Here is a 72,089-nt window from a genome sequence, read left to right on the forward strand (position 1 = left end):
CACTTGTGGGGACGAGCACGAGTGTTAAGTGGAAACTAATTTGACAATAAACTATTTGTAAAAAAAAATAAATTAAAAAAATTTAAAAAAAAGAAAGAAAAAAAAAAAAGAACACATAAAGGGTGCCTGGGTATCACAATCAAGCTTCTGGCTCTTTGTTTTGGCTCAGGTCATGATCTCAAGGTTGGTGAGTTGGAGCCCCACATCAGGTTCCATGCTGACAGCGGGCAGCCTGCTTGGGATTCTCTCTCTCCATCTCTCTGCCCACCCCCCTGTTCGGGCTCTCTCTCTCTCTCTCAAAATAACTAAAGTTAAAAAAAAATAATAAAATGAGCACATAGTGAAGATTTTAGTAACTCAAATTAAATGAGGAAACTGGTAAGAAGTTACAAATGCTTCCAAGGAGGATCCAAAGGACAGATATTTTTATAGATGTAGAATATTGAAAGGAATTTGCAAACATATGCAAAACTGACTTGTAATGCAGTTGGGAAAGGAAACAAATTGAACCTCCACATGACAGAATTTGTTTGCATACCTAAAGACACAAATTATTTTGCATTGTTATCTACAAATCACAAAGTTGCAAAATAGCTGAAAGGCAAAGAAAGTCACAGAATCCCTATAGGATCAGATAAACTGAAAGGGTGCATTATAAAGACTGCAATTTTCCACGGGAAACACTTTTATTTCAATGTCATGAATATTTCTTATAAATATTGAGCATATTTATTGCCTTTACACATTGACTAGTATTTTCAGCTTTATTAAGATGTAACTGACAAAATTATATATAGTTACCGTTTACAACATTATGTTTTGAGATATATATATACTTAGATATAGATATATAGTGAAATTATCTCTACAACCTATTTAACATATCCATCATCTCACTTAATTATCATTTTTCTTCCTGTCTCTGTCCCTCCTTTCTTTTCTTTCCTTTCCTCTTTTCCTCTTTCTTCATCCCTAGCTTGCTTGCTTTCCTTCCTGCCTGCCTGCTTTCTTTCTTTCTTTCTTTCTTTCTTTCTTTCTTTCTTTCTTTCTTTCTTTCTTTCTTTCTTTCTTTCTCTCTCTTCGTTCCTTCATTCCTTCATTCGTTTGTTCATTCGTTCACTCATTCTTTCCTTCCATTCCTTCTTTCTTCCATTCCTTCTTCCTTCCTTCCTTCCTTCCTTCCTTCCTTCCTTCCTTCCTTCCTTCCTTCCTTCCTTCCTTCCTTCCTTCCTCTCTCTCTCTCTCTCTCTCTCTCGTTCTTTCTTTCTTTCTTTTTTTCTATTCTTTCTTGTCAGAGGCTTAGGATTTGCCCTTTTAGTAAGTTTTAAACAGACAGCACATAGTTACCATGTGATACACTAGATGTCTAGAACTTACTCATTGTGTGTAACTGAAACATCTTATTTGTTTACAAACGGTCCCCCAGTTTCCTTTCTCCCAGATCCTGGCAAGCACCATTCTAAACACTGCTTCTATTGAGTGTGACTATTTTAGATTCCACATATAAGTGAGATCATGAAGTATTTGTCTTTCTGGGTCTGACTTGTTTCACTTAGCATAATGTCTTCTAGCATAATGCTGGGGCAATTGGCAGGATTTCTTCTTTTTTAAAAGCTAAATAATATTCCATCACACGCACGCACACACACACACACACACACACACCACTTTTTCTTTATTGGCATTTAAGTCATTTCCATATCTTGCCTACTGTGAGTAATGCTGTAATGAGCAAGAGAGTGGCACTTATCTCTTCAAATTACTAATTTTATTTCTTTGGAAATGTACCCAGAAATTAAATTGCTGGATTGTACAGTCGTCCTACTTTTTAGTGTTTTGAGGAACCTCCATATTATTTCCTATAATGGCTCCATGAATTTACATTTTCACCCACAGTGTAGGATTCCGTTTTCTCCACATTCTTGCCAATGTCAGTGATATCTCATTGTGGTTCAGATTTGCATTTCACTGATGATTAGTGACATTGTGTACCTTTTCACATATCTGTTGGCCATTTGTATGTATTCTTTTGAGAAATGTCTGTTCAGATCCTCTGCCCATTTTTTAATTGGATTGTTTTGTTTTGTTTGTTTGTTTTGCTGTTGAGCTGTATGAGTTCACTGTATATTTTACGTATAACCCCCCTACCAGGTACATGGTTTCTAAACATTTTCTCTCATTCAGTAGGTTGCCATTTCATTCCGTTGATTGTTTCCTTTCTTTTTAGTTTAATACAATCACACTTGTTTTCTTTTTTCTTTTGCCTGCACTTTTGGTGTCATATTCAACAAATCATTGAAAAGACTAATATCAAGGATTTTTTTCCTGTTTTCTCCCAGTAGTTTTATGATTTCAGGTCTTACCTTTAAGTCTTTAATTGATTTTTTTGTTGATTTTTTGTATAGGGTGTGATACTTAGGGTATTCTTCTCGGACTCCCATAATAAATATACTGGTTTTGTTTGGTAGTTCTAGAAGTCCCTTGACCGATCTTCATTCTTTTTTTTTTTTCAGTTTTTTCTCCTTTTGCTTGATCTTTCTTCCACTTGATCTGGTCTGTAGCTTCTACTAAATTTTCAATTCAAGTATTGTATTCTTTAGCTCTATTATTTCTATTTGGTACTTTTAAAGTACTTTCTATCTCTTCTTGAAAATTCTCACTTTATTCATGCAATACTGTCCTGACCTCAGTGAGCATCTGCATAACTGTCATTTTGAATTTCTGTTGGATTAATTACATGTCTCTATTTCATTAGGGCCAGTTTCTGGAGAGTTGTCTTATTCTTTTATTTGGAACCTATGTCCTTATTTCTTCATTTTCCTGGTGTTTGTGCATGAGATAAAACAGTTACCTCCCTTTCCTCACAAATTGGCTTCAAACAGGAGAAAAACTTAACTACACAGCCTGGCCAGATATTTTGGTACCACTCAAACCTTTGTGTTTGTCTAAATGTCCAACATTGTTCTTAGTAGCCTCCAAGAACCTAGAGCAAGTCAAGTCCCATCAGTGCCCCAAGACAGGCAACACACAAGCCAATCCTTCAAGTTGCACCCAGAAAGCTTGAGATGCTAAGTATGTTGTAAAATCCTTGTCTTCTAGGGAGAATCTGGGAACTGGAGTTCAGTTCACCTGTTCAGTCTTCACTAAGCTGGGACAGAAACCACACTCTTTCAAACCATTGCTTTGTTCTCTGTAGCCCCCAGGGGCCTAATGAATCCTAAGCCTGTCAGTATTATAGGTAGTCAATTAGAAGCCGATCTATTTTTAAATTTCTTTTTCATTATTAACATTTATTCCATGACTTGGTCTTTTTTACTCTATATATTTTAAAATAATTGTGATCATGCTACGTAGGAACTGGTTATACCACCTTTTCAATTAACATTTTTGCTTGTGTCCCATTTTTTTAAGTTTCTTTATTTATTTTGAGACTGAGAGAGTGACTGAGGGAGTAGCGGAGAGAAAGGGGGAGAGAGGAAATCCCAAGCAGACTCTGAGCTGTCAGTGTGGAGCCCAATGTGGGACTTGAACCCACAAACCATGAGATTAAACCTGAGCCAAATCAAGAGTCAGACGCTTAACTGACTGAGCCATCCAGGTGCCCCTATGTTTCATATTTATAATGAATATTATACTTATATGATAATTATTGTGTTTACCCATGAAGATAAACATTTTTCATGTATCCATTTAAATGTGTCCTTTTTTTTGGCATTGTGAATTGTTTATTCTTTCTTTACTCATCTCTTCAAGGTCTTTTCGTTTTGTTTTGTTTTGTTTTTAATTTCAGGAGTAGAAATATAGGATTTCATTCATATGTGGAATTTAGATGAACATAGAGGAACGGAATGAAAAATAATGTAAAAACAGAGGGAGGGAAACCATAAGATACTCTTAAATACAGAGAGCAAACAGGGTTGCTGGTGGGGTGTTGGGTAGGGGGATGGGCTAAACGAGTGATGGGCATTAAGGAGGGCACTTGTTGGGATGAGCACTGGGTGTTATATATAAGTGAAGCTGGTCTTTGAAGTGCAACTAGAAAAGTTAGGGGACTAGATGTCTCTCCTTCCAGAGCAAAGATGGAGGCTTGGTTTATTGCTGGAGGGATTTGGAAGGAAAGAGTCTTGGGAAGTCCCTTTAAGCTCATGCAAAATTGTCACTTTGTTCTCTGTAATCTCGTGAATGTTGGCCCTGCCAGCTTCCAGAAATATGAGAGTTGTAAGCCAGAGCTTTGAGTAGCAGTTGGAAAAGTTAGGGCACTAAGTATATGGTGTAAACCCTTTGCTCCTCAGATAGGAACTGAGAATTAAGTGCTCTCTCCTAATTGTATGAAGCTATGTCAGGGGTGGGATTTATAGCAAGAGTGAATCTCAGCTTCTTCTAACAGTCAGTCAATGTGTGTAGTTTTTCACTTGCCCAGTATACCAGAGCCCCACGGCTAGCGTCTGAATTTCTTACTAAGGGAACTGATCTTTAGGTAGTTGTTAAATCAGTGGTCTGTGAGGAGAAGGGGTGTGTGAAGCTTTCTATTTCGGCATTGTTGATGTCCATACCTTAACTTGGTTTATGGTCATACTTTCATGTCCACATTTGACTGTTTTAAAACATATTCTCAAAATGAGAATAGAAATATTCCTTATAGTTTTTAAAAACTAAATAATTTAAAATCTGAATAATAATGAATAAAGGAGGCTTTTTTCCCTTTTTGTTCATAAAATATATATTGTCGTTTGATATTAGGAAAGGCCATACACACATATTAGGCAAAAATTATAAGATGAACACATATTCAGATCACATTAATATATGAAAAATGCAAAGTATATGAAAAGTATTATTTTATGCAAATATTCAGCAATTATGTGGCCACAGGGTATGGTTCTTAAAATTAGGAAAAGCCCTATCAGTCTTGAAGGCATCACTTCTGGGATGGTGCTTCTGAGGTTTTTTTTTTTTTTTTCCTCATACATGGTAAAACATTAACTTCTTAGATGAAGCTTAGACTCATTATGTTTCTCCACTTGGCTCTATTAATACTCTCACTTTACTATCCTGTGTAATAAAACAGCTGCTGTAAAACATAAGATAATATCTGAAGGAAATAAAAAGATATTTGAGATAAGGTTTTAGTTAGCTTTGCAAAATGGTATTCATCAGATATTTGTACTGTTATAAGCTCAGCTTTTCATTCTCTTTGGTTGATTTAATTATTTGGGATAAAATGTCAAGATAGTAAATAACTCCTTTATTTGAAATTTTTTTTCTTTTTTTCCCCCTTACAGTGCATTACTTCATATACCATTATCTCATCGTGGGGTCCAGAATGATGGCTGAAAACAGTGCATATTAACTTATGAAGAAGTATTTCTTCAGAATTGGAAAAGCACTATCAATTGAGATTATAGCTGGCTTTTAGAAAGTAGGAAAAAATATCAGTTTTTAAAAAGAGTTCTATGAGTTCCCAGAAAGCTAAGCATGTGTACCCTATAGTTTATAAACACAGAGCCCTAAAGCCATTTTACTGACTTGAATGACAATAAAATTTACTAGAGGCTGAATGTGACTGTTCATTCTTTTGCAAGATAAAAGAAACTGCTGTACCACCAATTAAAGAGATATGGGCCTCAGACTCAATAAACCTTGGACGATCTGAGTACCTGAAAAGATAAATACAAATACAAGTGGGAGCTGGATTAACTGAAGCAGAAAGTCTTGCTTGATAGTTTGGTTGAAAAAGAAATCCTTTAAAAGCAAGTAAGTGGGGAAACAGAAAGGGATTAGTAATAGCAACCAAAACAAAAAAAAACCCTTCAAAGAAAGCATAGTCATTTTCACCACAGGTCTCAGAAAACTACATCATTCTGAATTCCCCAATTATGCCCCCACGCTGCTCTTTGGTGAAGAAAAGTAGAAAAGCAATACCCTAGGTTTTATTGCTTCAAATGACCCAGCTCATCATGAGGTGATCTACCACTGTGTTAAATATGTGTTATATCTTGTCACAAACTGACCCTTCAGAGCACATTTAAAAGAGTTTCTAACGCTGTACTTCAAAACACATGTTCACTTGTACATATTAATGTATTCAGTTCAAATAAAAATATGCTGTTTGCAAGGGTTTTAGGAATGTTGTGCTCAATTAACACAGAGAAACACAAAAATGCATTTAAAAATAATTTCCCATCTGGGGCACCTGGGTGACTCAGTCAGTTAAGCATCCGACTTCGGCTTAAGTCATGGTCTCATGGTTCTTGAGTTCAAGCCCAGCTTGGGGCTCTGTGCTATGTCTTCCTCTCTCTGCTCCTTCCCCACTCATGCTCTGTCTCTCTCCCCTTCAAAAATAAATAAACAGTAAAAAAATAAAAAAATAAATAAATAATTTCCCACCTGACAAAAAAACAAATACATACCTGAAAATACTTAAGTAAGATTATAAAGTTTACATTTCATTTTATTATTTTTTAATTTCAAAATGTAAGATGTTTGCCTTATAAAAATGAGAACTGAATTGAATCTTGTTATGACCAGGGAAATGGATGACCCAGAAATGTGGCTACAACACAGTTAAATATTGCAAATGAATAGCCAGGATTGCTGGTAGGAAAATGATGCTGTACATTCAAAAGATCCTCTACTACTTTGTTGTAACTTTTAGTGAAAGTAATGTCTGTGACAATATGGTGATCATATTGTAATATAACAAGATTAGGGCAGCTGGGCTTTTTAACTGTCAAGAATTCTTCGATTGTTATTTATATTTAGTTTCTATCATAAATGATACCTGGAACACTCCCTTGTTGTTTTATTATATCTTTGCATCCATCAGGATATATAGATCTCTGTAGTTGAGGAATTCCACCAATCTCACTTGTGCTCTGTCTCTCTCTCAAAAATTAATATTTTTTTAAATAATACAAGTGAACTCAGTGCACTGAAAAGAACAGGATCTATTTTAGTAATATGAGGAAGAAATCCACAGATAGATGTGTATATTAATTCAATCATATAATTTGTCATTTTATTTTATTATTTTTATTTTTTAATGTTTTATTTAATTTTGAGAGAGAGAGAGAGAGAGAGAGAAAGCATGAGCAGGGGAGGGTCAGAGGGAGAGGGAGATACAGAATCCGAAGCAGGCTCCAGGCTCTGAGCTAGCTGTCAGCACAGAGCCCGTCACAGGCTTGAACCCACAAACCGCGAGATCATGACCTGAGCCGAAGTCAGAAGCTTAACCGACTGAGCCACCCAGGAACCCCTATAATTTGTCATTTAAAAAAATTGTTTGAAAATTGATCACATTGCAAGGTCCTTTTAAAAAGAGTTTTTATATAATTTCTATTTCTTGTTGAAATTTCCTATTTTTTTCATTCATTCATTCATTGCAAGCACACTTTTCTTCACCTCATGAACATTGTTATAATAGTTGCTTAAAAATCCTTGTTTGCTAATTCCAACATCTGGCTCATCTGGAGGTAGGCCTACACTGATTTTTTTCTTTTGAAAAATAGGTTACATTTTTCTGAGTCTTTGTTTGTAGAACAAAATACAATGTGATGTATTGTGTCCTATTCATTGTGATCTTACACTATGGAGACGCTATCTAAGAACTCTTGTTATTTTCCTCTGCATAGTGCTGATTTTTGTGGTGGTTATTGTGTTAGCAAGCTGCAAAGTCCTTGTGTGGAAGCTCAAATCTCAGTTCAATTCTTTATTTCCTGAAGGTTTACTCTTTGCTATCTATCCCACAGGCGGGGTTCAAGGGTCAGCAGGGATATAGACAAAGTTTATACACAGAATTGGATTCTTCCCACAGTTGCAGGAGACTGTGAGTCCTTCAAACTGTTTTCCAAGTCTTCCAGGCAAGAAGAATGGGTTTTTGCACTAATGGTCATAGTAAAACAAGCTTCATTGTCAAAAAGTAACTTATGAGACCTGACATAACAGTGCTAACAAATCTATAGTTTAATACAGGACCAGGCAACACCATTATTAAAAAAAAAAAAAAAAAAAAAGCTTGATAGCAAAGGATTCAAACTCTGGAGAGGTCTGGTGGGAGCTCAAACCATTCTCTCTCTATAAGAACACAAATTCTCTGTGATATCAAGACCCACCAACATGTGTATAAAAGTCTTCAGAAGAAGAGGGCACAAACTGGAGTCTCAGTTGGGGTTTTTATACCTGCCGGTCACATAGGCATATTGTAGTGTAATAGCAAGGCATTTGTTATCAGGAGCAATCACAATCACACATATACACACGCAACACAATCTAATCAGATACAGTAATGATATATTTAATTTTATCCCATAACCATAGGATAGAAAATAAAAAAGATAAACATATCAAATTATAGACCATGTTTTATAGGGTTTTACATTATCAAAATGAAATATTTTGCAAATATATCTTAGAGATCAATTTGTCCATGTTCTTTGAATATTGACATATTTTAATGCACAGTAAAAATACAGTGAAAGTATATTTTTAAAAAAGAAATCAACAGCTACTATTCTAAAATACAGTCTTTCTATATGTTGATTAATAAAAAGGCATTTTATGGAAAGTCACAGTAGTGTTATTGATATAGTTAGCATAGTTTCATAAATATTGCACACTTACAATCATTCATTCTAATATCTCATTGATCAAAACAAACAAGTCAAAGACCAATACCACAAATTAATGGTAAAGAATAAAAAACAAAAGAAAACTATATAATTATTTTTCTGCATTTGAATTCACAGGGCATGATTTTCCTATAAAATGGTTAGTAGCCATTTTTCATCAAGTGAGTATAGTTTTATGATCAATTATTTGCCATCATAATTCTTTTTATTAAATTATATTTATATCTATGTCTCAGTAAACATACCATGTGCAATAACAGTGGCAGATAAATAGGGTTCAATTGTTTAAAAATTCTCACAGAACCCAAAATGATGGTGCTTCCGTATCTACTGTTATTTGAAAGAAAATAATACAATACAACAATGGCAGTAAAATAAGGATATGTAGCATAGCCATGTGGTCTTACAGTGAAGGGACCAGAGAGGTCAGAGGCAGGATTCTGTTCTCCTCAATCTGGAAGGGCTGTGGCAGAAAGCACTTTCTTCTATAAAGAACCACCAACCTGTGCATAGAACTTCAGAACCAGGGAGCCCAGCATGGAGGCTCAGCTGGGTTCCTTTATGTTTTGCTGTTTTACACATAAATCTGCTACAAAGCAGCTTCAAGGACAGAGTCTCTGGGGTAGGGGTGGAGGGCAGCTCAAGGAGACTACATGAAAATAAAGTATCACTGTTATTAATATAATGGTAAAAAATGATTGGGAACTATCCCTAAATGAATAACTCACCTATGTTGGCCCATTCTTCGAAGTTTCAAAGTCCTTCCAGAATCTTCCTGCTTTTTCACTTTCCAGGGTTTCTGGGCAGTTGTATTTTGTGCAGAGTTTACAGTTGTTACCTGAGGAAAGGTCAGCTTGCTCAGATCTCAGTCAAATGCAAGCAGAACTCCTTATTCAAACTAACATATCAGCGAGCAGTAATACATGGAATAGAACATTGATTCTGATAACCCACAGCACTAATTTTTTCAGATGCTATTTTCTAACATTGTTTATTGATTACTATAGTGCATATTTTAGCTTTCTACATTGATAAGGAGAATGTTTTATTTTTTTCATTAAGAAGAACATTTTTAAAAATTAGTCTCCAACCATATCATATTTCAATCTAGTTAACTTTCCTACTTATTTAAGATATACTAAAAAACAAATTATACTGGCTGTATTACTAAGACATTAATTCTCACCATCAAATATCTTATGTACCACATCACTGTATTATATAATAATAGCCAGTGTCTGTTAATGAAGTTGTGATAGTTAGTGTCCTGAGCAATTCCTATGTATTGTCCCATTTAATCCTTAACTGTCTGATAAGTAGATTGTTTGTTATTACTACTTTATATGTGAGAAAACTGAAGCAATATGGTTAAGTGACTTTTCTGACATCTCGGATGTAGTAAGCATCAGAGTAACAATGGAATCCCAAAGATTGGGCATTGGCTACTTAAAAACAACAATAACTCCCAAACAAAAACAAAAGTATTAACTTCTGCAGTTAACATCTTTCTTTAGGAATGAATCATGATAGAAAGAAATGTGCATTTCTCACCAAGGACATGTATAAGCTCACAAGTTGTTATATATTTGCCATTCACAGAAGGTGTTCATGATACTAAATCATAATATCTGTAAACTATTACCATTATTGGATTTATGTTTTGGGTAAAACTGTTGACATGTTCAAAGGTTACAAACATCAATAATCATGTTACAAGAAGATAGCTAGTGGTTGGGTAGCAACACTTACACGTGGCCATGGATAATGGTAAAGGGTCACAGACACAATATAAAACCCTTGCAACATAGCATGAGTTGGCTGCTAGATAGTAAAGGGCAAAAATAAGATGCGATAATGAAAACAAAGAAGTTGAGTGTCCAACGTAACCCTTGCCATGTCAACACCTCATGAACAGATTGCCTTCCTTAGACTAGGTTCCAGGAATTGTCTGCCATTCCTGCTCATGTATTTGAACAATGGAAAGAAATTCAACCTATGCAATTTTCACAAAACGTTTGGTTTTTAGAAGTTGATGGCTACCAATATTTGAGAAAAGAGAAACAGCATGCCAGGTCTCATGGGCTACAAAGAAAATAGAAGTTGACTATAACAGGTAGATAAAATATAGAATCACACTTGGAAGTAGATATTATTCATTTAAATGTGATTTGTAAGTATAACGATGATGTAGGAAAAAGCTGAAGTTAGGCAACTACTGTTAAAATTCAGTCTCTTAACATATAGGATATCAGTACAATATATTGATTAGAATGGGAATAAGACATCATAATGTTTAAAATTGCTTAGAAGGACAAGAATGATATTCACTCGTACAGTGAGAGCACTTCCACATGCTGTTATTGAAGAAAGGTTTATTATTTGGCCAAAGATATTAATGCATTTGCAAAGAGGGAAATACTCTGGACTGAGCTTTGTTATATTCAGTTGAGACCCATATTTGGACTGTTTTTTGTCCTATATAACTGTTTTATAAACCTTCAATAATCATTTAAAGATGATATAAAGGAGAACTAAAAAGTTACAACTGGCAGATTTAAATAATTCTTCTGGGGGGCTCCATACATTGCCTTCCTAAATAATGATATATTTTCATTTCAGGCCCTCAGGAAAGTCCTAGAAAAGCAAGAATTTCTCTGTAAGGAATGAGAACTCATTTAATATTTTTTAAAGAGGCAAATGAGTCAAAAACTATCCATTTTCATCTTATATAATTCATATCATCATTTCAAATCTATCACTACAGAGAAATAAAGTAAAAAAAATCTAATTTGGGATAAATTGATTTTTTAATTAAAGGTAGTAATTTCCTAATTTTTTTTTTAAATTAAAGGTAGTGGTTTCCTAATTTCAGATCCTTAATGAGAGGAAAAGTGAACCAGAATATATCAGGCATAAAAATTAAGAGTAGGCAATAGGGCAATTGTGTGATGTACTGGGACAAGTTACACAAACAATACTGCCCACGTACATTACAAAGGTATAGCTGGTTATGATCGTGTGTCTTTAAAAGTGATGACTCATGGGACACCTAGGTGGCTCAGTTGGCTAAGCATCTGACTTTGGCTTAGGTCATGATCTCCCAGGTGGTGGGTTTCAAGCCCCACGTTGGGCTCTGTGCTGACAGTTCAGAGCCTGAAGCCTGATGCGGATTCTGTGTCTCCCTCTCTCTTTGCCCCTCCCTAGCTCTCTCTCTGTCTCTCTGTGTCTCTCAAAAGTGAATAAATGTTAAAATTTTTCTTAAGAAATGAAGTTAAACAAACTGAGAAAATATAAATTTGGGAATTATATGAACATTTATTAGAATGTTCTTTGAAATTTATAAGAATGCACTTTGAAATTTATAAGAATACTTGTTTTATTTTCTGTAATGTTAAAAAATTAACATTGTGAATTAATGACATTTATTCACTATAACTCAAGTGGGGAAATGATTTCCTATCAGGGTAAATCTAAATACCCTGTACTGTGTTTTACCTTGTTTTGACTTTGCGGTAATAAAAAATGGCTGAAAATGATCTCTCTCCCCTTGGAGAATGCTGTGAAGTTGTTTCATATTCATCTAGGATATAGTCAATTCCTCTAATATGTAGGCTTATTTTCAAAATCATAACTATTTTTATTAAATATTTAGGCTATCTAAGTATTTTCACATCTTTAAAAAATATATTAAAAATGAAATTAGTGCTCCAAAAGATGTTTTGCTTCAATATATTAATTTTACTCTGAGAATGAGTCAAGATAAATAAATGCTATGGAAGATGCTTTTGTTAGAAAACAATGCATCTTCGCTGGTTTACTTTCCTTCAGAGTAGTTGACAGATATTGTTGGGAATAGACCTCTATGATCTATCTAGAGAAAAAACTGTGAAATTGATCCATAGTCAAGAAAATTCTTCTATGATGACGAAATGTTGACAACTCTGCATGTAGAATAGGTTGGAAGCTGCTTGGTGAATTGTACTTTTGGTATAGCAACATTATATGAATCTAATTGAGAAGCATCTAAAATAAATAAATCTTCAGATCATGATTGTTTTCTTTAAGATCAAAACTTAGCTTGTTTGAATAATTCAGGCATTTATTTTCCATGACTGAGTACATTTCATAATATTTAAATTCCTTGGTTCATCAGAGACACCATTATAAGCACTAGTTTGCTTGTGGAATTAAGATCATTATCTCAAGGGATCTTAAGAGGCATTCCAGGCTCTACATGGCCCTCACTGGGGCTTTTAAAAAATTTATTCTACACTAGTATATGAAATAATATGTTTACTGATTATTCACATCCAAACACTGCAATGGGCTCAGAGAGGATTAGAAATGAAGACTACATATTTACCCATAATAAACTTGTATAGTGTTTTTAAAGAATGTACAATAAGGAGAAAACAATACACTAAATATTATTTCATAAAATTACAAAAAAGCAACATCTATTGTTGAAACCATGAGGAAACTTGAGCTGAAGTTCAGAAAGGAAGGCAAAACCCAGAAATATAGGTATAGTGTTGGGCATCGAAACCATGTGAGAGTGTGGATTGCCATGGTAAAGAATGTGAAGAGAAAAACATATAAGAAAGAAAATAAAAACCCCTAGGGTCTGTTTAAATTAAGAAAGGAAGACCCAAGGAGTACATGTAAATGGAAGAAATTGTAAAGAACTGATAAACAGAAAGTCTTGAACAGTATAAAGTCATGGAAGCCAAAGAAGAATATTTGAAAGAGGAAATAAAAGCCACAAAGTTTTAATGCTACATAGACTTCTAGATGAATGGAATCTGGATATGGGCACTTCGGTAATTTGAAAGAATATAAGAAAATTCAACTTCTTTGAACATGATTGGAAAACATGCAAAACACCAAGTATTATTTAGGAATGAGGAAGTAGACACATAAGAGACATTGATGAATATTACTTCTGAATTAACTATTGCCTATCCCTTTGACAGGGTGTAATTTAAGATAAGGACAATAACACCAACATAGCAGATTTATTGGGAGACTTAAATGGGAGATTGAGAAAACAAGAGAAATATGTGAGATGCTTGATAAATCCCAATGCATCTCTTTGCTAGAGAGTGACACACCTGTCATTAACAGCGACATTTTAAAAAAGCCTTTGTAAAAAATAGTAGGTCTTTGTGTTCAAAACCTCAAGGGTATTTTCTGGTTCTCTGAGAATATTTTCATGTTATAAAATCTAGTAATCTGTGATTTCCCAAAGGTAATAATACTTTGTGTGTTCTTATTGATGCTTATACATGTACTTATAGTTTTAAATTTTTTTGAAGAGGATACTTAAATAAGCTTGTAATTATGAGAGGGAGAATTTGAAGTTCAAGGAGAGGAAAGAAATAAAAAAATAACACTATGTATCTCTAAAGGGCAAGAGAGCACTGGGATTAGTAAGAATTCATTTTGTGAACTGACCAGCAAGTAGTGACTCCATTCTATATGGGTAGAGACAGAAAAAATGTTTTTTCCAAAAATGCCTTAAATTTTTTTTCCCATATGGCTTCTTATTTCTCTGCCATTTCTCAAGTCTTTGTCCTTATCACATCATTGTTTTCTACTACTCTCAGCAGATATTCTTGTCTCTTACATCTCTCAGAACAAAGTTTCCTGCTTGCGTTAGTTAGTTAATACTCTATAACAAAACAGCCACAAAATACAGTGGCAACAGCAATAAGTATTCCTTCTCATGCTCTTAGATCTACAAGTCATTGTCATGGCTCTTAGGATTAACTGAAATGGCTTTGCTTTAGTATGTTTATGTACAATTCAGGAAGGACTACTCTGTTCCATATGTCTTATTTAGGAGTCTAGGCTGGAGGTTCAGGGAATACCTTTGTGCTATGGTTTTCCTATCACAGAGATCAGAAGGTCCAAGATGAACCCACAGAAGCATATAATGTGTCTTAAAGTCTATACTTGGGTTTTGCAGTGTTATTTTCAGCCATTTCAATTGACCAAAGCAGGTCTCATGGCTAAATCTCAAATCAGTGAGCTTAGAAGTATACCACACCCACAGTGGAAAGTAGAGGGACATGAATATTTGCCAAACAATTATCTAACAAGCAAAGTCTACCTTCTTCTTCACAAACAACCCATATGTTCTCTTGCATGCAAAATACATGTACTCTTTTTCTTTGTTTTCTTGTTTTCCATGTAGTCCTTTTCTAAGACCACTGATAGACTTATCTGTTATAGTGGGATCAGCCTTTAAGACAAGAATCTTAACATCTGCATCCTGTCCAGGTGTAGATCTTCTTGATCTCAAGACTTAGGAACCAAAGAGACAGCATTTACTCTCCATAGCAATTTACAATGGTGAAACAAACAAGGATAGCCATAATAAATGTGTTCATTCCACAAGAAGGATAAAAGGCGGAGGTAGTTAATAGTCCACAGGAATTTTAAATTCCTCCTAGGCAAACCTTGGCAGATGCCCTACCCTGAGGATAAAGGATATTCCTTGAGTCAACCCCAGATTTGCTCCCTGAAAGTGGCTACCTATCCTCCATTGGTTTCTTCCTCTCTTGCTACTACCCTCTGGGAGGTCTCCCTTTATCTACAATACTCTTTAGCTACTTTTGAAGCACTACTTCTTGGTGGCTGAGCACCTGTCTCAGGTTGCTTCTTGTGTATAGAAAGTTGGTGGCTCTGAGGTATTTTTTCCTTGAAGTATACTGTCCCATTTGTTCCAGACTGGTAGTGATTTTATTAATATAGTTTTCTGTGGATTTCTGATGTTTTTGACATCAGTGACCTCCCAACTGTCAAAAGGCAGAACCACAAGTTTTTGGATTGTTGGGTTGTTTTTTTTTTTTTTTTTTTAATGTTTATTTATTTTAGAGAGAGAGAGAAAGGATGAGCAGGGGAGGGGCAGAGAGAGGAAGACTGAGGATCCAAAGCTCTGCTGATGGCAGAGAGCCTGAAGTGAGGCTCAAACTCAGGAACTATGAGATCATGACCTGAGCCAAAGTAGATGCTTAACCATTTGAGCCACCCAGGGCCCCTAGCATTGTTGGTTTTTACTTGTTTAGGCAAGCTACTCTTTCTTTAGACATAATTATAGTCATTATAATTCTTTTTTACCTCTCAGGGTCTATAGGACCACACTTTGTACATTCCAGTGGCACTTTGTCTGCTCAAAGAAAGAACTAGAAAGAAGTCACTTTAATTTACTTAGAGATATTAACAAAGAGTGTTACATTCTTACGTAGTGCTCAGGATTTTGTCTTTCCTGAAGCTTTGCTGTGACGGCTAGGACTTTCTGGTTTTCCTATATACCCTCCAGGTTCTGATTTCAAACTGTGCAGCTCTTTTCTGGACCCATTTCCCTTTCCCTGTCCCCCCATTGTATTTTATCAAATGCAACTAGTAGCACTTAGCTCACGCTACTCAAAACTTTCTTGCCAATACTACAATTACATTAGATATTTGTTCGATCTTCCAAGTTACCACAGACAAAAGTTTTATCAAAAATTTTTGCCATTACATATCATGGCTCATTATCCAGCCTTCAGTAGTAAGTGTTCCTCAGTCTCAAAGCCAATGTGGACCATGCTGAGTGTTTGATAATGCAACATCCCTGTGCTAAATATCAATTAGTTTATTACTCGGCTACTGTACATAACAAAACTTCCCAAAATGTAGTGGCATGAAACAATAACTATTCTCAGTGAGAATTCTCACATATTCTAAAAACGATTTCCACAGCTATTCAGGTTGGTTGGAGGACTCTGCTGTATCTATTTTATTTAGCAGCTCAGTCTAGAGGAGCAGAAGCTAAAAATCAATCCTCACATCAATAAGGTATATGTAAATAGGCTGCCTACAGTGAGGCAGGAAATGTATTTGCTGAACAATAATGCAAGCATTTCATGCCGCCTCACTTATTTTCCTGTTCTCAGATCCTTAGCCATTTCCTTCGTTCAGCTCTCAGAGTGGGATGGGTGCCTTGCATCTTTACTCTGATTATGTTCTCATTCTGCCATTTCAAGGATACCACTACCATCATGTCACCTTTGTAACAGTTTCATTACCTTTTCTGGCAGCAATTTGAGACTTGCCATTTATTTTAAGTATTTTTTTGTTTAGTTAAAAGTTCTCCTTTGACACCAGGTCTCCTCTGATTAATTCTGACTCTTGAAACCTAACCTGCCCATCCCCATCTCTCTGTCAAAGATACACACACAAAAACACAGACATACAGACATTATGTACAACACTATTAGTTTGCTTTAGTTAGGGGCCATATTTTATTTTTGTTTTGTAGAAATCCAAAGCCGTGTACGGTGAATGTCACATAATAGTCAATAAATGTTAAATGAATGAATGAGAATTGAATCAGAAAGTGGGCTGTCTTTGTGGTTGAAAACATGGGATATAAGTGGGGAAAACTTTTCTACCCACTTTCACAGCCAAAATGGTCTCATCTCTTTTTAATGTTTTTGCCATTTAGCAGGTTTACTCTGGTTTGATTTACTTATTTTAATCAGCTGTGAGCCAGCGTGCTTTATCGCCAAGCCTATTAAGCTCGCTTGAGAGATCTGACTAAAGGGCTACGAGCTTTTATGAGTCAAGGTTGTATATGTGGCATGGGCAGAAATGCTTGAACTCTGTGTTACCTGATTGGCTGTAGTCTCTGTGAAGGTTGGGTGAAGTCTGTGTTTTTGATCCTTTTATCCAGCACTTAATAGTAAACCCTAAATGAGTGAGCAAATGAATGAATGCATATTCCTGGCTTATATCCTGCTTTCACACAATATGATTTTTAGATGAGTGACCTCTACACCTGGGTGGGATTATGGTGTGTACTTTTCACTTAGGCCTAAAATACAGACATAAAACATTAGGTTCTCTTTAAAATTATGCTCACCATAAGATTACTAAATAGGAAGTAATTTATAAAGTTAACCAAAATTGAAAATAGGTTATAATTTTTCTTAAAAAATGCTTTTTAAACCAATATTTTTAACCCACTTTTACTGCACTGAAATACAGTTTTCTGCAGTATTGACAATACCAACTGTCGTTCTAATAATAAGCTAGGGCCAAAACTTTATTAGCATTTTGAAATAAAAATGAGAAACCAAAAGGAAAAGAAAAAACAACAGCCATATTTCTCTTTAATCTTGTACAGATGAAGGTTGAAAGGAGAACCTTTAGTCTACTTACCGGACAAATTAATCACAGTCTCCTTTGCAATGAACATTTTTTTGCCCATTATTGGTTTACACTAAAATATAGAAAAGCAATAGAATATCAGGATACTCCCCACTGAAGTAAACATAATTTTTCTCTATTCAATTTCTAGGTACAAAACTGCTGATGTTCTTCCATAGATGTTTGCTTATCAGAGGAAGTCAGAATCAGAAAACGGAAAGCTGATTGAAAATTCTCAAGTAAAATAACTGCAAGATATTTTCATAAATCACATTACCTGATCAAAATCATTGCATATAAAAAGCATTAAGAAATCTCTATTGTAACTCAAGTCACATTCCTAAAAGACTTTCCCCAAATTTCTTTCAAAGATTTTTCTTAGGGACTCCTGGGTGGCTTAGTCAGTGAAGAAGCTGACTTTGACTCTTGATTTTGGCTAAGACCATGATTTCATGGTTCATGAGTTTGAGCCACACGTTGGGCTTTATGGTGGCAGCATGAGCTTGCTTGGGATCCTCTGTCTCCCTCTCTCTCTCTCTTTTTTTTCTTTCTCTCTCTCAAAATAAATAAATAAACTTAAAAAAAGAAGTTTTTACCTACACACACACACACACACACACACACACACAGTTTATGTAATGGAGAGACTATTTCAAGATTTGGACATAGATTAGTGCAAACTGGGGTTGAGAGTTATCTCTCATATAGAGAATGGATAATTAATTTATGTCAGAAAATGCAATTCAGTTTTTACTTACAAAAGAGAATTTCATGAAGTAATATTTTGAGCTGCATTTTTAAAGGAGGTGAGAAATAAAAAATGCAGGTGAAAATATTCATGATTGTCAATAAAAATTTTTCTGCAATATCAAAAGAACACTCAGGGAGCCTGGGTAGCTCAGTTGTTTAAGCATCCAACTATTGATTTCAACTCAGGTGATAATCTCACAGTTCATGAGTTCAAGCCCTGTGTTGGGCTCCACACTGACAGCACAGAGCCTGCTTGGGACTCTCCCACCCGCCACTCTCTCTCTGCACCTACCCCACTTTTGCTCTCTGTCTCTCTCTCTTTCTCAAAATAAATAAACTTTAAAAAGTACAGAGGCTAAAAATAAATATTAAGTTACTACAAAATAACTTATTCATAATTCCATCCAATTAAGGGAATGTACACATACTACTATTGAGTTTAAAGTATTCATCTTAGTAAATATCCTAAATTGTCTTAAAATCTAAACTATGAAAAACTTGGAATCAAGTCTTCAAAGAGAATGAGTTCAAAGATCCACTTGGCTTCCTGGAAGTGAAAAATCTCACTGAAAACAGAAACTAGTGGGAAGAGAACTAATTTCTGTAGATAGCCTGCTATATACTAGGTATACAGGGATTTTTTGCGAATTACTTGATTTCATACGTACAACAGATGAAACGAGCTCAGTTATCCCCAATTTATAAATGAGAAAGCTGAGGCTCAGAATTTAAAGCTTAGAAGATCCAAGCCCTCATGTATAATAAGTAACAGAGGCATGATTGAACCAAAGAATTCTATGACTCCACAGCTTTCCTTTTTAGCAACATATTGTCTCCTTGATATTAACATATTTTACCCTACGGGTATCTCATTGCAATAGGAACATTAAGAAATGTTACCCATAACATGGCTCAGTTGCTTATGTATCTGACTTTGGCTCAGGTCATGATCTCATGGTTTGTGGATTTGAGCCCTGCGTCGGGCTCTGCGCTGACAGCTTGGAGCCTGGAGTCTGCTTCAGATTCTGTGTCTCCCTCTCTGCCCCTCCCCAACTCATACTTTTTCTCTCTGTCTCTCTTTCTCTCTCTCAAAAAATGAATACATATTGGGGTGCCTAGGTGGTTCAGTTGGCTAAGCATCCAACTTCAGCTCAGGTCATGATGGCACGGTTTGTGGGTTTGAGCCCTACATTAGGATTTCTGCTTTCAGCACAGAGCCTGGTTGGGATCTTCTGTCCCCTTCTTTCTCTGCTCCTCCCCCACTCTCTCTATCCCTCTCAAAAATAAATAAACATTAAAAAGGTGAATAAATATTTTAAAAAGTTGTAAATGTTAACCATAAAAGGAACTTAAGTTTCTTTAGTAGATTTGTTGAACAACTAATTACATATGTGTTGTAGACATCAAGGCATGAGAGCTTTTAGAAAGAACCAGAAACACACCTAGACATATAAATATAAAAAGGTATTTGGGAATATTTATATGTATATAGTAGTTAATATAAAACATTTCAAATATAAAGCCCTCAGAAGTCAGACAAATGGCTGGGCCTAAGAGATAATAATACATATGGCAGGAGAAAGATTGCTTAGATAAGCAGTATTCAAAGAGCTCAGCTTTCTGAAATGATAGAGCAAAAGTAGAGAAGGAAACGTTATCAGAGCTAGACAATGGCAAGAAGTTCTTCCACAAAAAGAAGCTTTATTTACTAAGCCACTTAATTTTTCATCATTTGCTTAAAATTTTAAGGTGACTGGTTGCAATTGCTGCTCCCAGGCCCTGGAGAGTGTAGATTTGTAGTGAGGAAGTAATCAGAGTATCTGTTTCCCTTTTCTTTCAGACTGAAGGCAAACGCAGATACTCTATCTCGCTGCCCTCATGGTGAAGAGCTCTGCAGACTGATGAAACGCATTTCAAGTCCACCTCTGTGCAATGACGTCCTGTTCTACCACCCAGGCTTTAGACATATGTGTGGGTGGCATGAAAAAACCACCAAGAACTAGAACCTTAGGGCATTCCCATCTTGATATCGCTGTGTTTCTGTGTGTTCTTATCATTTCAGTTCTCAAAAAAAGTCCCCTCATATTCTCACTACTTTGGTCTTCTCTTTGTGTTAATATGCTTCCAAATACATCCTTCTAGTCTTTGGATTCAGATATCAGCTCTATGTTAACGAATCACAAAATTAAATTGCTTAAGCATGAAAAATGTATTTCTATATACATACTGGATATTCTTATCTCAAACTCAGCATGTGTCAAATATGATCCAAAATTTCAAGCTCACAGCATACTAGCTATGTGAAATCATATTACCTAACTTCCTTGTACCGCAATTTCCACATCTCTAACCTTAGAATGAAACAGACCTTCCTTATAGGAAGGGCTGTTTGAAAAGCAAGTAGGTTGTTACATATAATGAATATGCTTAAAACAGTGATTGGCGTATGATAAATATTCAATAAATTTTATCATTATTAACCTCCATATGTGTTCTTTTTTGCCTCTATTCACCCTGTTTTAAACATGGTAAACTGGCCAAGCTGTCATAAAAGCAATTTAGTCAATTTACACATGAAAACATTAATATCTCACTTAACTCAACATGTGATAAGAAGTGGATGCCATTCTAGAGTTGCTTCTGTCTATCAAGTGACTTTTCGATCTAGTCCCTAAGTGGTTCAGTCATCTCAAGATCTTCATTGTCATCAGGTGAAGGGAAGATCCAGACAGTTGCACACCACTTGAATTATTTTCCCCAGAAGGAGCACACATCATTTCTGTTCATAGCTCATACTGAGAAATTCTTCCACACAAATAAACATTATTTACTAAACCACTTTATGTATCATTATTTGCTTGAAAATTTGATCTTACTTTGTGGTAACAGGAGGCATGGGCAATATGGGAACACACATAGTTTTTGGTGAGCAAATACTAAATGTCTGTATTCCAACTAAGACATCACCATTCGCTCAGAGAGCCACGATGGAAATCTTCAACTTATTGCCGACTTTTCCCTTTCCCTCTTCATCTATACACTTGCTTCAAGTAACTCCTTTCATTTCTTTCCCTTTAATATCTCTTCGATGAGCTTCTTCATCTCCACTACTGCTTCTGCTCCAGTGAATATAGTATTTTACATCGTATTTTATCTGATCTGTCTGACTCCGGCTGTCTGCAGTAAAATCTATCCTCCTCAGTACTTCCATCCAGGGTTACCATTATAAAGCTATGACTACAGATTTCTTTGTATAAAAGAGCTCTGTTTTCTTACATTTCCTGTGATTGGAACAGACTACTTCTGGACTTTGGTAATTTCATAAGGGAGAAAACACTGTGTGATTTTGTACCAGCAATCAAATGCCCTGGCCTGAAAGTGATACCTCTTGATTTCCACTCAAAACTCATTGGTCAAGACAGGCTTTAAAAGCCCTTAACAATCTAAAAATCCTTACTGTTCTGGCCTATTTTCTGTTCGCTTTTATTATGACCTCTGCATCTTAGGTTTTTTCTCATTTATTTCAACAAATATTTATTGTACACATATATCAGGGATCATATACTTCCATATAGAGGCTCATATTTTCATGCTTTTCTCATGTTCTTGTCTCCTCACATAACATATTTCCTTTCTTCTCTAAGACCAGAAAAAAAACTTTAAGGTATGATCTAAATTTACCCAGGCAGGAGTACCCAAATAATCCATTCTATACCCACCTGAAGCTACATTAATCCCATAGCCTGTTGTTCACCTCTTGGTACACTGTTAATACCTGAATTACTACAGCTCTTGATTAGTCTATCCTACATTATAGACTATTAGTCCCTTAAGGATAAGATACTGGTGTAACTATTCTTTGTATCTCCATAACTTGGATACCACAAAATTTGGTATCCGCACAACGGAATATTGCTCAGCCATAAAATGGAATGAAGCTCTGATATATGAGACAACATGGCTGAATCTTAAAACATGTTATATAAATATTTTACTATAATAAAATTAAATTGATAAAAGAAAAGCAGCACCTTTGAAGCCCAGTTATTGCTAGCTTGGAAGTTATATTTGGGGTCTCAACCTACAATCCATTCCTATCGCTTCCCAATAATTCAGTAAGAAATTACATTCATTATAATGCATTATTTTCTGCATACATTAACTTGATTGTGTTTCATCTTTGCTACTAGACCCTAACTGATGTAACAATTTGTGCCTGGTAATAAGTCTCAAGGAAATGGGTTCCTGATATTGAGTATATGACCTGGTTGTGTTTGAAGACAATGAGAATCCTCCTTAACGTGAGAGTTACAGAACACTGTCATTCCATCATATGCTATATCAAAGCAATAAATTAAATGATTATCTTCTGTCTCCTGGGAGAAAGTGTTTATTGAAGGAAAGTATTTCGTGATATTATTAGCTGCTACGATATACCCTTACAACAAAAATGAAGACTTCATGAATTTGGGGGTGAGTGAACTACTTTACCTGTGCTAAAGAATATAGAATAGGAAAAAGACAAGCCTGGGTTCCAAAGTCCTACTCAAGACACTGTCCCAGCTTCAGGAAAATTTTATAAGTACCTTAGAGAATTATAATCTCTTAGGCAGTGAAGGCATAGCCTAATACCCTTAATAACCAGTGTATTAATCAGAATGAGCTAAGCTGTTGCTGTGTTAACAAACACTGCCCCCAAAATCTAGGTAACTCAAAGCAAAGATAGTTTAAATGCCATACCCATTGCTGGAGCGTGGAAAGTTCTCTTCATAATCTCTAAGGGACTCAGATTCTTGATGTAAATACTTCTTTTTCTTTAATTTTTATTTTAACATTTATTTATTTTTGAGAGACAGAGGATGAATGGGGAAGGGGCAGAGAGAATGGGGCACACAGAATCCTAAGCAGGCTCCAGGCTCTGAACTGTCAGCACAGAGCCTGATGCAGAGCTCAAACTCATGAACTGTGAGATTGTGACTTGAGCTGAAGTCAGACACTTAACCAACTGAGCCATCTAGGGCCCCTTGATGAAATACCTTCTTGAACATAATGGCTATGTTGGTTGTAAATGAAAAGTGTGGAATGTCTCATACCAGAAATTAAATGCTCTGTCCTGGAAGTTATACACGTAAGTCAACTCACAACTGATTGGGTATAAATAATAATATAGTTCTACCCAATCCCAAGGGGATCAAGAAGTGCAATCTTAGGGCATGCCTAGAGAAGCAAAAACTATATTTGGTGAGTAGTGGTAATAATTACAACAACTGTGCAGAAACTCTGATGCTTTTGATTGCTACATTAAGGTACTGAAAAGGGTATTTACAGTCTTGACATATGTCTGATAAGAAAACTAATATATTTGTTGGAAAATAACTCCTCAAAGATTAGAATGGAAGCATATGTGTGGATTTAGTTGACTCTGAAATCCTAGAATGCCCAGAGAACATCCCTTTCCCACAGAGTAACTTTTTCTCCCCTAATGAGGCTAATTTTGAGTTGCCTAAGACCTTGGGGGAATGTTGTTTGCAGTGGTTACCTCAAGGAGACTCCTATTCTCTAGCCTTACCATTACTTCCAACAATATGTACATCTGTAGAGAGAGATCTTAGGATGATGTGGGGATAAAGTTAACTCATGATAGTCCATTAAAGATTTTGCTAATGCATATTAACATGGATATGAGGAATGTGTGTGGAATCAATCACAAATATACTATATTGAGTGTGATAAGAATACAATTTTAGTCATGGATAAATATATTTATAAGGCTGCACTTAAAAGAGAATCTAAGTATTATTTCTGAGGCATTTGAGAATCTGTTTTGTTGGTTGGTTTCTTAAATATGGACCTAAATATGGTTTTTGCCAAATTGTCAAAAGTCCAAAATTCCCATGCATAGCATAGAAGGAATCCTAACACCTCAAGGAGTTAGCAATGTTGGAGTGCCGTAATCATGAATGATTCATTTATATAGCCACTATGACTCCTAAGAAAGCCCAAAGGAGAGTCTTTTCACCAAGTCATTGAAAAATACATCGGTAAGGAAAGACATAGCATATTGTTTGCTGTTCTTTGTAGTATGATAATGAAGGTTGTGGTTGTATTCATATGGGTTATGATTTTAATGAGTATCATGGGATCTCAGAATTCATGGGATTCTGAGGGGCCAAGTGGAAACATTTAATATAGAGAAGCAAGGGCATCATGATTTTCATAATAGGTAACAGCAACAGTAATCAGAATTGCTGACTAATCGTTTATGGAATACCAAAGATTAATGGGGCAGTCCATTAGTAATCTTAGTAAGAACTAAGTTCTTACTTTAATTTTTATATACTTGTGACTACAGTCTATATAACTACAAGTTTTATACTACATTTAATATGAAGAATATATTATTTATAACTGGACACACTTTAGAATATTAAGGAAAAGTAAAATTAACATTCTAGAAGTCTCTGAACCCATTGCATCTACCTCTATGCCACTGGTAACCCTCCTTAGTCCACATTTGTGCATGCCCCACACATGGAGTTCCCAATGAGCAGCTGACAGAGAAACAGAGGGGAAAAAAGAAACTTGTTTACACATGGTATTTTATTATATGCTAGAAAGTGGTTAAAAATGTGCCTGAAATACTGTTATAGTCTACTGGCTGGAAAGGAGAGTGAGAAAGATTCTGCATTTGGTGAAAATTCAAATTATACACATGTCACACTGCATGAAAAAAGAACTGGCTGCAAGTATGGCTTAACAGTTATTCAAAAATAATGGGCAATAGTTTGGCCAGGTGGTCAGGGAACTGGAAAAAGAAAATTATAAAGTAGTAAGGTTACAAAGAGGTTTGGGGAAAAGATATGTTCACGAGCTTCTCAAAATAGACCCAGAACAAGAGGATGTTTGTGTGTTATGTGCTTCTCTTAGTAGGAGAAACGCTCAGGGATCTGAGGCAAAAAAATGGTCATGCTGATAGGGATAAAGATCATGAAGGAGTGCGTGTGGACAGTTTTCTTCTTACTAGGGCTTAGCAGAATATGCCACTTGCAGGGTCAAAGGCCAGCAGCAGAGAATAATACCGAGACATCCACATGGCAATATATCCTAGGGCAGCAGTTAGTTAAATTGGGGCAAGTCAAATATGAAAGGTTTTCTTATTTGAAGAAACAGCTCTTCTGGTCTATTCTTCTCTGCCTGCCATGTTTCTTCCAACAATGTGGTTATAAGCTTACAGAATGCCTTATTCAACATCAGACTATTCTACTTCTTAATGAATGTGCTTATTTTCCAGCCAAAGTAGTGAGGCAACTGGTTTATACTCATAGAAATCATCAATCTTACTCTATCTCCTAGAAGTATCTGGTTAATTGGCTCTTAAAGATTGCTATTGTGCTAGTTTGAAGGAGCCCTTTAGAAGTATGGCATCCATCTGCTTCAGATTCAATGCATCCCTCTCTCTCTGCCCCTCCCTGTCTCTCTCTTGCTCAAAAATAAACATTAAAAATTAAAAAAAATAGAAGTATAGCATCCAAGAGGAGATAGATGTTTATAGATATCAGTGACCAATATATATGAGGCTGGGCTAATCTCACACGGTCAAAACACATGGAACTGGAATCACTAGGTAAATTAGAAGTAGCATTTCTTATATTATAACCTAATGACTAACTCACAATGTATGATCTACTTTTCCTTGCATCACAGAGTTCTATTGGTTTAGAATTTTTAGGTAAATGCTTTCACCAAATAAAACAATTGTCCTTGAACTTGTCATTGAGATTGCCACCTGGTCATTTTGGGGTTTTATGGTCTTTGATCAATACCCCAAAAAGGAGAATAATATTATGTTATATGAAATGTCTGATTGTCAAGGGCAAATTGGCTACTTTTAACACAGTAGGGGGCAGGAGGAGTATTTGATGTACTGCCATATCTGGTAGTGTTAGTTAATAAAAGACTGGAGTGACCACACCTATGTAGGAACGTCAAGACTTAGATCCTTTAGGAGTAATGATTTGGGCCTCCCCAACAGATAAAGGATCCCAAAGAGTAGAAGCAGTGACTGTGAAGAAAGGAAATACAGAACGAGTAGGAGAAAACAACAACTTGAAAACCTTATCATTACCTTGTGTGAATGTAGAGACTAAAGTAGCTACCAGTATACCCTTCCTTTATGCCTTTTTATGGATCAAATTTCTTGTTTCTCTCTCCCTTTGTCCAAATATCTTAAATAGGATATATTAGTTCTACTTTTATCCCCTAGTTAAATGTAATAGCAATTATGGTGGGGTTTTAACTGAATTAGAGGAGAAGCAAATATGCAGAATATGTCTTTTCAACAAAATCTGGATACTTCTTTATTTGCACAAAGGATGTTTACATTTATTAGGAAGGTGCCTTTTGTTACCAACTATTGTCATTTAAAAATTTAAGGATGGAAGCAGGTTACTGACTAGCAATTTTTGGATTGTAGTAGATACTCGATATTAATTTGATAATGATCCATTCTAACTGTCTTCTAGAAAAATTCCTATATAGAAGGAGCTCAAATGCTTAGAAATTACTCTTCTAATCTTCCTTGAATCTAGAATATTAAAAATGAGTTAGGTACCACAAATCAGATAGACTTGGAGCAAAACTTGCATTTGGGTTAAACTCTGAGGGAGAAAGGACAAAGGCCTGTCTGAGGTGTCCATTTGCACACAAGGATGACAGCGGAGCTAGTGTGGAGCAGTAGCAGTGACTCCCTGATGCTAAATGTAGCTTTCTTACCAATTATAGAAACAACAGTGGCTTTCTTGACAGCCCAGTTCTAGAGCATATTTTTGGTAAAAGTTGCTGAGAGATCAAGCTACATAGTGTTTTCAGCCCCTCCCAAAATTCTGTAAGCATTTAATCTTCAATAACTCTTTTTGCTAATATAAAATCATAGTGATTCTTTTTTTTTAACTTTGAATCATATCATAAACTGATGTTTAACATTGCAGTAATTATAACCCAGCAGAAAGATGTATAGAATTAATTATGTTGTAAATTAAAAAAAAAGTTTTCTTTATATATAACCTTATAATGAAATTTAAAAATTGCTGACATTGTCAGGGTACCTGGGTGGCTCAGTTGGTAAAATGTCTGACTTCAGCTCCGGTCATGATCTCAAGATTCATGGGTTCGAGCTCTGTGTTGGGCTCTGCTGACAGCTCCAAGCCTGGAGCCTGCTTCAGATTCTGTGTGTGTGTGTCTCTCTCTCCGCTCTTCCCCTGCTTGCATTCTCTCTCTCTCTCTCTCCCTCTCTCTCTCTCAAAAATAAACAGTAAAAAAAAATTTTTAAGTTGCTGACATAGTTTATTTTTTATGTCTAACAGAAAATTCACAGAAAAATGAATAAAATAATGATTCACGGGGTGAGAGCTAACATTTTTTGTGTGTTGCCTCTATGCCAAGCATGAAACTAGACATATCAATACTATGAGATAGAAATAATTGTCCCTGTTATATAGATAAGAAATCTCAAAGTCAAAGAACTTAAATAGAGTTTAAAAGTCACATAGCAAGAGAGTTAGACTTATTACAACTTAGGTCTATTGATCTTTCAAGTCTATGTTTTTCCCTGGCAACACTTTTTTTTCCCCTTTCTTCCACTCCCACTATCTGCCATTACTATGTTTAAACCTACAGAATAGAAATTGTGAACCCATAAAACAGATCTGGCAGAGTCAGGCTTTTTACTTTTAGTTTCTACCATCCAATGATCTCGTTATATCCACCTGCATTTTAAGATACCTCAATAAAACCAGACAGAAAATATATGCATAGTAAAAACAAAATGACTTTTCTACCTGACAATGTTTACAAAGCTTATGGGGATGTACAGTACTTCAGAAAGTTTGTATAAATTTATCCTTATAATATGGAGTAGAATTTCAATGCCTTGCATGACAGATTATGGATATAATTTATTTCTATGAACACCTAGAGATATATTTTCTGTCCTTTTTTTCCTAGTTTGGGAGAAATTGAGTGAAGTGATTCTGTCTCAGAGGGTTTTGACAAGCAAGAAATACCTTTATTCAGCCTCTGGCTGGTTAGAGTCCACTTTCCATTGCTCTCTGAGTCAGACCCTTTTCATCCATTGACATCCTGATCTTCCCTATTCACACCTTGGTGTCAGACTAAGCGACATTATCACTTTTACTGAATCCAGCTTTCGTTTGTCTGCTTCTGAGATTTTACTAGGACTTTTTATCCTTCCTGTATGTCTCATCCACTTTTTTCCTGCCCATCCAAACAATATCCATACTATAGAAAAGCTAACATGATTCCTCGATCTAAAAATCTGAAGAGTTCCTATTGGTCATTTATTTGACAATGACTTATACACACTGTCTTTAAAGTGTTCACTTCTAAAGGAATATAGGTCTTCCATGGTAAAGCAAAACAAACAAACAAACAAACAACTTTCAAACTGGTTAAGATTGGACGTTTTATTCTCTCTCCACCATTTTAGGAATTAAATGATCAAATAAAGTTTAGAAAAATCTAATATATAATGAAAAGCATTCCAAGACATTTTTTCTGGACATCCCTGTCATCACCACTATGCAACATTAAGCAACCCTAGAGAGCTCAGATTTAATAAATCAGTATTCATGATAAATTTGAAGTTTTTCAACTCTGGCATTTCCAACCCCAATCATTAAGAGACATGTAACATGTGTCCTAGTAAGAAAAACAAAAGGAATTAAGAGGAATAATGCCAACAAAACAATATCACTTGTCTTAGTTCAAGTACAATTATTATTTTAAAAATAAAACAGAACAGACTTTCTCAGCCCATTCTCTGTTAACCTGATAATAATCCTTTCTAATGAGAACATTATCTGAGTTTTTTTGTTTTTAACACTAGCATGAGTAATGTGTAAGTTGCATCACTCAGTTACTCAACAGATCATTCTTACCTAGGAAGCATTATGTATTTTATATTTTTCCATGGAGGAAAGTTAATATTTAGTTATATTATGGAATAAGATAATTTCAGAGAAGCAAAGGACATTAGAGGATATCGATTTCAGGAGCTCATCAAAACTAACTTTGAAGTAAAACCATCATCAATATTTGGTGAGCACCTACCGTTCTTGACTAGACCCTATGGGAAATTGCAAAGGAAATAGGAGAGTTTTTGTCCTCCAGGTGATACTTCTTGAAAAATATTTAATTCATAATCAGATCTTTCAGGTTCTTATCTTGCTACACTTCTTAGGTTGTAATAAAAATGATTTGAAAGCCATTTTAATGTGGTTGTTATATTATTTATCATTTATCAGGATTCAAAGGCTGTAATGTATGAAAAGTCTTAAATATAAGGTTATATTTTAAAGTATGCTTCATTCAAATGAACATGGATTTTACATCCTTTCTAATAACATTAATAATATATATTTTCAAATAGAACAACCACTTTAAAAGAGGTCTTTCTACCTTACTTGTCAATCATAAAAGCACAGCCTAAAAAATAAAAATAAATAAATAAAGCATAGCCTTTTCTTATGTGTTATGAATGTGTAATACTATTGAATTAATAACAAATACTTAAAATCAGTTCAGGAATTTATAAAAAATAGAGTGTATGGGATGCCTTGGTGGTTCAGTCCGTTAAGAGTCTGACTTCAGCTCAGGTGATGATCTCATAATTCATGAGTCTGAGACTTGCATTAGGCTCTCTGCTGTCAGTGCAGAGCTCACTTTGGATCTTCTCTCTCTTTCTCTCTCTGACTCTACTCCATGCTCTCTTTCTCTCAAAATTAAATGAATATTTTTAAAAAATACAGTGCTAATTCTAAAAATCATCTATCATCAATGCAGTGGCTATCTGTATTTTAGAAACATGTACGTCATTATATTGAAGTCAACCTCATACTCGGACAACAATAAACTGATGAAGCGAAAATTATTTTATTTATTCAAATATATATGCATATTATGCATACATGTGTGTATGTGCATGTGTGCATATGTGTGTGTATTTATATTTCAGTTTTCTGACTCTTTGCTATCACAATGCTGATTATATAACACTCTAATATTATATTTATTTGTCTGTGTTTTTCTCTAATCTATAAGCATTTTCAGAAGGGTGACCATCCTTGAATTATTAATTCATATCATCAGTTCTTAGCTTGACAAGCAGTACCAACCAGCCACTCTGTTTGTTGATAGGTTTTCATGTTATAATACATTTTTATGCTTTATTATATGGATACAATTTAACTATAGCTGTCACACGTCAAATATTTCATTCTAAGTTAATAATTTAAATTTAATTATATAATTTTACTCTTAAATTTTAATATTAAAATATATGATTAAAATGAGTATATGAAACTATTATTGAGGCAATATAGTAACTAAATTGACAAGACTCTATGGTAGTAAAATTAGTGCAATAAAATCATAATTATTACATAACAAAAAACAAATAATAGATAAAAATGTAAGTAATGAGTGGGGCACCTGGGTGGCTCAGTCTGTTAAGCATACAACTTCGGCTCAGGTGATGATCTCATGGTTCGTGGGTTTGAGCCCCACATTGGGGCCTGTGCTGACAGCTAGCTCAGAGCCCGGAGCCTGCTTAGGATTCTGTGTCTCCCTCTCTCTCTGGCTCTCCTTTGCTCACGCTCTGTCTTTCTCTGTCTCTCAAAACTAAATAAAGGCTGAAAAATGTAAGCATTGAGAATGCAAAAGGAACAACATTATGTAGAGAATAATTTCAGGTTCCAAGTGCAAAGAACAGTAATAGATGCCACGCCTTCAAAGAGGATAAGGGGAAGTGACGCTTCAAGTAGGGAGGTCATAAGAGTAAAAATAAAAATACAACTGAAAGGAAAGATCCTGATGAATCTGAATTCAAGTAAACTGTTGACCAAGGAATGAGACTACCACAAATCTCTATGCAAATGAGCAGAGAATCTTAGCTGGGGTTTTAAAAATAGCATATTGAAACAAGATTAAATTATATGAGAGGGTTAAAGATGAAATCACAAGGACCAACCACACATGTTTCCATCCACTAAAGGTAAGAGAGTATGTGAGCTTAGTAGAATCTTTAGTGCTTCTTCTTCAGGAATAGCGATGCTCCTCCATTCCTTTTCCTGCTGAACTCTGTGGAGGGCTTGCTATAAACTATCCAGGTTAGAAAGGAGCAACCTCTTTAGCAAAGATAGTTTCTCCCTGTATGGAACATCTCCAGGGGCAATACTCTACAATTAAGATGTTAATGATTTATCAATTTCAACTTTCTTTTGGATAAATTCATGTTCATTTTCTCTCATCTGTAATCTACAAGAAAATGTTCTAGACAAATAATCTCACCATGAATCTGTGCTTTCATGTATTCATTAATTTATTATTTTACTCCACAAATATTAAGTGTCTGACCTGTGTCAAATTGCTGGGGTAGCCATTTACCTCCTTGAAAGACACTGAGAGACCTTCCTTAGGAGTTTCTATCTTTTTCATTCATTTGGCGTAAAATAGTTGTTTTAAAATTTGCATAGGGTTACAGAGTTAAAAGCATCACTGTATAATCTGGTGTTCTTAATCAAACTGAGAGGTATTTAAGCAGATAATACGACTGATTTTCTTATGGGAATGCCAAAGCTCCTAAATGAATTCCCTATTTCCCCCCTTAAGTTGTTCTTCCTAATGTTTTATGTATTCAATACTATGTCATCGTATTTACTGCATTTTTCAAGCAAAAACCACAAGCCACTTATGTCTATTCCATTTCTTATCCCTAGTCTACTGGCAGTAAGGAATTACCAGTAGTTACTTTTCCCCTCATCACTTGTTTCTTTAGCCTCATTGTTTGTTAACAGAGTAGCTTCAACTTTTTTCTGTACAGTTCAGCCCAGTCCAGTCCCTGGCCATAGAGGAGGTGCTTACTGATTAATTAATGCTCTGGTTTTTGCCTTTTGTATTTTTCCACAGTGATATATTAATACATTTATGCAAAGATATTCTAGTGCAATGGTTATGAGAGTGTCATAATACCATTATATGTGATCCCCGCAGCCACTTATGTATCAGGAGGTAACAGCAAACTTACCTAGGGCAATTGTTGGGGGCTCAAATGTGTTAATGCATATACAGCATTTTCCTTAGTACCTGACATAGGCTAAATGAGCTAAAAGAGCCAACATCTTTATGACACTCTCTAAAATGTCCATTTCTCTTTTCTCATCTGGAAATTGCTCACTTATCCTTAAAGTCTGAGCTCAGTTGTTAACCGTCTTCATGAGGCCTTTGCTAAACCTCTTAGGGAAGTGTCCCATTTTACTCATGTGAGTATTGCCACTTTTTTTGCATTATTGAAATTCTTGCATTATTGAAATTATGTGCTCAGATATCTATTTCCTCCACTAGACTCTGAACCTTTCTGAAAGGAGCAATGTTGTCAGAATCACTTTTGTATTCCAAGGACCTAATAAGGATTTTGGAATGTTAAATGACAGAATAACATCAGATAAAGTGACTACCTAATATTATAATACTAGCACATGGCAAAAAAGTTCTTAATTCTCTAAATAAAATATAAAACTGAAAGTGACAAAGGCTACCTTTTGAAAGAAACTCAACCTGCATCCGTGTTACTAAAATGCCTCCTTAAAATCATCAGCCCCAGAAGTCAGTGGGAACAGAAGCAATTTCAGTTCCAAACTGAAAAACTCTTGGTGCTGTCTCCAGTAAGGTGCATTCTACCCTGAAAGTGCTTCCTTTTGTCAGCAACCTGTGTACTCTTTCTTTCCCCGAGCTGCTTGCATCGCCCTGCACTTAGCTCTTGGCTCATGCTGAAGCTGACTCCATCAACATGCCCAGTTTTCTTTTTGATTGAATGAATAGTTACTTGGCTTACCAGAACACGCTGACCTGCCCACCACAGAGGTTGATTCTGCCAGGGCTTGCCTCAGCTGCACCTGATTCACAATGAAAATAAAAATCACAAGCACAAAGTGGTAGCTCCATTTCCCTATACATTCTCATTACTCTTCATGTCCAAAGACAAAACGTCATCCACGAGCCAGAAATAATAAACTATCTCTTGTTCTCTCTGTATAACTCTCCTCTTTGCCTTCTAGATCCTCCTTTGGCTAATTAATGATTCCATTTTCTGCACAATGTGGTTGCCTATTTGTGATCCAGCTGTTTCAAAATGCTGGGGACTAGGAACTTGTGATTTTCACAAATCAACTGGAGTATATACTCTGTGGAGGATTACAGAAGTGATCATAATACTTATAATCTATAATCACCTATTACTTGTCACACTGTCATTTCTATTGTTATAGTAATTTTTACTACAATCCTTTAAGGTTACTTTTGCCAGATGACAATCAGGGAGTCAGAGAAATAATTCTATGTCTCAAGGCGTATAATGAGGCTGGTGTAAAGGGAGGATATATGCCCTGGTAGTTTCATTTCTGTGTCCTTGGTTTTCCCCCTATATTGTACTCTTTACAACATCAGGACTCCTGTCAAAACAAACCAGTTCTATGACATCAGAAGAGTGACTCTAACCAGAGAGCATCCATATTGCAGATATATCCTCTGGAAAATATCCTTGGAATATTTTAATGCTTCAATAAAATAATGGATATCTGAGAATAATCTATCATGGAACTTTATATAATATATTTTCTATTTCTTTTTTTTTTTTTAATGTTTTATTTACTTCTGAGAGAGAGAGAGAGAGAAAGAGATACAGCGTGAGTAGGGGAGGGTCAGAGACAGAGGGAGACACAGAATCCAAAGACAGGCTCCAGGCTCTGAGCTAGCTGTCAGCACAGACCCCGTTGCGGGGCTTGAACCCACAAACCGTGAGATCATGACCTAAGCCGAAGTCGGACGCTTAACCGACTGAGCCACCCAGGAGCCCTTATGTTTTCTATTTCTATAGACTCTCTTCCTTCCTGCTAATGAAACTCACTTTTTAAAAAATTTTTAATTTTAGAGAGAGAAAGAGTACACATAGATGAGGAAAGAGACAGAAGGAGGGAGGTAGGAGGGAGAAAGAGAGAGAGAGAGAGAGAGAGAGAGAGAGAGAGAGAGAGAATGCCAAGCAGGCTCTGCACGCAGCACACACCCGATGCAGGGACATGAAGTTCCATTCCACAACCCTGGGATCATGACTGGAGCTAAAACCAAGTCGGGCACTCAACCAACTAAGCCACCCGGTGTCCCTAGTGAAACTCATTTTGAATCACTTTGCACTACGTGTTTTCTATGAATAGCCAATACCGTGTAAGCTAAAGCTATTAGAAATGTACCTACCATGAAAGGTAACTTGGTTCTTCGTGTCATATTAACTATAGCTATACACAGCTACCCAAAACCATACCCCACACCAGCAATGCCTAATTTATTTTCTCGTATAGATTATGTGAGAAATTTATATTTTGTATAAATATATGTATTTATATATTTATTTATAATTTGTGTATAAATTACTTTCCAAGTTTCTCACTGAGTGTATTCTCATTTAATAGTTTTTATAATACCTCTCCTAAACTCAATGTACATTACCTACAGTCCTTTTTACATGTGTTGATTGGGACCCATAATTCGATAATCATCTGGCTTGGAATATGAAAAGAGATGCTCCCAGTTATTTTAATAACTGATGAATAAATTAATGATACTTTTTTTTATTTCCATGTAGAACTTTTTATTTCATTTTCTGCACACCTTTGAAGGGTGAAAGAATGAAGCACAGGAGGAACTGCCCATCACCATTACTCATATTGCTCAGTTGAGTCTTTGAAGGAATATGTCCCAGGTTGAGCCAGGGAAAGATGTATGGGCCTTCAGGTGGGCAATGAGTTGGGTAGTTAAAGAACATTGTTGACTCTCTGTCCCCTAAAGTTGATTCCAACATAAAAAAGCATTCGATCTCTAGTGAACTATGATTAGGAGATTATTGTTTTTCTGCTTTTCCTATGTATCCATCATTTTTGAACTTTTAATTGCAATTGGTTCTTTATTACTACATGTACTAATTTTAACTTATCTTACTTGAGAATCTATATTTAGAATTTAACAGATAATTTAAAACTATACTTTTTACTTGTTCTTTAAAGGAATAAATTTTTATTGAAATATTTTCAAAGAATAGAAATATTTTGATTAAAAAGTGAATATCTTCCAATCTCCCTGAAACACATTCCCAGATGTAATAGTAACAGTTGCTTAAATTCCTTCCAGACATTTTTCCATGAATAATCAAACACATACACACTCATATGTGTATGCATGTGTATGTGTATATATGTGTGTATGTATATGTATACTTACATATATTTTATACAAATATGATATCCATCATTCATTCAACCCTTAGCATTTCTTAGGAATCACATTATACCAAAGCAGTTATAGTTCCAGGCTGCATAATTTAACAGACAGAATTAATTCAAATCCTGATTCACCTTACATTAGCCATATGACTGTTTACAAATTACTTAACTATTTTGTGCTTTTGTTTTCTCATCTATAAAACAGGATAAAAGCAATGTCTACCTGAGGGCTATATTTACCATGATAAAAAATACATATAAAATATTTTTTGAAATATGCCTACTATTTAGTAAGCATTAGCTATCATGATGTTTATCTCCTTTAAGTCTACTAGAGTGGTAATCCCCAGAAGAAAGAACTATTCTTATAATCCATTTTGCAGATGAGGACATTGGAGTTCACAGAGGTTAAAAAATTTCTCAAGGTCACACAATGGTTAGTGATTGCACAAGGGATTTGCTGGGGAATCTGGCTATAGCCCATGCTTTAACTTCCATACTATCTATATTGCATTATAGAGTGCTATACCATGCTCTAAATACACTCAATGAGTCAGGGCTCTGCTACTTAACATTTTCACCTAAAATATAATAATATAAAATAACAGGTAATTTATATTAACCATTAATTATGTCCTAAGTGCCTTGCATGAGATATATTATTAAAAACAATTTTAAAAATAAGGAAAATGAGATTCAGGTTTATGTAGGTTAAGTACTTTTTCGGCATCACACAGTAAATAAGAGGCAATGCCTGCAAAATAACTCAGTTCTGCTGACATAAAAGTACATGCACTTAAACTCTTTGATTTACTCCTATCATGTGTTGCACATATTTCTATGTGACAGCAAATGAGTCTACTTACTCCTGGTGCATTGAATGTATGGATATATTATGATTTATTTAAGCCATTCCCATATTGACATATTCAGCATTTTTGTCATTTAAAAACAATAATCATTTACCCATATATTTCTTTCAATTTTTCTATGATTATATCTGCAGGATACTTCCTTAGAAAGAAAATGTCTGAGTTTAAAAAACAAACAAACAATTTAGGGACATAAACAATTTTGCCCTGTAAACAGTTATAGCATTTTTCCCACATAGCAATAATATCTAAACCTCAAGAAAATGCTAATACATAAATAGCATTTCTCTATGATTTTAGGTTAGGTTCCCCAGATGTAGTCTTCATATGAACACAGAGCAGGGAAAGTGGGTAAGCAAGGATGTAGTCTCAGCTAGAATTGAGCTTCAGTACACTCTCCAGAGGACCTTTAGATCTTGAACATCAGTCAGTCATTGTACATAAACTGCATCCCCATGGGATGAGTGGTACACGTGGTCTTCTTCACTTGGGGTGGTTTTCTGGGGAAAGGGACAGTTCTAAGCCTTAACAAGTCAACCTTAGTGTAGGTGGGGGTGTGGTGACACTCATTCATAAAGGGAATCTAGGTCACCAGCTGAATCTATAGCATTGTAGTTCACACTTCATAAGGCTCAGACCCACTTATGTTTAACATTCATTTATTGCAGCCAGACATAGTTTTTTGGGACTTTGATTGATCACAATTTCTGAAAAAAACATACAGGAGTAGGAATAGTGGGCAAATAGTGGGACAAACTAGAATTTTCCATGCTACAGTTGTTCTGTAGGCTGTAATCCATACCCAGCATCTCTCAACCAAAATTCATTCTAGCTTCCCTTTTGCTTTGGCTAGCACTTCTGTGGGCCTTGGTGGCTTTCATGGCAGATGAACCAAAGCATCAAGTCAAAGGAGACTAACTCGATTTTTAGGATGCCCTTATCAGTCCTTAGTTGCTTTTCTTGTGCATTTGTGCTTTAATTCAGCTTGGGAATAGCAAGAGATATGCAAGAAAATCATCAGAATTCTAAAACATTCTTCCTTTACCCCAGTATGTAGCAAGCAGCCTATCTCCCCTTGATAATGCAGTAATTTACACCTGTTTGCTGATTAGGAACCCAGTGAGGCCAGGGGACAGTAATAGTTTACAGATGCTCTTACTTGTCTCCTCTTGGAAATTTCTACTCTAAGGGACTTGGGACTCTAGACACTAATCCTTGTGAGCATAAGAAGCACAAATCCACCAAATTCAGGATTCTATGATTGACAGTAAGCAAGGCCAACCCTATTTTAACTCATTACTCTCTGAACCCATTCAGTCTACCTTTTGAGCACGTGTTACCATATAGTGGCCATTGGTTTAAGGTGTATACTGTATCCTAAAAGATATGGCCTCATTTTTTAAAAATAGATTTTGTGTATTTTTCTTTTTTTTTAATTTTTAAATGTTTTATTTATTTTTGAGAGAGAGATAGAGACAGCATGAGCAGGGGAGGGTCATAGAGAGAGGAAGATACAGAATCTGAAACAGGCTCCAAGTTCTGAGCTAGCTGTCAGCTCAGAACCCGACATGGGGCTGGAACCCACGAACCGTGAGATCATAACCTGAGCTGAATCAGACGCTTAACCGACTAAGCCACCCAGGCACCCCAAGATATGGCCTCATCTTTACTGGATATCATTCTCAAGCTAGTTCCTCAACACTTCCTTCAAGGGTCTAGTCTTTCACTTCATCAGACTAGCAATTTCAGAATAGTTTGGAATATGATAGGACCCATGATTCCTACAGTAATGTTCCTATCACTGACTGTGCTTCTTTTTCATATAACAATCCCTTAGTCAAATTAAATGTTATGTGATCTCCAATTGGAGTAGATTTCAGATTCTGAGCACCAAGTGGTGCTGCAAGGGCACAGTGAAAGAGAAAATTAAACTCATTCTCCAAATATGGTCAATCCTGGCTAGTATGAATCTTGGCCAGTCCTTTCCAGAATGGAAGGGGTCCAATGTAATCAACTGTCCACAAAATGTTTGGTTTGTCTATTTTGAAAACTAATACTATATTGTAGATATAGCATTGATCTCTGCTGCAGGTGGATTGAACATTCAGCAGTGGAAGTAGAAAGACCAACCTCAATGAGAGGGTGCCATGTTTCTGTTCTAATGAGTAGTCCCATCTGTGCCATCATGTCTTTGTTTATGACTCCAATGTCCAAAGACTTTGATGGCAAAGAATAGAAATTGGATTAAATTTATTGGCCAAGTCACCCTGTCTACTTATTTATTTAAAGAGTCTTTAGCTTAGGACACTCTCTGGTGGGACTTACATGACCTTGTGTCCACTTCCATAAGTTCAACCACAAGCTTCTTCCTTAAACTTGCTCCTCAAATATCTCCCGATCTAAGTTGTTCCAGAATTCAACCTGTTAGCTAAGCCATACCCCTACCTATGAGTCCAGGCATAATCTTATCTCAGGCCATAACGTTCACTACACAATTGAATAATCAGTCACACTGCTCAAAGCTCTGCTCATTGGGCAAATTTCCTCTCACTGTTCTCTTTTCAGGTCACTCCCTTATGAGGATCTAGTGCAGCTGTAGAATATTTTTATATAGCCACCTGTTGACCTGATCCATCCTTGAATCAAGTTTAATTTATTTTCATCCTCTATCAGCTAGTCAGAAGAAGCTCTCCATGAGCTTTAGGTGTGAAATGACAGAAGTTAGTACAACATGAATTGATAATCTAAAAGTATGCTCTACCTCTTCACATAGCTTATTGTGGTCTTTGGAGTTCTAATTCTGAATGTACCATGGGTTTCCACTAAGCCCTTTTAATTTTATGATTTGGTAGGTCTAATTAGACCCCAAACTTAATTGGCAATTCTGATCACATGGGCACTAATGCGATATACTTTGTCTTTACCAGGGCACAGAAACAAAATAAAAGATGTTTTTTGAATGGTATCACGGTGAAGGCTACTCACTTAGTATCACCTGGAACACAATAAGATGCTGAGAGCTGAAATAATTTTATGTCAAGCATCATAAAATTTTCTCAAATATATACAGATACGTGTGTAATTTGTAAAAAAAATGTATATCCACAGATATTTTATTGAACATATAAAACTACAGTGGTAATGGATCCTTGAGATAAGGGGTACTAAAGTGATGAAACAAGAGATAATAGATTGAAATAAATTAACCTATGAAATAAATTATTGTTTAAAGGTCAACACTGGATTGGATATCAAAAAAATGGAATTATTATGTAAAATCCTAAAATGTAAATTGCTAAAAGGTTTGTAAAACAATAAAATGGAAAGTCATGTTGCTTAGGCACCTATGAAGTGAGTGTAACCAAAATTAATAACAACACTTCCTCCAGTTTAGAAGAATCTTCAGTGAAGCTTCTGATCTCCGGAGACCAAGAAACCATAGTGCATCTCAAAGACTGAATATTTAGGTATGTCACCATGAAGGTGCTTCTATAATGCCTTCTCCAGCCGTAAGAAGTAGCATCAGGGGGTTGGAGATCCACAGTAGCTGTCACTTATAACATGATTATCAGTCAGGTAGTGGTGTTGGTGTTACATTATGGGCACTAGCACTGCAGTGGCCCAAGTAGCATTACTGGTTTGGCATAATTATAAGTAGTCAGTCTTTTTTCACCAGGAAAGGAGTTTAATGTCATCAGTTTGCTACCAAACGAATGCTTGGTCTATTTGTTTAGCTGGTCAGTATCCCTTCCAATGCCTCTCTAACATATTCTCCCCATGAGAACCAGAGAGTAATGATATTGAAATATAAATTGAAACTGAAAGTTTCTCATTACCCTTTATGTTAAAGCCATGACCTCTGTATACCTCTCAGGTTTTCCTCATTCAGTTTTATACCCAACGTGTGGCAAAAAGGTTGTGATTCCCTGAGTTTACTACTCTTAAGTTTCAGTGAATTTCCTAATACCCAGAGAACTCCTTTCAGGAAGTTTGTTATAAGCATGGTAGCCTATGAAATCAGGCAGACATTGGTCGAGGAAAAGGCTACACCTCTTACTACTTATGTTCTGTTCCACAAAAAATCAATGCTATTGAAATTTTCAGTTCCAATCATTAAAATGGAGATAGTGGTTATTACATTGTATTAATAATATAATTATATCAATAAATCATATTAATTATAAAGGATAAATGAGAGATTAATATTTTCTCTAATGATTGATGTAAGATGGTGATATCTGACATTTTTGGAACATTTACTATATGACAGTCCTTCTTGTTCAAAGGTTCTACACCCATTATCTTCTTTAAGTCTCAAAACAGTGAGGTATGATTTAGTAAAAGTGAAATAAATGTTAGTAATTGTTAGTACTATATACTGCTTTTACACACTCTACAATTCCTTATGTGATTAGTTTCTATCCAAATTTCAGCTTAGGCATTACCTTTTACTGTGGCTTTTCCTAACCTCTAGAAACGGTTTAACTCTCCTACTAGGTTGTCTGTAGGACTTTGCTTACTTACTGCATAGTTTTGTATTTTGATTTTTTCATACTGTATTATCTTTCATACTGTCTTCTTCTCTTCTTTCCTCAGACTGTCTGTTGCTTCAGGATGGGAAGCTGGACATATGCATCTTTGCATGCCCAGTGTCTAGTGTAGCTCCTTACATATATTAAGAGCTTATTGAATATATTTAAATAAATGAAAGAATGAACACATTGTCTCTAGAATGAGTGGTAGGGCAGTTCTAATATGCTTGGCTAAAGGCAATAGAAGCAGCAATGGGCTTGCTTTTCTTCCTACTAACCAGATTGTTCTACAGAAAATATAGCTTTACATCAGCCAGAGCAAGAGAACAGAGAGTTTTTGCATATATGATGTAATGAAAAATACACTGGTAACAAAAATGAGATAACTTCCTGGAATTGCAAAAAGTTATTGGGTAGAGATATTTTACTATGGCCTGTTTAGATTTGCAAAAAAATTTTGGTGGGAAAGAGTCCTCTAAATGCTGTTTATTGGTATTAATATAACTCTATTGGAACTCTACATATATTCTAGAAATAGAATTCAATACTTTTGTTTGCTTATGTAGATAAAACCATTTAAAGTAAACTCAAAACAAATTATATTTTCTTAGAAGTTATTGGAGGCAAGTTTTGCTTCTACCTAGAATTGCTCACTAGGGAAAGCAATGCATTATAGTAATTTTTTTCAAAATATTTCCAAAAAATAAAAAATACGTTTATTTAAGAATATTATTACAACTTATACTAGAAATGAGACAAAGAAAATAAAAGAATTTTAAATCATCATTATTCTAGGGACAGGCAACTTACAAAAATATGAGCCAAAGAAGTGTCAAAGGTTCTTTGACAGTGCATGTGTCATTTGATAAAAGACAGTCACATGCCTATAGAAATTTTTTAAAAGGTCAACAAACTTAGCTTTATGACTTTATAACAAATTGTTTTAAATTATACATGTATAAATTAGGATTATTTTTCTTATGCAATCTGAAGATGATATAAGTGTTAGTACAACATAACATAATAGCAAAAGAGTTCTTAAAATCATCCACTTATCATATTGCTAAATGTTGCTGAGCATGTTATAACGGTTCAAAAAAGGTGGGTGTTTTTCACCATAAAAATCAAATTTGGGTACATTAAAATCTTACTGTTTTCTTGATGTTACAATACAATACCCAAGACTATACTTAAAGAATATTCTATTGGCTTTAACCAGAATATATTTAAGAGACTAGAAATAACAGCATTCTCTAGGGACTGTATTTCTCAGTCAGTATTAGATAAATCATTTTAGTAATGCAAGTTTAAAATATAAAAGCCTTTTTTTCCACATTAAATACAGATGAGAACACAACAGGAATAAAATCATCTCACTTTCTCTGTCACCTTTGGACCATAGAGAAGAAAAATTTTAGCAACAATACAAATAATAGATAGAAAAGGGAAAACTGGTTAGAAAATAAGTCTTTGGTGTGAGGCAATGGGAGGGATCTTGGAAGAGAAAATAAAAGTATGAATGCTCGGTTTTTATTCTGAGATCTACTTTCTGTTGTAAGATTGTCAAATGGCTCTCTAGAGTATCTCAGGTTTTAGATATAGTATCATGTCAGTCTGTGGATATTAAGTTCTTGGACCTTCCTTCCTCATCTACCCAAAAAGCAAACACTGGAATGGTGACACAAAATTGTGAATTTAAAATCATTGCCATAGAGCAGAATATCCCTTTTTAACAACTAAAATTTGCTGGCAGTCAATGATCTTTGCCTTCCCACAGAAGATATTAATGCTTTGGGGGTGTGGCACTTAGTTTTTTCAACCATAATTAAAGTACTTCCACAACTATGGAAGTTAGTAATTAAGGGTTCTCAGAAACTCTTTCTTCAAATTAGTGATATAGATAGCCAGAATTGGGGGGAAAATTATATATATTTATATTTCTCATGGGTTTCTCATATCAAATATCAAAACAAAAACTCTTTGAAGAAGTGACAACAATACTTTACCTGTTTTATATATATATAATTTTATATTTAATTATATAAGTATATTTTATATATAAATTATATTTAATTTATATATATATATAAACAGATGCTTAACCAAAGTACTAAACTATACTATTTTTTAGAAGGCATACAAGTTATAACTGTATTTTCAACATAACTAATTAAGAGAATTTTAATACTAACATGAACAGTTTTGAAGTATAGCATTACAACTATGAAACTGTACAAAGAAAAATGATTTTTGCCCACTCCAAACACAACATTTTAATTCTTCCAAAGTTTCCTTGTTAATATTGTTATACATATGCATAATTTATAGAGTTGCAATCCTCGTGAACATTTAATTTTGATTTCTGTTGTTTCAATTAACACTATATATTTATATATTATTACATATAATCTATGTTATTATAATTATTATAATTATAGTACCATTTAATTTAATTGATATGATTAAACATAATTTTAATAAATATTCCCAAGTTTTAGGCATTTAGCTTATTAATTTTCATCATTGTATATATATGTATGTATACATACACTCTACTATTATCTCTGTGAATATAATTATTTCATTATTTTTAAATAATTGATAAGTCTAGAACATTTTCAGACATCTATTCATTCATTTGTCTTGTCATGCAGGAGAAAATATTTCCTGAGAACCCTACCAATAAACAAACAAGACCAACTTTTAGAATTTAGGTCATAATAGGATTTTTCAAAATTGTAGTTTTTTCTTCCATTAAACTACATTGTTTTCTCCTATAGAAAGATCATTCCTTAAGTATGCCACATAGAACTACCTGACTCAAGGTCACTTTAGATTTCTGTTAAATAAAGCGGAGATTCCCAGTTCATTCTAGGTCTCCTAAAATTGAGTTTCTGGGGTCAGAATATGAAAGTCTGCATTATTATCAAGATTTTCAGATAATTTTTCTGGCCACTGTTATTTGGTATATTACTCCTGCCTTGTCAGGTCTAAATATTGACAAAATCCATCCTTTAGTAGGATTCACACATCTTTACATAATTTGCATTAATATGCTTATTATGCGTCCTTACAGAACATTCCCCTAGCTTTTCTCTGAAAGCACAGACCCAGAAGACTCCTTTAATTTTCTTATCCCATTTTATTCAGTGAGTGTCTAAGATATTATTTGGTCAATTCACCCATGAACTTCTTTCCATCACTGATATCTTGGTACAGATATCCCAAGGTACTCCTACTTGAATGGGTAAAAGGCTGAATGTGCAACAATCTGTTGAACCTAGTAACCATTTTAATTCTTTTAGTTCTCCTTGGTGCCAAGCTCCTCACACTGGCCAGTGGAGGTTTTCTTTTATACCACATGGATTTCCTGTAGGGTGACTTCATATGATTAAGGCTCATCTTTTGGCCTATAGCTAGTTGAACATCCAAAGGAAAGAGTTTGATGTGTTGGCATATTAGTAGGATCATCTTGGCAGAAATAAGAGGATTGCCACACTTTGTCAGTTTTAAGTGAGTTGCCCCTGAGCTTTTAAAGACATTACAGAGCATATGCTTGTAGTATATATATATATGTATATACATATATATATATTACATATATATATATATTTAGACATTCTAAATATTATTCCTGGGATCAATATAAAACTGGCAGTTGAGCAGCTTTTATTTTGCTGCTTTTAGAATTCAGTGATTTAGGGAAGGCTTCATGCTATCCATTTGTATTGATGAATGCTATAACAAACATCCTTATGAGAACCAGAATTACAATTATTGTAGGGACGTACTTTAGGATATACTCTAGGATTCCAGTTTACTCTTTAGGAGAAATCTAGAAAATATACTTTCGTTTCAGTCTAGTTTCAGGAAAACTTATGCTGGTCAATAGTTTGGCTTTGTATTAGGACATTATGAATATTTTAATATAAACTTATTTTTGCTTTTGTATTGGCCACTAGGAAACTTGAACAAAGTTTTTGGCCATCTGTAGCTTATACACAAAAACTACAAGATACGATTGCGTGTGCAAATATTTCCATTGTATTCCCTTTGCCCTATGCTCAGAACAATATATTTTATCTTTGCTATGTTATGTATTTTTTTTAGATTTTTTTTAATGTTTTATTATTTCTAGGAGAGAGAGAGAGAGACAGCGTGAGCAGGGGAAGGTCAGAGAGAGAGGGAGTCACAGACGGAAACAGGCTCTAGGCTCTGAGCCGGCAGTCAGCACAGAGCCCGAAGCGGGGCTCGAACACACGAACAGCGAGTTCATGACCCAAGCGAAAGTCGGACACTTAACTGACTGAGCCACCCAGGCGCCGCTGTTATGTTATGTATTTTAATACATGGCCTTAAATATTTTGTGTAATAGATTAAAAAACTATTTTAATATAGTTATAATTTTTGAAGCCTCAATAACACTGTCATTTAAATACTTTTCTTATTGAATGAACATGTTTTTACATTGTTTTATTATTTTTATTTGCATTCTTTTTTCTTTTGCTTATTAGTGATATTAAATGTTTTTATTTGTTTTTCTTTATGTGTTAACTTTTGTCCTTGCCTTTTTATACTTTAGTTGCTTTCTTTTGGCTACATATAACATATAGGTGGATAGATAAGTTGGTAGGAACATGTGGCTAATTGATATATCATGCGTATATTTATCTTACTTGATGCAGTATATACCTGTTGATGTTTCTCATTTCATCCTTATGCCGATTTTCATTGAACAAAAGATTTGAATTCCTATGCAAAAATAATTTTCTCATGTGATTTTTTCCATGAATGCTGCTTTAAAAATAGTTCTCAATGATAGGCAAAACACAGTTAGCAGTTAAAAATGGAAACTAATATCAAAACTCTGAAATTTATAGTATTCTGTTAGAGCATGAATTCAAATTTCTTTGCATGATCAATAGAAACTGTCAGTAGACAGCTACTCTAGCCTACAATTTTTAAATGAAATGCTGTTGTAGCAATGGTACTAGGTTGAAAAAATCAATATGTTTGAATATATGGTGTTAAAATGGCTACTATTTCATAAATGTTAAAGCCAATAAAGTATCCATAAAAAGTTCAATGTTATATAAAGTGTATATAAATTTATGATGATGGATCTGCTGTGCCTTCAAAGGAAACATAAATGTACTACTTAGATGGAATGAGTCTTGTATACTATATTCTAGAATGTCTGTGCTTTCTTTGATTTGTTATTATAGGAGTAACGTTAATTAAGGCCCATAACAACATATGAGGATAGAACGGAAGATTTTTATGTCTGAGTGATTCTAAATTCAGGAGTAATCCTTTCCCTATGACTTGAAGTCAACATCCTTGCACAAACTTACTTTGCAGCCACATTATCTGCAGTTGCAAGAAATAACACACCTAACTTGGGAAGCTTATCCTGTATAAAAGTTCTACTAAACAGTACCAAAGTATTCTCTTAGAAATATTGTTTTCACTTGCTAGTTTTCCCTTGTAGTTTTGATGAGTCCATTTATAGACTGTGCATTGCTGATGACATAAATTTTATCCTAAGCACTGTAGATAGACAGTTACATGTGCTGTGGGTGCCCTAGTTAAGCAAAATGCCCTAACCTGACTAGTCTTTATATCATCACCTTAATTGTATTTCCCTTCTACCCTTATTATAACTGTATCATTATGTATTTTTTTGTTTACATAAAACTTGCCTTTCTCACTAGAATATAAACCCCTTTACAGCACAGATTTAGTTTTGTTCCTATTCTCTTCTCAGTGCATAAAACAGTGCCTGGCACATTGTAATCACTCTATAAATATTTGTTGAATAAATGAATATGTTATATAAATATCTGCAAAGTGGGACCAATTAATAGTGTTTGTTCTAAAGCAAGCAAATAATTTAACCTTAATTGATATGCTTATGATAGGAGAGTTTTCTTATCTTTCTATGGAGAGAGATTTTTTGTGCATGAAAATAAAACAAAGTTTGGATGTTAGCCTAGGTTCAGATCCTTACACAGATATCTAATTACTCCATGGTTCAGAGCAAGTCAGTTAGTATCTCTGGTTCTTAAATTCATCTGTAATTTAAATATACTATTCTCTGGATTATAAATTCGGTCCCCTTTCATATATGAATAAAGTTCCATAGACATTAATTTTTAATCTCTTTAGGGCAAGGCAAAAACTAATATATGATTTAATGAGGAAGATTGAGCATATGTAGTTTTCTTAGAAGTTTGTAAAAAATTTAAAAAACTTGTTATACATAGGAATTAATGTCAAAATCTAAAAGAAAAATAAAAATGCATTTAGTTCAATAATATTTTGACATCATTAGTATGTAAAATCACTCTAGAATATCTTTGAATGTTAATAGTAGAAAATACGCTATTTGTGATAAACCTTCATATCTTAAGAAATATCAGTATTTCTAGGAGCTTGAGGGCAGCTCAGTCAATTGAGCATCTGGCTTTGCCTCAGGCCATGATCTTGCAGTTCATGTGTTCGAGCCTTGCATCGGTCTCTGTGCTGACAGCTCAGAGCCTGGAACTTCTTTAGTTTCTGTCTGTCTGTCTGTCTCTCAGCTGCTCCCCGATTCGTGCTTTGACTCTCTTTCTCCCAAAAATAAATAAACTTTAAAAAAGAAAGAAATATCTGTATTTCTGACATATTAGGTCACTTTCTCTCTTTCCTAATTGCATTTTAGATTACCAGAATGATAAGCAATGTTTCCTAATAAATCTAAATAGCTTCTCAAAAATGTTTGAAATCAGGTACTTACTCTTACTGATTTGTATCATCTATCAAACAACACAATATATTAAAGAGATCAGGTGCTTAGAAAATATTTCTTGAATTTATTGGTAATATTATAAAATTGATTGCATTTAAAAGTCAGAAGACATTCATTCATTCATAGATTTTATTTAAAACTATTAAAATATATCATATACATTCTACTATATATGATATATTATACATTATAATATATATTATATTTTTATATTTCTAATATATTATTATTGTCCTCATCTCCCTTCCTCAAAATTCACTTATTCAATAAGGAAAAATTTTAAAAATAGAGAAAATAAAATCTTTCAGCAAAATAAAGAAATCTCAAATCACAAGGTATGCAGAATACAGGTCCAAACGTATAAAAACTAAGCTCCAACAATACCAGGCACTGAGAAATAATACATATTTCCTAAGACTTTATGCAGGACAAAAAGTATTTAAAAGTAAGTGTGGTGGTGCCTGGGTGCCTCAGCTTATTAAGCATCTGACTCCTGATGTCGGCTCTGGTCATGATCTCACATTACCTGAGTTCGAGCCATGCATTGGGCTCTGCACTGATGGAGCAAAGCCTGCTTGGGATTTGTCTCCCTCTCTCTCTGCTCCTATCTTACTTACTGCCTATCTCGCTCAAAATAAATAAAAATAAACTTAAAAAAATAAAAATTAAAGTAAGTGTGATATATTTCAAAGAACTATCCAGTATTCATACAATGAACAGAGCTAAAGCAAAGGCCAGTTATGAAAGAGAAAATTATTTACCCAGAGCAATGGATTTCAAATAGCTTTACTAAGGTACCTCCAAAAAAGATTTTTTAAAACTGTGTACTCACTCAAACAGCTAAAATATGGTATAAATTTTTACTGTAAGTTTATATAATTGCAAATGATGTAACTTATTTTTATTTTTTATTTATTTTTTAATTTTTTATACTTTATTTTTGAGACAGAGAGAGACAGAGCGTGAGCAGGGGAGGGTAAGAGAGAGAGGGAGACACAGAATGTGAAGCAGGGTCCAGGCTCTGAGCTAGCTGTCATCACAGAGCCCGACGTGGGGCTCGAACCCACAAACTGCGAGATGATGACCTAAGCCGAAGCCGGACATTCAACCGACTGAGCCACCCAGGCGCCTCAATGTAACTTGTTTTTAATAACTGTTACATCACTCTCCATTATATATCTGAATGTCACAAGACTAGGTGTATTATAATGCCTAAGACTTCATGTACTGCTTTGACATCTTTGAGATTCATAGGGCCCTGAATTCCCCTGCTCTCACCAGATATGCCCCCCTTCCCATCCTCATGCGACTACTTCCCTTACCTGCCCCAAACTACACATATGCAGCTAAAAGTTCAAACTTGCACAACTGTAGCATAGGATGGTTTCTGGATCTAGGACACTTCCATGGCAGTGCCGCGCTGCTGAAACCTCTGCTGCAGAACAGAATCTGTCCTCAGAGTTAGAAGGGAAACATCCAGGTGCTTCTGTGATACATGAAGAGGTTAACTGAAACCTTACCTAAGCCCATTTTCTTTAAACCACACATTCACCGGCATTCTAGAGGTCTCTATCCTTGATGGTATGGATTTGAGGTTCTCTGGAGGAAGGAATTCATGTGTATGAGAAGGGTAAAACAAAACAAAACCAAAAACAAAAATGCACAGAACATACGTCCATTGTCCAACTAGCAAAAAGCTTGTGTGAAGAGCAAAGAGAGTTCATAGACTTTACAGATGGGATTGCCACCATTATATGTGATGGAGCTCAGTGGAATGGTGCTATTTTCTATCCCTTAACCAAGGTGTTTTTAATAAAGGAGGAGATCTAAGATCAGCATGATTGGACAATCATTGTAGCTCTGGATGCTCTGGTCACAGATTGGTCCATCTGCACATCTGTTGCTAACTGTTGGGCCACTCCAATGGTCTAGCTGTCTAGTGCAGCCAGTGGCAGCAACAATTCCTCTTCTAAAGATTCCCCTTTGGGAACCTGGGAATGTCTTGTTTCACAGATATTCAAAATACACTTCAAGGTAATTTATACTAAGCCCACAATACAAGACCTTACTGGGACACTCCAAATCCCCTCTGGAGTTCGTGGCATTACTAATAGTAAACAAGGCATTCATTGCACTTCTCACAGTGCATGATGGAGGGCTCTTGAAGAGGGCATTCAATGGAACTTCCACCTGTAAGCCCAAGCAGCTAGTTTAATGAAGAGGCCAAATGACCTCCTCAAAATCTACCATTTATGTTATAAATGGAAACTGAATCCCCTGCTGAGTCTAAATTCATTTTTCCTGAGTACATGTTCCCTTACTCCAATGTTATACAGGTGCCTTATTTGCCTTTGACATTTCTAAAGTCCAGGGTTCTGACAATACCTCATCATGTGACCCTTCTGGTAAAGTATCTCCTTGGTTTCCCAGAAAAGCACATCTTCTTCTGCTAACTAAAAATATTAATCATCACTAAAGTAGATATTTGACAAGGAGACATCAAAGCGTTAATTGTAACCTAAGGCCTAAAGTGTCATATGTTTTCTTGACCTCTTTGAGCCTCACAGGGCCCCCTAATTTTGAGTTCCTGTGCTCTCACCAGATATATCCCTCACTCAGTGAAAAAGTTTGCCCACGTGACTAGTCCTTTTCAGTTCGACCAACTACATTCTATCAATCTTCAGGCTAATGGTTCCTCAGGCTAAATGTCTTTGCCAGACAAGGGGCACATCATCCTCTTGTGACTGCAAAAGCTGCCTTTAATAGTCCCTGCTTGCTCACTGGGCTCCAGAATGCAACCCTTGTTTGTTCTTGCATGGTTTGCAATGTCTTCCTCTCCAGGTTGTGAATATATGTCACTAATAAGCTGCTGTCAATTTCATCTGTCCCATGTTAGGTGCTGAGTGTTTGCTCATTTCACACTATTTAAGGCACATCTGAGAAGTTATTGGAATAGTGTGAACTTGATAAAATCTACACACAAAATCATTTGCTTCTTGATATAAAGCAAGGAACAGCAAAAAATCTTTCCATACCTATAAGTGCATATTTTAACACATTGGATATACATTAAAATGTTATTTAAAAATATTGATCATATAACAAAGACAAGATAATAGAGTAGGCATAATAAGACATGTCAACATAAAGAAAAACATAAAAACTTCATTTAGAGTTCCCCCCTCAAAAAAAGATGACTATATGAGAAAATTTTTGCAAAATAAGGGAAAAGTATTCAGCTTACTTTATCATATTATAAAAATGCAAAACTATGAAAATTAAGACATTATAGCACTGATGCAGAAACAAGTCAGTGGAAATAAATAGAAAGATTTTCATATAATAATGTCTGTCAAGGCAGTAATGGGGCGAGAGATCATTAAAATTATGGTGTTAAAAAATTGGTAGTCATTTGAAAGAATAATTTAGACCGTGATCTTACATCTTACACTATGGTAAATTTTGTACATACTAAAGATTTATAAAACAGCACTATTCCTAGAATAAAATATAGATCAATACTGCATAATAGTGTGCTATATAAGGACTTTCTGTGCTTGAGTCCAGGGACATTATGAAGGAAAAAAATTGATAACTTCTACAAAATAAAAATTAAGAGATGTTTTGTATGGGAAAATATCTTAAAATTTAAATTAAATATAACCTAAAAGTGATATCTGAAATGTGGTAAAATTACTTTATATTTTCTATATTAAACAGAAATTAATATGAAGATAGGTGAATATCTCAATTAAAATATAGATTATAGACACAAATATCTTGGAAAGTATGAATGGCATACAACCATAAGAATAAATTATCAGAACTATTATTGAAATATGTTTAAAAAGAAAGAATATAGGGTAACTAGGGATAAAATAATAATAAATATAGCCATTTTGAATTCTTAAAAAGCTCAATGTATTCCAGGAATCTAGGTGGCTAGCAAACTAGCTATCAATCTAGTCAGCTAACTCTGTTTTTTAACCACATGAAGCATTTTATTTTATATATATAAAGTTTGCCCTGCAATAGAAAAAAAATGTTTTTCATCCACGTCCTCTAACAAACTAGAATTGTTACTCCGAAGTACAAGTTATAAGACTAAGTGTACATAAATAAGTGGGTATTTTTAAAGATAATTTATAAATAGCCTTAAATAAGAAATTATTTATATCAGCTACATCTGATGAAAATAAATGTCAGCAGTAGAAATAAGTCCAAAACGGATGGGCTTTGGGCCACAATTACAATTTATCTTTAAAAGTTTAGATAGATTTCTAATGAGATAAATTTTTAGGTCCATGCTAACTCCTACATATTAATCACTCTGAAATATTTAATATCTAGGACTTTCATCTTCATACATAATGTAGCTCGGATGTTATTTGGGATCACATTTGTCCTATAGCTTACCATGGAACTCAATTCATGTTTTGGTGGCCAGTTTCCAACAGTGATTATCACACTTCTTCCTTTAAGATCCTACCAAAATACTTATCCCTTCCATTTTGTAAACACTGATAAAAAATTGCCCAAAATATCATGTATTAATGTATCAAAAAATCATAAGTACTATGGATAAAGGTGGGGGCACAAGAAATATACATCAAAATATCAGTTGCTCCTTTTAGTTTTTTCATGTAACTGAACTCCAAAATTCTCTACTTTGGGGTGATGGAGATACAAACAAATATAGAACATAAGTTCATCATTTGAATTTATAGAGATTGTGGTTTTGAGGCAAAATGAAGACAAATGCAAATAAGATGAGAATTAATGTTTTTTTACAGAAAAAAAAGAAAAGAACTGAAAGTAGAGTTGGGAATATAGGCACAGAAGACAGGCTCTAAAATTGCTCCAATTATTCTAACCCAATATTCATTCTTTGTATAATCACCTACTCTTGAGTGTGGGCTGGAGAGTTGTTTCTAACCAGTAGAGTCATTGGTAATGGGATGTCACTTCCATGACAATATTACATAAGTTTATAACTTCCATCATGCTAGAAGACTCTCTCTTGTTAACTTTAGTGAAGCAAGTTGTCATGTAGGGAAGTTCCAAAAGCCAGACATAAGGTTCCAAGTCCAATAGCCTAAAAGGAACTGACCCACGCCAACAATCACTTATGTGAATTTGGAAACAAATCCTTCCCAGTGGTGCTTTCTCTCAGACTCCAATCCTGGGAAGTACCCCAATGACAGCCTTGTGAAGAGTCATGATGTTAATGAATCTTCTTGAATTTTTGACACCCATAAGTTGTGAGAAAACAAACATGTGGTTTTCAAGCCAGGTGATTTGTTATGCAGCAATAGATAATTAATATAATAGGTAAATCTATTTAAATTCTTTGGACTTCAGATAACTCCCCTGAAACTTAGTTATTATTTTTACAGGCTATGAATTTACAGAGAAAAGCATACCTTTAATCTAGATCATTGAAGCCTTATAAAAAGGAAAAGTATATTCTGAGAAAAACAGAATTATTCTGTGGAGGAAAAAGAACTAGCATTAGCAAAACTGTGAAACTAGCATTTGTTAAAATGTGGAAGGAAAGTGTGAACCAAGTTGATATAAGAACCAAGTTGATATACACAGCTACATACATAGGTTATTTATATATATACACACATATGTATGTATATATACATATATATGTATATATATACACACACACATATATATGTATACACAAAATAGTAATAAATATTGTATCTATATACTTCAATATCATAAACATTATGGCAAGTGTATCTTAGTGACAACCAATTCCTATCCTTCCCTTCCACTAAAGCATTATTTAGATATCTATTCAAAACCTGGTACACCATCTACCATTGGAAAATTACCTAAAATCAATCACCAAGAATGGAGAAGGGTTGATTTAAAGATATAAAGATAATCATGGATAGTTGCACAAAAAGATGGGAGTAAGATATTGATGAGAATACTTCAGAGTTCTGGCTGAGTCACAGACCATTTGTATCACTAATCTCTTCTTACATGTGACATTGCTATGTTAGACTCTCATCAGAAAACATATACTGGTGAATACTTTGGATCAACTGCCATTTTCATGTTAAAAGTACTCAAACAGCAATGGATGGCTATGTTTTCATTTCATCTTTCAGTTGCTCCTGAGCATGTCTTCAGTAGAAACTGTAACTTACCCTAATCAGATAGAAATAAAAGTAATTCAGGGAGAAAAGAACTCCAAAAATTCCAAACTTAATTTCAAGAAACAATTGAGGGGAAAAAAAGGAAAAATCTAGGCCCTTTTAAGGTTGCATTATCATAAACTATTACTACATTCTATTTTCTTCCTTTTCGGAGGATACATCTAAAACTGCTGTTATACTACGCATTCAAGGTGACTGTTTTTAGTGGTACCTGGCTCATCAGAAAAAATATAGTACAAATAGATTAAAGAATGCTTATTTATTCTTTGTTAAAATTTTACTAGCAAAAGACATCTAAATTAATTTTACTTCTTCTAGCACTAGTTAAATTTAATTTCATGATTACACAAAGGAAAGGAAGATAGCCTAATTGCCCCTCCAAAAGTAGAAAAATACATTTGTACCCATTGGTTTAATTCTCTATCGTTAAATAATGTAAGTCAGTTGACTACTCAGTAATGCTTTAGAGAGGCACATTTGAAACAATTTCTCTTATTCTTCATTCACAGTAGTAACTGTGTTTGACTTAATTTAGTTTGCTTATAATCAAAAAACAAATCTCCTGTACTTAATTACTTTTATTCTCAGATTCCTCCTTTTAAGTAATTGTGTAATCAGTGATCAAGTGTACCAGGCTTTTAGAGCAGTTTGATGTTTATAGGGTATTTGTCCCACCTCATTTGGTGAGCTGGTTTGAATGCAGATAATAGGGTTGGTATTAGTCGAATGTAGCTCTGGGTCAATGCTTTCAATTTATTTTAAGGACTATAACTCTTGCTATTATACATAATTGCCCCCACCCATTGGAGAAAAGTACTACAATTTAAGGCAAAGAATGAGATCCATTTTTATCTAAACAATGCTTTCATAAAACAGGTGAGATCCAGGTATTTGGAAAGGCTTGTATTTTTCACCTGTGGCCATGTAAAAGTATGATTGAAAGCCAGGGAAGACTTTCCTTATCTTTCAGCTTGAGGATGCTGGAAGCCAGGATAATTATCATCAGTACAAGATAGAGTTACCTCTCAGCAGATGAAAACATCATTTAGCTAAGCTTTCTTATACCCATACTACAAACAAATAAAATTCTGTTGCTACATTTTCAAGCCACTTATTTTTATATGTATGCCAAATCTCTAATTTTTTATTATTTTATTTATTTTATTTTCTCTCATCATGGGAAATGTGCTCTTTAATACCTATCTCCTATTTCCTTCATTCCCCCCATCCCCTCCACTCTGGTAACAATCAATTTGTTCTCTATAGTTAAGAGTCTGTTTCTTTCTCTCTCTCTCTCTCTCTCTTTTTCCTTTGGTTTTTGGTTTTGTTTCTTAAATTTTAGCTGATAATATTTTCAAAATTTAAAAAAAATGTAACAAAAAGAAGAAAGGAAGTGGACAAAAACTAATAATCTGAATGCCAAATTCAGCACCAACCAAAAGTTGAGACAGGTCATCTAAACTCGGGATAATGAGTGTCGGTTCTGTTAACACATGTTGCTTAAGCAAAGTCCTTGAGAGTTCCTTTGGCTTTGATTTTAAAAAGTAAACAACAACATATTTACCTTTAATGTGGGAATTCTGATGACATTCATATTAGAATCTTCAACTACTTCCTTGACTCAAGATCTGTCACCACTAGTTTTTCCCTGTGAGCCCAGGTAACTGATTTCAATGCCAGAAATAAATACAAAACACACACACACACACACACACACACACACACACACACACACATACACACGCATGCACACAAAAGCAAAACAACATATTTCTCAAATATCACGTGGTTTGTTTCCCAGTCACATAAGCAGAGAATCATTCCTCTTTAAAAAGTTCTAGCTGAGGGGCACCTGGGTGGCTCAGGGGGTTGAGCATCCAACTCTTGATTTCAGCTCAGGTTATGATCCCAGGATCGTGGGATTAGGCCCTACATCTTGCTCTGAACTGAGCATGGAGCCAGTTAAGATTCTCTCCCACTCTCCCTTTCTCCCTCTGCCCCTCTCCCCTGCTCATACTTTCTTTCTATCCCCCCCCCCAAAAAAAAAGAATTCCAGTTGAAAAACTCTTCAGGATACCAGATGGCAATTGACTTATTTCCATTGACTTATTTCAATATTTTATTCTCAAAACATTTGTTTTTAAAGAAATCATCTTTTTAATTTCTTAAAACAATCTTTCTCTGAATTTGTTAGTTCCCTTTGGTTTTCAAATTAAACATACACGCACACACACACACATGCACACACATGCACACATACACATACACACATACATGCAAGAAAACCAGGAAGGTATTTAGATCCATTTTCTAATATTGCACCACATTCTATTAAGTGCGACTAATTGCATTGGGAATGAAAATTAATTGAGAAGCTCTCACTATCTTTGCTAGCTACTTGAATTTACACATTATCTCTGGAGTTCATTTTCAGTGAGCAGTTTTTTCACACTGTCTTCACAATCCATGACCTAATATGAACAAATGTATGCGTAATTTGCCAGTGCCTCACCACTGAAATGCTGTGATTCAATGTAGCCAAAGTACATAAAAATGACAATATAGTTATTTCCCAATTATCCCACAGCAGCAGAGTAGCCAGTGTTTCAATATAAAGTGTAATTGATTCCTAATTGCTGTACTTTCACAGAAAGGCCACAGCCCATAACTTCATTAAATAGTGAAAACACAAATAACTATTCATAAGGAAAGAATTAGCATATGCTATGTGCTTATTTACTTTCTAATCCATAAATGTTTTAGATTCTGGTCTGCGGAAAGGCTGCACAGTTTGCAATATGTCATTCAGATGTTCCTCGGGGAACAGGAAATTTGCCAGGGTTGTTCATTTAGGAGGGGGAAATAAAATATTGGCTATTTGATATTTGATGTTCTCTAGAGGTCTTGGGCCCAACTCCTGGACCATTTCCAATACTGACATAGAAGAGAGCAAATATCCAAGTTTGTGAATTGAGGGCAGATTCATTTTTATATACACTAAGGCATGTTAGGGCTCCTGTAAAGACAGGAAAGAAGAAATGATAAAATGATAGAACATAAGGAAATAGGATCTATCTACTGTCTGATGTGGAAAATGACTGAAGAGTGTAGATTCTAATCATTAGTGTTACTCAGATACTATTCTAGAAGTGTCCTTGAGATAAAGGGAAGGGCAACCTATATATTTGAATTATGGAAAATGAGCAAACAAAATAGAAGGTGCACAAAAGGAATATAATTAAGCCTGCTACAACATACTTATGTGAGGTTATCAAATACTGACTTTTAACATTCCTACATTTGATTTTCCTATCTTCACAGTGCCTTATTATAGAACCTTGTAAAGATGTTCTGTTTGGTTACCTATAACTTAGCAAAAAGATTCAGATGATCTGCCAGTGTTAAACTACAAATAAATGTAAAATATTTATATTATGTACTATTTGAATGATGGTAATAAAATACACTCATTGGGAATAACCAGAATTTTCATGTATGGCTGCCAGAACTGTGATGTTCTCCCTGAAATAAACTCCTTATATATGATAAATATGTCAATGACTAGAAATATTATGTTCACACATTGGTCATTTTTTTGAGATTCAGGCTGTGCACATTAGTTCACAGAAAACTGTACAGGGAAATACAATTGTACAGTATAAATACCTAGTAGAACATGTGTCTGCCAAATATACTGATATAAATAAATGCTAGATAGGACACAGCTCATCTGCTTGTCTCATGTTCATTCCATAGTATGGTAATTTAGGATATAAGCATTAGGAATGCATGTGGTAAACACTTCTGGTGTTCCATCCAAATTTCCTTTGCACACACTTTGCAGGCTAATGTCTTCAACCCCCTAGATACTGGATGTGTTAGCAAGTAAAAACTCAAAGCAACATCTTTCTCTGAAGAATTATTCTTGTTCCCCTCACATAGGAGTCTATGAATCATCCTTCCTGCTTAGTAGACCTTGACTAAAGACTGAATGCCAGACCCATTGTCACAGGTATGAATAACATCATAGTCTAATCTGTGCTTCATACTAAAGCTAGATTCCAGCTAAATTTTCATATTCCTTAGCTCTTTCTCCTGGCCTGTCCCAGGTCTCTCACCCCTACCCCTCATTCTAAGTATACTCCCCAAAAAATAACAGTACAAGGATCCCCAGTTCAGTCACTTCCAAGAAATCCTGTCTAAGAGTGGTCTTGGTCCTAGACTCAGGAATGGTCCTAGAAAGCAGATTCTGAGAATGACATTTAGAGTTGGCTCAATTACTGGTCATATGACCTTGCATGTCCCATTACTACGGAAGGTAAAGGATTGATAGGTCTGTCATGCTATAGCTATAGTGAACTGGGATGACAAATAAATGGAAGTAAATACACTAGTTGATGCAATGTCTCCAGCATTTGATAGGTGTCATGAAAAAAAAAATATGAGAACTTCAGAATTGCATACTTGTTGCTAAGCACCATTGATACTCTAAAGAGAAAAAGTGACAGGTTCACATCTATTAATCAATACCTTAAAGCAAAGGTAGAGTTACAAGGCTTTTTTGACAGCATTTAGAAAGACTCTCACCTCCTGAAGTCCTAAGGAAGATCACTGAGGTTCAAACCCAGGACTTAATTTCAAGAATGAAAGAAATCCAGAAGAGCCTGAAATCTCATCCTCAGCTGAATACTCAGCCTCTTATGCAAGGCTAGGGCCTGATGTGGAAGTAATAAAACCCAGAGATTTTGAAAGGAGTATCTATGTTAGTGTATTTGAGAATCTTAAATCCTAAGGTTCTTCTGAATTCTTAGGACCAAATCCATCTTCTTCAGATAGACCCCCCTATCCTGGCTGCTTACTTGAAACCATGTAAGAACCTCATACAAGACAAGAATGTACAAGACAATGTTTGCCCTCTTCAAGATGTGCCCCCGACTACCTTCATGTACAAAAGTTTTATCAGTTTTATTGAGCTATAATTGACATATAACATTGTGTAAGTTTAAGATATGCAATGTGATGATTTGATACAAATATATATTGCAAAATAATTACTGCAGTGAGGTGAGTTAGCACAGCCATTACTTCACAAAATTATCATTTTTGTGTGTTGTGAGAATGTTTAAGATCTATTCTCTTAGAAACTTATAAATATATAATATAGTATTCTTAACTATAGTCACCATACTATATATGAGATTCTCAGAACTTATTCATCTTAGAACTGGAAGATTGCACCTTTTGACTCATATCTCCCCATTTCCTCCACTCCTCAGATGCTGGCACCCACCCTTCTACTCTCTGTTTCTGAGTTCAGCTTTTTTAGATTTCACATATAAGTGAGATACTTGCAACAGACACTTAAGTAGGGTAAAATCTCAATATAACTCAACCATAAATTAGTGGATCTAATCAGGATGAAGAGGTTTTCTATGAGAAAGGAGCTGCAGCCTCTGCTAATTAATATGTGCTAACAGGAAAGTAGTCCTGGAAGGTCCTGAGGGTGCCAGCAGGTAGACAGAATTGAAAGGTGGATAAGAGTGTTTGTCCAGAAGGGGGGGCACTCTTTGGTGACAAAGGAATTGATACTCTCATAAGAGATGATCTGAATGCTTGAAAAATATGTTAGTTTTCATTACATAAAGAGGAGATGCCAGAGCTGCCTAGGTATTATATTGATACCAAGGAAAGTCGCATGCTAGAATGCATACATATAACTATATATGACCACAGAAGTCACTATCCATGAGAGAAATGTGAACCACAATGAGATACATGTTATACTTGTTAGAATGACTATTATCAAAAAGACAAGAGATAATTAATTTGGGTTGAGGCTGTGAGGAAAATGGGACCCTTATGTAGTGTTGAGGGGAATGTAAATCGCTGCAGCTAATATAAACAACAGTATACAGATTCCACAAAAAATGAAAAATAGAACTACCATATGATACAACAATCCCACTTCTGGGTATTTATTCAAAGGAATGAAAATAGGATATTGATGATATAGCTCGACTCCCATGGATGCTATATATATCTATAGCATGCACAGGAATGCAGATTATCTATCTATCTATCTATCTATCTATCTATCTATCTATCTACTATTAATCTATCTAATTCAGTCATACAAAAAGAAGAAAATTCATTTGCAACAACTTGGATAGACCTTGAGGGCATCATTCATAAGGGCAATAAATCAGGTAGAGAAAGATACGTACTGTATGATATCACTTACATGTGGAATCTAAAAATATCAAACTCATAGAAACAGAGAGTAGAATGGTGTTTGCCAGGGTCTAAGGGGTAGGGGAAATGGGAAAATACTGGTCAAAGGGTACAACTTTCAGTTATATAATAAGTAAGTTCCAGGAATCTAATGTACAGCATGGTGACTCTAGTTTACAATACTATGTTGTATACTTGAAAGTTGCTATGAGAGTAGAGCTTTAATGTTCTCACCATAATGACAACAAAGTGGTGATTATGTAAGATGAAGGATGTATTAATTAACTTTAATGTGGTAATAATTTCACTATTATCTGTATCAAATCATCATGTTGTACATTTTAAACTTACACAATTTTACATGTCAATTATATTTCAAAAAACCTGAAAAAATGAGAAAACTCAGAAGTTAACTACATTTCTTGAGAAGGACCCAAGAACAGTCCATTTACCAAAGCAATAAGTAATATGTTGGTGAGCAGGGAACAGAATTATTTAAAGCTTAGGCCTGGCTTCTTTAAAGGTAAAAGTTGGGGGTAGAACACACAGATAAGGAACTGAGAACCCTAATATCTCTCTCTCTCTCTCTCTATCTGTCTATCTACATATATATATGTAGATATATGTATATATATATACACATATACGTATACAGAAACATTTACAGAAACACGTTATGGAGAACTTGTGTGTGTGTGTGTGTGTGTGTGTATGTGTGTGTGTGTGTGTGTGTGTGTATTTATATATAACCAACATCTCCTTCATAATATGTCCACTAGAGTCCACAGGCCTATCCAGTAGAAATTTCTCTGGCTCCTGAATATACCATTGAATTTATTAACACACTAATCTGTTAACAAAACTCTCCGATTGTTGTGCTCTACTACAATACAATCCAAAGGGACCTGAACCATCTAGAAACTCTGCAATACATCACACAGGTTCACTATATTAATACTATATTAAATACATCTATACCTTTTGCCACTAAGAAAGAAGCATAATGTTTGGTAGGCTTCTTCAGCATATTCTGCATGTGGGGATATTACTAGCATCAACTTTACACAAAAAGCTGCTAGCTTTGTGGGGCCGGGGGAGGGGGGGAAGCTTCCAGAACAAGAAAAGACTTGGCAGCAGGTCCAGGCTAAGGGACAAGCACCTTTATTACTTGGGCCACAGGACCAGACAGATCCCATCTAAGGTAGCAAAAGGGACTACCTTGGTTTCTTGAAAGCTCTGGAAATAGAGTTGTCACACGGATCCTTAAGGTTCTGAAGCAAGGCCATGCCATCTCTGCTAGAGAACTATGTGCTCTATTATATGAACAAAGAGCTTTGGGCATGCTTGTGAGCAAACTGAGCATCTGGAGCTGGGATTTCAAGAGATCATATATTTAGAAGTGCCCATGATAAATCAGGTACTGTCACACTCATGGACTCATATAATTATTCACCATAGAAAAAAGTAGTATAAATCGAGTACTATGGGTAGGTCACAGAGATAAAACTATACCCCATTTCACTGTACTTCTGTTGCTATATGTAAAAACCTGAAATGTTAAGGGCCACTGGATAGTTCTTCTAGTTGGATATATTTATTGCCACTAAAAATAAACTATTACTTTACATTTTACAAATTTATATAGTAATATCTCTTCATATATGTGTATATATATATATTCACACATGTGCACACACACACACATATATTAAATTAATGGTAAATATAAGGTCTAAAATATATTTTTTCTCTTACATTGTTTAGGTAGATCATTCTATGCATAGATTAAGTTCCTTTCTAAACTTTAAACAATATGATGCAATATTGTAGCATACAGTATTACTAATGGAAAGTTTAAATCTCATCTGATTGCCCTTTTCTTAAATATAGGCTATATTTTGGGGCACCTGGGTAGCTCAGTTGTTTAAGCATCGACTTTGACTCAGGTCATGATTTCACAGTTCTTGAGTTTGAGACCCGCATCAGACTCTGGGCTGACAGCTCAGAGCCTGGAGACTGCTTTAGATTCTGTGTCTCCCTCTCTCTCTGTTTGTACTCTCTCTCTCTCTCCAAAATAAATAAAGGTTAAAAGAAAATTTAAAATTTAAAAAACAGCCTATATTTTTATTTCTGGAAATCTCACTAGAAAGACTATCTTCTCAGCAGGATATTTACCTTTTAAATCTAAAAAATAGCATATAATTTTTTCAACTGAAAATTTTTCTCTAATCTTTCTTTGGCTATATCTTGCCTCCAGTATGTTTCTCTGTGCTTCCTTAACTTGAACTGCATGCATCTAACCTCTTGCCTCCATGTGTTTTATTTTTTTACATCATATTTACTATTGTTTATCTTTTTCTCTGCCTTCTCAAAGATTTCTTCATGTTTACTTATTTATTTTGAGAGAGAGAGAGAGGGAAAGCGAGCAGAGGAGGGGTAGAGAGAGGGAGAGAGAGGATCCGAAGCAGAATCTGCACTGACAGTGCAAGCCCAATGCAGGGCTCAAAACCACGAATGATGAGATCATGACCTGAGCTGAAACCAAGAGTCAGAAGCTTAGCTGACTGAGCCACCTAGGCATCCTTGAAAAATTTCTTCATGTTTAGTATTCAGACTGCCTGCTTAATATTCTATCCCATATAATCTATTATTTCGTCTGTTTGTTTAATCATTTTTAAAAAATTCTAAGAATTCTTTATTCTCTGATTGCTCTTTCACAATACCTGGTTATTTTCTTAGAGATAAAATGTCTTTCTACAATTTCTCAAGGGATACTAATTTGAATTTTTAATGTTCTCTTTTTGTGCCTGAATTATAATCTGCTTCTTTCAGGGTCATTTGGTCTGTGTACTCATTTTGGTCCATCTATTTCATGCTCATAGTTGCTGTCAAATTTCTGATGATTCTTAGTTCATATTTATGAATGAAAGACTAGGTTAATTAAGTATGTGGTGTAAATTACCTCCATGGTTATAAAAGTATATTTACAAAATGAACCCTCCCTTGAAGGAAACAGCTGTAAAGTCACTCTCAGAAAGTTGAAGGATTCGTTCATAGGTAGGCATCCCTACATGGTACCCAGTCAGTAAACAGGCATGTATACTAGGGACCTTCTCAATTGTGCTTTAGGAGAGCATTATTTTGGGACTGGATTAATGTAGTGAAAGTTATATCTGGGCTGAGCTGTCTTTTTCTTGGTTTATCTTTGTTTTTGTTTTGATGCTCACATATTAATGTACATACTTCAGTCTTAAATATTAGTTTAGTTGTTTACGCTTTTTAAAAATTTTTTTTACATTTATTTATTTTTGAGAGTCGGAGTGAGACAGAGTACATATAGGGGAGGGGCAGACAGAGAAGAAAGCACAGAATCCGAAGTAGGCCCCAGGCTCTGAGCTGTCAGCACAGAGCGGGAGGCGGGGTTGGAACTCACAAACCATGAGATCATAACCTGAGCCAAAGGCGGACGCTTACCTGACTGAGTCACCCAGGTGTCCCTAGTTGTTTAAGCTTTTAAACCTACATAATTGTCTTGGGCAGGTTACTCCCAACAATTCTATACATGGAGAAAATGAAAGGGTGTGATTGGCTCATGTATGTAAACTGCAGTTCTTTAAATGTCTAGATGACTATCTTAAAGTCATATTCCATTTCTTCAGACTTTTTATTTTTTACTTGAAGCTAGTCTCAATTTTCTTTAAACGGGACTTGGATAGATCTGGTAGTACAGTTCTGTTTTTTTCTGACCTATTTGCTATCTCCAGAAATCATGCCTTTGTTGACTCCAATCTTCTAGAATTTGCTCAAAATTTTTATGTTATAATAACAACTTTACTTTTAATCAGCAGTGCTCTGTGTTCGCCATTTTAATTCTATTTTCTGCCCTCTAAATGTGTTGAGTTCAAGACCTTTTATTAGAGATTCAATAGCTAGTTTGTTTATTAAAATTTTCAAGGCTGACTTTAAACTGGATGAATCCACTTAACCATTATAGGTTGCAAGGACCTATACTTCAAATTGCAAATAAAATACCAATAAAAAATTGACATTTCCTAAGCAATTTTAAAAGGCTATCTCTATGATAAGCAGTGAGATAAGTATTTTAGGATACAATTAAAAACTAATCATTATATTGCACCCCAATTTTTATAGCAGCTCTATCAACAGTAGCAAAATGTCTATTCACTGATTAATGGATAAAGAAGATGTGGTATATATATATATATATATATATATATATATATATACATACCATGGTATACATATACCATGGAATACTACTCGATGCTGAAAAAGAATGAAATCTTGCCATTTGCAGCAATGTGGATAGAACTAGAGAATATTGTATTAAGCTAAATAAGTCAGTCAGAAAAAGACAGATATCATATGATTCCACTCATATGTGGAATTTGAGAAACACAGCATATGAACATAGGGGAAGGGAAGGAAAATAATATAAAAACAGAGAAGGAGGCAAACCCTAAGAGATTCTTAAATACAGAAAACAAACTGAGGGTTGCTATAAGGGAGGTGGTTTGGGGGATGGGTTACATGGGGGATGGGCATTAAGGAGGGCACGTTTTGGGATGAGCACTGGGTGTTACATATGTAAGAGATGAATCGCTGGGCTCTACTCTTGAAGCCAAGACTACACTGTATGTTAACTAACTTGAATTTAAATTTTTAAATATATTACATATGAATTGGAAGAATACATTTTCTCAGATATTCAAATTATAAAATGGCTGAAAATCAGTTTATCATTCTCTAATTCCACAAATTGACTACTTATTGATTGAGCTTTACTTAATAAAGAATAAGATAAGTTGTTAGATATTAATGATTTTCTATTATCTCTTTTTAAGGCTTCTGAAATATTTAGTAAAAAAAGATCACAATATTGTATGGTAAATTATTAAAGAAAAACAGATGCATTTTCAATACCTTTCTTCTCAGTCAAGATTTACTGGCTACTATAAAACCAAATCTGGGGCTCCTGGGTGGCTCAGTTAATTAAGCGTCCAACTTTGGCTCAGGTCATGATCTCACAGCTCATGTGCTCAAGCTGGACTTCAGATTCTGTGCTGACAGCTTGGAGCCTGGAACCTGCTTCAGATTCTGTGTCTCCTTCATTCTCTGCCCCTCCCCGACTCACACTCTATCTCTGTCTCAAAAATAAGTAAACATTTAAAAAAATCAAAACAAATCAAAACCATAAAGATATTGGATTGTGTAAACTGCTATAAAGTAGTAACTCTCACCTACACTAAAAAGTTTAAATTGCTTAATTCCTTAACAGATCTTTGTCATTCTTAATAAACTATTACATAGCTAAGTGCTATAAATTTGAGTCTATAATGTGTGTATATATATTCACAGAAAGAGAATACAATTCTATATTTTGTGTATTGGCATTCAATTTAAAATATTCTTTTAGGGGCATCTGGATGGCTCAGTCGATTAAGCATCTGACTTCAGCTCAAGACATGATCTCACAGTCCGTGAGTTCTAGTCCTGTGTTGGGCTCTGTGCTGACACTCAGATTCTGTCTCTCTCTCTCTCTGCCTCTCCCCTGCTTATTTATAAGTAAGTAAGTAAGTAAATAAATAATTAAATAAATAAATAAACATTAAAAAGACAAATTTTAAATTTTTTTTAAAAAATTGAAAGTTGGTGATAACATTTAGTTTCTTTCTCAATTTCTTAATATTTTATTATTCAATATGATGTTTGTTTATATTTGAGTTTGAAATGCTCTGTTGGCTACTCAAGAAATGGGTTATTTTAAGCACTGGTTCCTCACAGAGAAGTCAAAATGATCAAACCTGTTACTACTACAATCATGATAGGGCACATCATGTATAGGATTCTGAGGGCCTGAGTTTTAATGTTTATTATCAACTTTCATATAGCACATAGGATGAGAAAGTCAAACACTGCCTTCTAAAACTGTTAAAATCATCTTCCAAGTAAACAGCAGATTATTTATCTTTGTAATTGAAAGATTAAATATAAATAGCTCAGAATTATCCTTTTTAAGCTGGTTTATGATATTTGAATTTCTCATGAGTTCATGAAAATTCTTATCACATTGAAGTTGGGGAATGCTTTACTAAATAGAAAAAAATATACATTTTTCAAGAGGTCATTACAAGAGTGAATTTATCAAGGCCCCTTATGTTTTTTTATTCTAGAAGGTAGACTAGTAATGTTAAGTATGCGTTGACATACTTATTTTCTAAAGGATTCTTAATGTATAAATTAACTATTATCTTTTTTTTCTTATAGAGCAATTAAAATATGTCAGGTAGCAGAGAATTAGTTATTCAATAATGGTCTAGTGAATCATTTCACTATAAATTTATATGGAGTTTAAATGGACTTTAAATTTAACACACTAGTTTTCAGATATGTGAGAAAAATGAAGTTTCTTTGTTTTCTAAGCATATCTTATCTTTTTCATGATCTCCATTAAGAATGCAAGTGGAGTATAGACTTTAACTTAACATTTTAAAATATCTTTCCATCTAAAATATCATCCAGTCTCTTTCAAGCAAATGCTAATATCCAACCATTCTTCCTGAAGGCGTAATTTATATATATATAAATATATATTTATTAAAATATAAAAATTAAATTATAATTATTTTAATTATATTAAGTTATATTATATTTACATATTAAAACATATAATATATTAAATATATAACATAAATAAATTATATAAATAAAAATAAAATGTATAAATAAGTGTATAATTATATATTAAAAGTATATATTACTTATATTAAAATTAAAAATATATAAATTAAAATATATAACTATATATTATATATAAACAATAGGTATAATTATATAATATATAATATATATAAATAAATAATATAATATAATATATATGTATGGGGAAAAGGAAGCCAGCATGACAGGATGGTTGTGGGTAGCTGTCTTCTTAGCTCTAGGTAAAAGTTTTCTGTAACTCTTCTTTTCTACTGGTCTTTATGGAGACTTGCTTTATATATTCTTTCTTACTGGTATTACAGAGTCTTAATAGCTGCTTTCTCTTAATACCATCTTTCTCTTGGTCTAACTTACCCATGTCATAACTTTATTATGGAGTTACTTTGCCCCCGTGGCCCCAATAGCAAACTGCTAATTTTATTAAGCCACCTTCTGATCCTTGAGGGAAGAGTAAGAACTTCTGGGTCCTTAAGGAGCCAAGGGAAGCTCGTGGGTGCAAGACCTGTTTTTCTCATTGCCCAAACATGGACAGTTTGGGGACTGCAGCTTGGCCATGCAGACGCAGGTAACTGCTGACTAACCTGTAGCCTTCACACACTGCTCCTTCACTTTCTTGTTTTCACATGAGCTCCCCATGCCTAAAAAGACTTCTCTGATAGTTATTCACTGAGGATGCTGTAGGGACTTGGGCTTTGCCCTCTTCCTAATGGTTCATTGCACATTAATGCTAAAATGTGTTCTAGTAGTGGAAGTCTGGACACATAAGCTTAATCATTTGCTCCTCTTGTGTCTTGTTCTCTCTTCTTATTTCTAGTTTAGGGTGGTAAACTATATTTACTTTTATAGTGTTGATAACAAATATCTTCACCTCCTTTATTGTTGTGAAAAAAGTCTCTAAATCATTTGAAAATATGAATTTATGTGTATGAAAATTATACAGGGCTTTTATAAATCCTTTGTATTTTTAAAAATTTCTATGCCTATGTTATTGTGGAAGTCTGACAAATAATCTATCTTCCTTTTGTGAACAGAGAGAATAATTTTGATCCATTAGGTTTTTTTTCCTATTTCTCTTCTTTTTTTTCTAATTTTTATAACATTTATTTATTTATTTTTGAGAGAAAGAGACAGAGCGTGAGCAGGAGAGGAGCAGAGAAAGAGGGAGACACAGAATTTGAAGCAGGCTCCAGGCTCTGAGCTGTCAGCATAGATCCTGATGTGGGGTTCCAACTCACAAGCCATGAGATCATGACCTGAGGTGAAATTGGACACTTAAAGGACTGAGCCACCCAAACATCTTTTTTACTGCTTGTTTGTTTTGTTTTTTTGTTTTTTGTTTTTTTGTTTTGTTTTGTTTTTGTTTCTTTTAAGAGAGAGAGAGAGGGAGCATATGAAGGAGCATGCATGGGAGAGAGTCAAGAGGGAGAGGAAAAGAGAGAATCTAAAGCAAGCTCTATGCCCAATGTGGAGCCCAGGCTGGGCTTGATCTCACCATGGTGACATCATGACTGTTAGACCATGACCTGAGCCAAAATCTAGAGTCCGGCGCTTAAACCACAGAGCCACTCAGGTGTCCCTGACTCTTAATATATTAATAGCCACTGTATTAGCTATAGAGAAATGAAACCAATAGAAAAGAGAGGGAGGAGAAAAGGGAGGAGAGAAAAGGAAAGGAGCAGAAAGGTCAGGAGGGAGAGAGAAGAGGAGAGAGACAGAGATATGGATTTACTTAAAGGAATTGGTTCATATGGTTATGGATGCTGGAAAGTCAGAAAGCTGTAGTAGGTTGGCAGGCTGGAAATTCAGTCAAAAATTGATGCTTGTCTTGAGAAATTTTGCATTAGAATTTCCTTTTCTCCCAGGAAGCCTTAGTTTTTGTTCTTATGGCCTTTAACTCATTTACTAAGGTCTACCCACATTATGGTGGATAATTTTTTTAACTTAAAGTCATTTGATTGTAGACATTAATTACATCTAAAAATTGGTGTCGTTCACATCAACACCTACGTTAGTGTTAGTTAAATAACTGGTACTATAACCTAAATGGATTGACACATAAAACTAAACATCACAATCAGTGAATATAATAAAAATATGCAATTCAAATGACTATTTCACCTGTCATAAATTTCCAATAGCAGTATATTAGATAATGTTATATTCTGTGCTTGCTTATAATTTTTTGAAATAAAATATGTTTTTTTCTATGACACCAAAGGCATTCATTAATATTTACATATAACCTGCTAAAATATAAATGTTGATGAAGTAGGTCATTAAATACATAATTTATTCTTTCTATTCACCATAATTGTTTGTTCCTTACTTGTGCTACCTAGAAACAATACGAAGAGTAGATAATTGACATGATAGGAGAATATAGAGCATTACTTATCATCTGAAAAGAGTTCAAATGCTTGACATAACTTTTCTCAAGTGTTCAATATTCTACATGGTGGAAATTCAAAACAATTACAGATAAATATGCTTAAACTATTCTCTTCACTTTATTATTTCTAAGTTCCAACTTACATGTGATAATAATTACATCTTATAACAGGTCTATATCTCAAACTGAATCTAAGAATAATTTTTATTTTGATTCTGACCAGTCCTTCTGTCACATAGACTTATTAGCACTGGAGATTTGCTGCTACCCAGCACTTTAGATGTAATTAGAGATCTAAGCAATAATTATATTTTCACACATACATTAGTAGTAAGAAAACCAAAAGGATAGAGCTGTAAATTAAGTTCACAAAATAGCATGTTTACATTTTTCCAAATTATTAAATTTTGTCAAAAATAGTAGTGGTTATATAACCAAACATTAGTAACATCCAGTTAAATTTATGACAAGGTAATGAACAAATAAATGAAAAGCTTTTAAATATTACTAAATAAATCTTTTAAATTAACTTATAAAAAGGAATATATACAGATAAAAACTATTAATAAAACAAAAAAATAGTTAAATTGTTAATAAAATAAAAATGACTTTAACCTATGAAAATAAAATACAAAAATAAATGACTGGTATTTATAGAGATAAACATATAAATAAATAATAAATTAGTGGTGCTTTTCCTATATCTATCTGAAAAGCTTCACATAATTTAAATGTCAAAGAAAAATTGTTTTCAGTTTGTGGGAAAAGGAAGAGAACTAGCAGAATATCTTAACACATTAAAAGAAATTTACTAAGGAGCACCTGAGTGCCTCAGTCGGTTAAGTGTCCGACTTCAGCCCAGGTCATGATCTCCTGGTCCATTAGTTTGAGCCCCGCATCAGACTCTGTGCTGAAATCTCAGAGCCTGGAGTCTGCTTCAGATTCTGTGTTTCCTTCTCTCCCAAACCCCTCTCCCCGAACCCCACCCGCCACTGCTGCTTGTGTTCTCTCTCTCTCTCCCAAAAATAAATAAACATTTTTAAAAAGTTATTAGGGATTCCACTTCCAGCTATGTAGTATTAGGAATATGATTTTACTCTCTTCCCTTAAACAATTAGGAAACTGGACAAAATACTTGAAATGAATTGTCAGCCCCTGGGCTAGAGATAACCCAAGAAAGAAATGTGTGAGAAAAGGTAAATAAACAAGGAGACTACTAGAATTAGTTCAGATTACAGAGTGAAGCCACAGTGCAGAGAGGGACAGTGCAAAGTTTGGTCATCTCGATTCTTGGAGGAGATGAAGTGAAGAGTTTGGGGATTTGGCTAGAATTTGCCAAAGTGGCTAGGATTTGCTGGACTAAAAACTAGAGAGATTTGAGTTCTGTGGAGAGATTGCTTCAAGTTTTAGTGAAAGAAGAAAAAAAACAGCAAATCTCAAGAACTACTAACAGAAACGATTCCAAATAAAGCATGGAGTGAAAGATGACAAAACAAAGTGAGAGAGCACAGTGAGTTTTGGGGCAATAGCAAATGGGATAACACAAATGGAGCTAGAGTACCACAAAGAGAAGAGAAAGTAATGGTGCACAGAGACTACAAAAAGAAAAAAAAAAGTGTTAAATCTGACTTTATGAAAATGTTTAAAAAATTATCTCTATGAGACACTCTTACAAGAATGAAAATACAAGCCACGGGCTAAGAGAAAATATTTGAAAACTGACATATGATTTAAAAAAAAAAAAAAGCACTTGTATTCAAAATATACAGATGGGTGAACACTTAAGTAGTAGTCAACATCTTTAGAAAACATGGGATGCTAATAAGATGGTCACTTAACATCACATGTTTAATAGTTGTCCTGATTTCTGACAAAGCTATGCAGGATAAACCATGACCTCTTTTGTACACCTCAAAAAGACCCTCTTTCTTTCCCTCTCTCCTCTCTAGGAAAGACCCCTCTGCTCCTGCAAGGTACAGCTTGAAGCTCTGTAGGCTAGTCGTTCTGGGTACTACAAAATGCCACTGCCTTCCTGGTCCTGGCTCGTGACACGGTTGCCTCCTAAACACTCATGTTCCCTATCCTGCCTCTTCCTTCCTCATGCCTCATAACTTCTGAACTAACACTTGTGGAAAGAGAAGACAAATCAACTGAGCACAAACAGTGGCTCCTTATTTAAGACTTGCTATATTAAGGGACTCAGCCACTATCACTTGCATTTGGCAGAAACTTAAAGGCAAATAGTGAGGTGGGAAAGCCTTGAAAGAAACAAGGAAGGATTCAGGTATATCCTAATTGGAGCCCATTGTCATGAGGAAGCTGGAGATCCAGTAACTAGAAGCAAAGCATCTTATGTGATTATTTTCAGAACATATTTAACTTTCTATAGTTGGTTCTGAGTTGCGAGTGAGTATAAAAAAAAATAGGGAAGCTAGCAT

Source organism: Hyaena hyaena, unplaced genomic scaffold, assembly GCF_003009895.1.
Source record: "Hyaena hyaena isolate Hyena2069 unplaced genomic scaffold, ASM300989v1 scaffold_1113, whole genome shotgun sequence".
NCBI lineage: Eukaryota > Metazoa > Chordata > Mammalia > Carnivora > Hyaenidae > Hyaena > Hyaena hyaena.